The following is a 72,089-nucleotide window of genomic DNA, read 5'->3' as shown; positions in this document are numbered from 1 at the left end:
AGATGAGCTTGGAAAACCAGGGTAGAAAGAGTCAAACCTCAGTTCATCTGGCAGAGTAGGAGGAACTGTGACTTGGACAGGGTCAGAGCTGGCTTATCTCCCAGTTCAATCCCCTTGTATCCTTAGGTGCATCATCACTCCAAGCATTTCCCTTCCAGATTTTACTAATTTAGCAAATGCCGATGCAGTGCTTGCTGTACACTGGGTGCTGTGTGGTTGGGAGTGAGGGCAAGTGCCTTGTGAACTGGGTTCTCGAACAGTGATAAATCATTATTTGACTATCAAACCAGCAAAAAGAGGGGAAGGCAGGGTTACAGTGCAACTAGAATGGGCCAGGGGCACCTTGCCACTGTAGGCTTCTCCCATAAAAAATAATAGTAAAATTATATTTTACAACTGGCAACTATAAAGACAAACTCCTGGTTGGATAATCTTTATATTTCTTCTGAATTTAAAGGATACAAAGACCTTTTCCCTATGCATGATGGGAAGTGCTTACCCATACTCTATCACAGGTGGGAAGTGCTGTGGAGGGATTGAATTAAACACAGTGCCTCTTCTCTCATCTCTCATTTTTAACAAATGTTATCAGATATGAAATTCCAGCAACAACCAGGAAACCGTGAAATGGAAGGGCTTTAAAAGTTCACTAAAAAGTGGGTTTGGGGACTCTGCATCCTAAGGTACAAGGAACTGATTTAGAACAAGCAGATAAATGACTTATCTCTTCCCAGTCCTTCCTGTCTGTCTGAAGAAGGTGGATTAAATGGAGGGAAGTATCGTTTCCCTAAAATTTTCTGTGGGAAAAATGTGTCCAAAATCCAAGGCAGACCATGGCATCTGTAGATCCCAATGATGTTAGAGAGGCTGCTTACAGGAGATTCTGGAAGCTGGTGGTGGAGGAAATATACTATTCCATGAATGCATCATTAGCAAAGGGGGTTGGTAATTCTAGAAGGGAAGGTGGGTCTGGAAAGCATTATGAGTAAGATAGTGGAGAGACATTGTGTCGTCTTCAGAGGTAGGGTGTCCAAAGTATCAGAGCCAGTGGTATTGAGTTCATGTCATGTTCCAGACCAGCTGACACTTTGTGGAGATAAATCAGAGCTGCCCTGCATGGTGTCTTCTCAGGTGGAGACTGGGGGCTGCTGACCCATCAACTTAAAGGATTACCAGGCAAGAGTCAGGTGGGTGACAGGGCTGGGGCATTGGGGAAGGACATCCAAGAGGCCTCTGAACCCCACAGCCAGTGAGGTAGGTGACTTCTGTCCCTGTCAGGCAGTAAGACAATCAATCATCAAACAAAAGAGATAAACATAACATGATTAAGCAGGGGAGTCTAGGGTTTAATTAGGGTAGCAGAACCTGATCCATTGCTTTTTGTTAGAAAGTAAGATGTGCAGAAATTCAGAAATTCTGGAGTTATACTAGATGTTGTACTTGATTCTACACTAGTTTTCTGGGTGATTTTATCAGTTGTCTGTGGCTTCCTTAACAAAGAACTATGAACTGGGTGGCCCAAAACAACAGAAATTTATCCCCTAACAGTTCTGGAGGTCAGATATTCAAAATCAAGGTTTTGTCAGGATTTATTCCTTCTGGAGCCGCTGGGGGGAGATCTACCCCTAGCCTCTCTCCTGGATTCTGGTGGCTTTAGCAATCACTAGTGTTTCTTGGTTTATAACTGGGTCACTTCAGTCTTGGCCTCCATTTTCACTTGGGCATCTTCTGTATGTCTATGTGTGTCCTCTTTTATTTCCTGTTTGACATATAGATTTTTTAGACATCGATTATTTATGTTTCATGTATTTGGGATACCTCCAGCTATCCTTTGATATTCATTTCAAGATCAGTTCCATTGTGGTCATAGAAATATTCTGAATAATTAAAAAATACAAATCTGAAGCCTCTCTTAAGTCATGGTGTAAGGTCAGTTTGGGATCTAGTGCTAAGTGCGTTTTTTTAAAAGTTGTTTCTTAAAGTGTTTTTTATGTTATTCAGTTTGAGATTTTGAATTTTTTGATTCTGTTATATTAATACCTCTTTCATTAGGAATTGAGAATAAATCTCAAAATTCCCTACTATTTATTTTTCCTCTAAATTCTTTTAATTTTTGATATGTTTTGTAGCAATGTGAAAAATACTTAAATTTTAATATTTTTGTAGTTTTCAATGAAGTTTAATTATGATTTGCCTAAATATCATCTTTGTGTTTCCCTTTCTGGGACTTTTTTGATCTTCTTGAATATGTGGGATGATATTTTTCATTGGTTTTGGAAAGTTATTGACCTTTATTTCTTTGACTATTGTTTCTGTCATTCTTTCCTTTCTTTCTAGGATTCACTGCTTGTCCCACAATACTTTTACTCTGTATTCTGTTTTCTGACCTATTAACTTGTTCTTTTTGTCTTACTGCTTGGATATTTTCTATTTACCCAATCCTGTATTATATTGCCCAGTCCACTATTAAATCAGTGAACTGAGTTTCTAATTCTAGATTTTGTATGTTTTGCTTCTAGAATATTCACTTGTTCTTCACTTTACTATTCAAAATCTTTGTTGAAATTCTCTTTTCATATACCTTATCAATAATTATTTTAAGCTTCTCTTTTACACATGAAAGAGAAATGGTTTAGCGCAAACCTTATATCCAGGATGAATTCATTTCAAGATGCTTAATAAATACACCCACAGAGACCCTTTTACCAAATAAGGCCACAGGTTGTGGTTCTAATTGGATGTGAATTTAGGGGCAATACTATTCCATTCAGTATAGTCTACTATTGTAATTCTTTGAATCTTTTCTTCCTGTGCATACAAGGCATATAATTACAAAATATGCCAAATTCTTAAATTTATCCAGGCCAAATGTTAATAGCACCAAGGTTGAGAAATCCTTCAACTGAAACCCATTAACCCATCTCTGACCTTAGCATGGTGCCTGGTACCTAGTAAATGCCTAAAAAGCATTATTTCCTTTTTATTCCCTTTAAGGGAGGCATGGGGGCATATGGGTGAAAAGAGAAGAGCCAAGACGACTATCATGCATTCAAAAATCCTCTGACAAGGTCCAGAAGGATTCTTCAACTATACGTTGGCTCCAAAGGCTAGTGATTAAAGAACAAACCCTTTTCTTTGTGGAGATGTGGAAATAATGCAATTCTTTAGTTGGGGAATAATTTTATTAATATTTTCCTAAAAATATATCTGGAAATTCAGCTTCCCAGATGAATTTCCAGGCATGCATGGTGCATGAAGCTCATATCTACTGAAAGACCACATCAATGAACTTGCGACCTTCCACAGACACCAATCAGGGTCAGAGAAGGATTGAAGGGTTTTAGCTGGAGGATGTCTCAACTTTGACACCATTGAAATGTCAGACCAGATGATTCTTTGTGGCAGAGGCCATCATGTGTGCTACAAAATGTTTGGCATGATTTCTGACCTCTAACCATTAGATGCCAGTAGCACCCCAAGTCATGACAACCAAAAATGTCTGCAAACATTGCCAATATCCCCTGTGAAGAGGACTGTAAAAAATCATCTCTGTGAGAACAATTGAATTATAGTAATAATAGAGGTGTTGTCATTTCAGTAGTGCACGACTGGGAAACAACTTGATCACTTTTTGCCATGTAACTGGATAAGAGAGAATGCTGAAGAAAATCAACAGTCTTGAGAAACTGTATTGAGCAGTCTTACTATAGGCCACACACTGAGTTAAGCATTAGGCATACATCATACTATCATAGGAAGGAATTTTAGAAGTTACTCAGCTAGTCTTTTTTAATGCTTTCATTCCCTTTACAATATGTGTTGGGAGCTTAAATTGAGAAATTACCACATGGTCAGCACTGGTATTTCATTAACTCAATGCTAACAGCTGCTCCTGTGAGGAAAGTGTTATCTCTCCTCACAGATAGGTGGGACCAGAAAGGTTCAATAACATGCTCAAAGTCATAAGGCTAGGGTTCAGCTGAGTTGGAGTTCAAATCTAGCTCTTAAACAAGAGTGAATTTTCTTAATTTATGACAAAAATTCACACACACCATATTTCTTCTACTTGAAATGATCTTCCTTTTAAAAAAATCTACTTATAAAATGACCCACCTGACTTTCAACACTGAGCAAATGCAAAGCATTTTCTGACCCCTTCTTCCCCAGGCAGAGTTTGGCACTAGACCTTCTTGGAATTCCCAGAATATATATATATATATATATATATATATATATATATATATTGCATCTTTTTTCACACAGTCATTTGTGATTTGCTTACCTACTTGTACCCTCCATCAAAGTCTAAGTTCTTTGAAGGCAGCACTGAGAGGTTTTTGTAGTACCATGACATACATTAATAATTGAATAAGAGACTTAATACTTCATGACACTCTCCATTTCATTTGGTGGTAGATTTTATCTTTAATTCTTTCATTTTTTTTTTTTAGTGAAATCTTTAAATAAATTTTATTTTTATATTCCCCATACAATTGCAATCCCCTTATTTTGACCCTAATCCCTCCCCTCCCCGCACCCCCCCCCATGGAGTGTCTCTGGTTCATAGTTTTTGTTGATTTTGATTTTCATTTTCTTATAGTTATTCATTTTCCTGGTCCCTTATTTAAGTTTTCTAGATTTCTGCTATGAATGAGACCATCCGGTATTTTTCTTTTTCTTTCTGGCTTATTTCGCTGAGCATGATCTCTTCCAGCGCCATCCATGTTGCTGCAAATTGCATGTGTTTATCTTTTTTGAATGCTGAGTAATATTCCATGGTGTATATGTAACACATCTTCTTGATCCAGTCATCTCTTTTTGGGCATTTGGGTTGTTTCCAAAGCTTAGCTATTGTAAACAGTGCTGCTATAAACATAGGGGTGCAGGTGCTCTCTGGAATTGATGTTTCTGTGTCCTTTGGGTAAATACCTAGGAGTGGAATTGCTGGATCATATGGAAGCTCTATGTTTAGTAGGTCCAGAAATCTGCACACAGCTCTCCATAGTGGTTGGACCAGTTTGCACTCCCACCAACAGTGCAGGAGAGTTCATTTTTCTCCACACCCTCGCCAACATTTGTTGTGGCTAGTTTTTTTAATATGTGCCATTCTCACTGGTGTAAGATGGTATCTCATGGTAGTTTTGATTTGCATTTCCCTGATTACAAGTGATGTTGAACATTTTTTCATATGCCTGTTGGCCATTTGCATTTCCTCTTTGGAGAAGTTTCTTTTTAGCTCTTCTGCCCATTTTTGTTTTTTTTTTCTTTTTTTTTTTTAATTAGATAATAAATTTTATTGTTATATTCCCCATACAATTGCAGCCCCGCCATTCTGACCCTAATCCCTCCCCTCCCGCCCCCGCCCCCCTAAAAGTGTCTCTGGTTCATAGTTTTTTGTTGATTTTGATTTTCACTTTCTTATAGTTATTCATTTTCCTGGTCCCTTATTTAAGTTTTCTAGATTCCTGCTATGAGTGAGACCATCCGGTATTTTTCTTTTTCTTTTTGGCTTATTTCACTGAGCATGATCCCTTCCAGCGCCATCCATGTTGCTGCAAATTGCACGTGTTTATCTTTTTTGAATGCTGAGTAATATTCCATGGTATATATGTACCACATCTTCTTGATCCAGTCATCTATTTTTGGGCATTTGGGTTGTTTCCAAAGCTTAGCTATTGTAAACAGTGCTGCTATAAACATAGGGGTGCAGGTGTTCTTTGGAATGGATGTTTCTGTGTCCTTTGGGTAAATTCCTAGGAGTGGAATTGCTGGATCATATGGAAGCTCTATGTTTAGTCGGTCCAGAAATCTCCACACAGCTTTCCACAGTGGTTGGACCAGTTTGCACTCCCACCAACAGTGCAGAAGAGTTCCTTTTTCTCCACACCCTCGCCAACATTTTTTGTTGCTAGTTTTTTTAATATGTGCCATTCTCACTGGTGTAAGATAGTATCTCATGGTAGTTTTGATTTGCATTTCCCTGATGACAAGTGATGTTGCACATTTTTTCATATGCCTGTTGGCCATTTGCATTTCCTCTTCTGAGAAGTTTCTTTTTAGCTCTTCTGCCCATTTTTTGACTGGATTGCTTTCTTTGTTGTTGTTGAGTCTCATCAGCTCTTTGCAGATTTTTGTGATCAGTCTTTATCATTAGTGTTGGGTGCAAAAATGTTCTCCCAGTTGGTGGGGTTTCTCTTTGTTTTTGTTATTGTCTCTTTTGCTGTGCAGAAGCTCTTTAATTGGATGTAGTCCCATCTATTTATCTTCGCCTTCACTATCACTGCTTTGGGTGATGTGTCTGTAAAGATGTCTTTGATGTGCAAATCACGTAGTGTTTCGCCTACATTTCCTTCTATATATTTTATGGTTTCAGGACTTATGTCTAGTTCTTTAATCCATTTTGAGTTGATTTTTGTGTATGGTGTGAGGTAGTGGTCAAGCTTCATTCTTTTGCATGTAGCGACCCAGTTTTCCCAGCACCATTTATTGAACAAACTTTCTTTGCTCCAATGCATAGTCTTTGCTCCTTTGTCAAAGATTAGTTGACCATAAATCTGTGGGTTTATTTCTGGATTTTCTATTCGATTCCATTGGTCTGTATGTCTGTTCTTGTTCCAATACCATGCAGTTTTGATGATTATGGCTTTGTAGTAGAGTTTGAAGTCTGGGAGTGTGATGCCTCCATTTCCTTCTTTTTTTTTTCAGTAGAGCTTTGGCTATTCGGGGTTTTTGGTGATTCCATATGAATTTCATCAATAATTGTTCTATTTCTTTGAAGAATGCCATTGAGATTTTGATTGGAATAGCATTGAATCTGTATATTGCTTTTGGTAGGATGGTCATTTTAATAATGTTTATTCTTCCAATCCATGAGCAGGGGATGTCTTTCCATTTCTTTGTGTCTTCTTCTATTTCTTTTAACAGTGTTTTATAGTTTTCTTTGTATAGGTCCTTTACCTCTTTTGTTAGATTTATTCCCAAATATTTGATTTTTTTTGTATCGATAATAAAAGGGGTGGTTTTTTTGATTTCTTCTTCTTCAGATTTATTGTTTGTGTATAGGAAGGCTACTGACTTTTGCGTGTTGATTTTGTATCCTGCCACTTTACTGAATTGATTGATGAGTTGAATTAGTTTTTCTGTGGAGATTTTGGGGTTCTCTATGTATATTGTCATATCATCTGCAAATAGTGATAGTTTGACTTCTTCTTTTCCTATTTGGATTCCTTGGATGTCTTTCTCTTGTCTTATTGCTCTGGCTAGGACTTCCAGTATTATATTGAAAAGCAGTGGTGAGAGTGGACATCCTTGTCTTGTTCCAGATCTTAATGGAATTGCTTTCAGCTTTTCACCATTGAGAATGATACTGGCTGTTGGCTTGTCATAGATGGCCTTTATGATGTTGAGGTATGTTCCTTGTATCCCAAGAATTTCAAGGGCTTTTATCATGAATGGGTGTTGCACTTTGTCGAAAGCTTTCTCAGCATCTATTGATATTATCATATGGTTTTTATATTTGTTTTTGTTGATGTGTTGGATAACGTTGATTGATTTTCGGATGTTAAACCATCCTTGTGCCCCTGGAATGAATCCAACTTGGTCGTGGTGAATTATCTTATGGATACATTGTTGGATTCTGATAGCTAAAATTTTATTGAGGATTTTTGCATCAGTGTTCATTAGGGAGATTGGCCTATAGTTTTCCTTTTTTGTGTTGTCCTTATTCGGTTTTGGTATTAGTGTAATATTGGCTTCATAGAACGTGTTTGGTATTGTCCCTTCCTTCTCAATTTTTTGGAAGAGTTTGTGAAGGATAGGCACTAATTCGTCTCTGAATGTTTGGTAGAATTCATTTGTAAATCCATCAGGTCCTGGGCTTTTGTTTTTGGGGAGGTTTTTAATTACCATTTCAATTTCGCTGCTTGTAATTGGTCTGTTTAGGTGTTCTATTTCTTCTTTATCTAGCTTTGGGTGATTGTAGAGTTGTAGGAATTTGTCCATCTCCTCTAGATTGTTGAACTTGTTTCCATATAACTGTTCATAGTAGTTACTGATTATTCTTTTGATTTCTGCTGTGTCCGTTGTGATTTCTCCTCTTTCATTTATGATCCTGTGTATTTGTGCTTTCTCCCTTTTTTCCTTTGTGAGCCTGGCTAGCGGTTTGTCTATTTTATTTATTTTTTCAAAGAACCAGCTCTTGGTTTCATTGATCTTTTGGATTGTTTTTTTAGTTTCAATTTCATTTATTTCTGCTTTGGTTTTTATTATTTCTTTTCTTCTACTGGTTCTGGGGTTTTTGTTGTTCTTTTTCTAGATCTGTTAGCTTCGAGATTAGGTTGTTTCTTTGAGTTCTTTCTTGTTTCTTGATGTGAGCTTCTATTGCTATATATTTTCCTCTTATTACTCCTTTTGCTGCATCCCATACATTTAGGATATTGGTGTCCTCCTTGTCGTTCAATTCAAAGAATTTTTTAATTTCTTCTTTGATCTCCTCGTTAGTCCAGTGGTCTTCCAGTAGTGTGGCTTTTAATCTCCATGAGGTAGGATAGTTCCTTGCCTTCTTTTTATGATTTATTTCTAGTTTGATGCCTTCGTGGTCAGAAAAGATGGTTGGTATGATTTCAATCTTGGTGTATCTGTTGATGTTTGTCTTGTGCCCCAGTATGTGATCGATCCTGGAGAATGATCCGTGTGCGCTTGAGAAAAATGTGTACTCTGTTTTTTTGGGGTTTAGTTTTCTATAGATGTCTGTTAAGCCCAAATGCTCTAGGTCCTTATTTAGAGCTTTAGTTTCTTTACTTATTTTTTGTCTTGTTGATCTATCCATTGTTGATAGTGGTGTGTTGAAGTCTCCCACTACGTATGTGTTTTCTCTGATGTCTGTTTTCAGAGAGGACAACAGTTGTCTGATATATTTTGGTGCTCTTTCGTTCGGTGAGTATATGTTAATGAGTGTTATTTCTTCTTGAAGTATTGTCCCCTTAATCATAATGTAGTGACCATTGGAGTCTCTTTTTATTTTTTTGAGTTTGAAGTCTGTTTTATCTGATATAAGTATAGCTGTTCCTGCTTTCTTTTTTGGCCCATTTGCTTGTAGGATTGTTTTCCATCCTTTGACTTTGAGCCTATTTTTATCTTTTGTAGCTAAATGTGTCTCCTGGAGACAGCAAATGGTTGGGTTTTGTTTCTTAATCCAGGCTGCAACTCTGTGTCTTTTTATTGAAGAGTTTAGTCCATTTACATTTATAGTTAATATTGATATGTTAGCATCTGTATTTGCCATTATGTTTGTCTTTCCTTTGATTTTATTTATTTATTCTTTTAAAACTTTTTTTTTTTTTGGTCTTCTTTTGTTGTTATTCGTCCCTCTGAGGTTCTGGCTTTAGGATTCCTTGTAGTATTTTTTGGAGTGGGGGTTTAGTCGCAATGAAATTCCGGAGTTTCTCTTTGTCTGGGAAGGTCCATATTCTTTCTTCATGGAGGAAAGAGAGCTTTGCGGGATAGAGTATTCTTGGTTGGCATCTGTTTTCTTGGAGTCTGTTGACTATGTCCCTCCACTCTCTCCTTGCCCGTAGTGTTTCTTCGGAGAAGTCTGATGTCAGCCTGATTGGCTTTCCTTTGAATGTTATCTGTTTCTTCCCTCTTGTCAGCTTCATTATTTTTTCCTTGTCCTGGATTCTTGGGAGCTTTACTATTATGTGTCTTGCTGTGTTTTTCCTTTCGTCGTGGAAGTTTGGTGTTCTTCTTGCTTCTTGTATATCAATTTTCAGCTCCTTCTTCGCATTTGGGAAGTTCTCTTCAATTATCTCTTTGAATATTTTCTCTGTTCCTACATCTCTCTCCTCTCCTTCTGGTATTCCTATAACTCTTATATTTCCTTTCCTCATGGAGTCAGATAGTTCCCGAAGTCTTTCTTCGTTCTTTTTCCTTCGTACTTCTCTTTCCTTTTCTGTTTTGGTTCTTTTTATTTCTGTGTCTTCAAGATTACTTATTCGTTCTTCCATTTCATCTATTCTGCTTTCATTGCTTTTCCCAGAGTTCTTTAGTTCCTCCATTAATTCTTTGATCTCCTGTATTTCTCTTACTTCCCTCTTTAGGGCCTCAATTTCCTTCTTCTGGTCTATCACTTTTTTAATCATGGCAATTTTAAATTCTCTTTCTGGAAGGCTCAGAAGTTCTTCCAAGTTGCTGTCGTTGCAATCTGGGGAGTGGTTTTCTTTTTGTGGTGTGCTTCTTTCCTGAGGAGTTGTTAGGTTGCGTGTGGTTCTTCTACTCCCTACTGTCTGTTTTCTAATTTGTCGTATGCGTTGGGACACTGTGTTGCTCGGACTGACTGACATCTTGGGTGAACTTCTCCGCTCCCCTCTGGCTCTTCCAGGAGCCATCTCTGTCTTCTGGGGGAGCTTTCTGCTGGTTTTAGGCAGTTTTTACTGAATAAATGTCCCTGTTCTCAAATGGCGAAGCGGGATGTAGTCCCTGTGCCTCCGGTTTCAGGCACACTCTTCTGCGCACCCGGTCTGCCCCGGACGTGAGTGCCTGCTCCCTCTGTGGGCTCAGACTGCTGGTCGGAAGGGGCCTGGTGTGGAATAACTTCCCGGCTGGCCACTGGGTCCTCCAGAAGCCTTCTGCCCTTTTCAAGCAATCTTAAGAAATTTCCGGCAGCCCGGGCTGTGTGCGCGTCTCCCGGGGTCTTTGTTCTTCTCTAATGGCGCCCGGAGCCGTTCGCTCACCGCCGCGGCGGATCCTGCAGGGTTCGCCTCAGCTCCCGTTCACGGGGTGTTGTGGCTGCAATAGTTCCTTTCCACTCACTGTCCCGCTTGCTGCGTCGTTTGTTCTTGTGGGTCGTTTTAGTTTGTTGTTTCCCTCCTCTCTGCGGGTCGGAGAGTGCCGCCTCTGTGGGCGGGGGAGGGGAGCAGGGTTCTGCGCTTTCCTCCCTTCTAGTCCTCTTTCATGGCCAGTTTCTTCTTCGGGTAGTTTGCTGGAATCACCCGTTTATCTTCCGTGTCCCAGTTCTCACTGGGACCTGCCGCTTTTCCTCCCTATTAACCTTTTTTTAATGGGAGATCTTACTCGCAGCGTCTCCTCGCCGCCATGTTGCTCCGCCCCGTTGCTAGTTTTTTTAATATGTGCCATTCTCACTGGTGTAAGATGGTATCTCATGGTAGTTTTGATTTGCATTTCCCTGATGACAAGTGATGTTGAACATTTTTTCATATGCCTGTTGGCCATTTGCATTTCCTCTTCAGAGAAGTTTCTTTTTAGCTCTTCTGCCCATTTTTTAACTGGATTATTTTCTTTGTTGTTGTTGAGTCTCATCAGCTCTTTGCAGATTTTTGTGATCAGTCCTTTATCATTAGTGTTGGGTGCAAAAATGTTCTCCCAGTTGGAGGGGTTTCTCTTTGTTTTTGTTATTGTCTCTTTTGCTGTGCAGAAGCTCTTTAATTTGATGTAGTCCCAGCTGTTTATCTTTGCCTTCACTATCACTGCTTTGGGTGATGTGTCTGTAAAGATGTCTTTGATGTGCTAATCACGTAGTGTTTCTCCTATATTTCCTTCTATGTATTTTATGGTTTCAGGTCTTATGTCTAGTTCTTTAATCCATTTTGAGTTGATTTTTGTGTATGGTGTGAGGTAGTGTTCAAGCTTCATTCTTTTGCATGTAGTGACCCAGTTTTCCCAGCACCATTTATTGAACAAACTTTCTTTGCTCCAATGCATAGTAGTTGCTCCTTTGTCAAAGATTAGTTGACCATAGATCTGTGGGTTTATTTCTGGATTTTTCTATTCGATTCCATTGGTCTGTGTGTCTGTTCTTGTTCCAATACCATGCAGTTTTGATTATTATGGCTTTGTAGTACAGTTTGAAGTCTGGGAGTGTGATGCCTCCATTCCCTTCTTTTTTTTTCAGGAGGGCTTTGGCTCTCGGGTTTTTTTGTGATTCCATATGAATTTCATCAATAATTGTTCTATTTCTTTGAAGAATGACATTGAAATTTTGATTGGAATAGCATTGAATCTGTAGATTGCTTTTGGTAGGTGCATCCACATTTTGAATGCCATCTCCCCTCAGGCTCTTCCCAGATTTTGACCTTCCCCTTTCCCCATCCAAGATTTGAAAACAAGCCTTTCTGCATGCTTTTGAATTTAATTTTACCCAATTTCAAAATTCCATATTATTTTTGGCAAGATCCCTCTATTTCATATTCTCATCTCTTTAAAATTCCACCTCCACTTTGACCCTAGCACATCTGGGATGGGATTTTTTCTGATATTAAAATAGAGATGATTTGTGCTTTCTAGTTTGGGGACAAAGACAGCTAAACTGAAAGCTTGCCTGAAGTAAGACCTTTACAAAGAAATGGCAAACACAGAGGATTATTTGCTATTCCTCATAGCCTGGCCAGAGCAGACATAATGAATTAATTATTACACTTTTTCCTACTAAGACCTAGCATTTCATCAGCTTCAAAAGATTCTATGCAGCTGCTATCAAACAATTGCAATTGGCATGTAGGATGAAACTATCACCCACAAAGCTACTTGTTAAATATCTTGTTCTTTCTGAGGAGGAATGATGGAGCATGGGTCAAGCTAATCAGTCCATGACCTCGGACTTCATTCTCATGGGGCTCTTCAGCCACGCAGGACCACATCTTGTCCTATTCTCCCTTGTGGTAACCATATTCACCATGGGCCTTCTGGGCAATGCTATCCTGCTCTTTTTGATTCACACAGACCCCAGGCTCCATAAACCCATGTACTTTTTGCTCAGTCAACTCTCCCTATTGGATGTTGGCTTCCCATTGATCACCATTCCCAAGATGGCAGCCAACTTCATGCAGGGAGGTAGTTCCATCTCCTTTGGAGGTTGTGGAACTCAGATGTTCTTTCTGATGTTGATGGGTGTCTCTGAGGGGTTCTGCTATCCCTCATGTCTTATGACCATTATGTTGCAGTGTGCCACCCCTTGCATTATCCCATACTCATGAGACACCAGCTGGGCCTGCTCATGGTGGCCACCTCCTGGTTGTCGGGTGTGCTTGTGGCCTCCATCCAGACCTCTATAATTCTGCACTTTCCATACTGTGACTCACACACTGTGGAACACTTCTTTTGTGAACTGCCTGCTCTGCTAAAGCTCGCTAGTGCAGATACCTCTGCCTATGAGTTGACACTGTCCATCTCGGGGGTGCTGATCATGTTGCTGTCTCTCTCACTCATCTTCACCTCTTACAGCCACATTTTGAGAACCATTCTCTGCATGAACTCAATTGAGGGCTCCTCACTTATCACAGTAGTGGGACTATTTTATGGGGCAGCTGTGTTCATGCATATGGTTCCAGGCACCTACCACAGTCCACAGCAGGACAATATGGTTTTCTTCTTCTATAGTCTTGTTATCCCCACACTAAACCCCCTTATCTATAGTCTGAGAAATCAAGAAGTTCAAGTGGCTTTGGCCAACTTCCTTAGCAGAGTTGCTTTCAGATCAAAGAGATGACCTCATGGAGACACTGAGTTGTCTTTCATAGCTGAGACCTATTTTTCATTTGCAGACTATGTGGTTCAAAGATTACTCTGACCAGCACCCTTCCTCCTTCTTGCCTTGCTTATCTCTTTTTTGATTTGAGGAATACAAATGTAGTGATCACAGTCACTTAAACAAGAGAAGGAATTGGGTTTTCCCCAGTCTTGAACAGAAATACCATAAGAATGCCAAACCAAGAGCAGAGATGGATCTCAGCCTGTGGATATTTTAGTCACCTGTTAATGACCTGCCTCATATCCTACTCTTATAATAAATTTCTGCATAGTAAGCAATAGAGTTGGAATCTAACCCCTGAAATCATAGCTCTAGGAGCTGGTACTCTGACTGTTGATATTGTGTATCCCTGTCCTGATGGTTCTCAGCAGTGTCTTTGAATCATAATTTAAGGTTATATGGAAGTGGAATATTATCATTCAAGATGACTCTAGGTGGTAGTCCAAGCATTTGCCACTTTTGTGGTCCCAATTATTGTACGGCAGAGACATAAAATGGTGAAGGCAATTTGAGTAAATTTCAGGGCCATCTTAGATTGAGTGTTCCTATTTTAAATCTTACATTGTCATCATCAGTGGGCACAATTGTTATGATCATTAAATTAAGGATTTCCAGGGAAATGATGCACCACTCTTCTTTGTCTTTGTGGAAATAATTATCTAAGATGTTTTTGGATTAATAATCATGGTCATTGGAAGATAGAATTGACATGTCATCCTAAGCATTTTTTTTTTAAATGATCTCTCATCATCCAAAGCATTTTGAATGTCAGGTTCTAATCTGTGTGTAGGGATATTGTGTGTGGAGAAAAGGGTTTGTGGAATGGGGAAAATTTTCAGTATTTGAATTATGTGACCAAGCCTACATTTGAGTCCAAGCCCTATTTTAAAAGTTGGCTGCACTCAGTCTATGTAGATACATACTCTATTACAGTATGAAATCATAAGTTTACTGCAGAATAGCATCACTAATATACTATACTATACTATAATGTTAGGAATGACTAATATTGAAAATTATGTGGACAATAAACTTGTTTGCAAATTCGCCAGGGTTTTCTGTTATCCCAACATATATCCTCAATAATCCTATAAGTACATATTATTTTTTCTTATTTACATATGAAGCAGAGGGAGTTTGCAAAGAGAGTTCACATGACTTGTCCAAGGTCACCCAGATAGGAAATATGGGAGCTGAGATTCAAATACAGGTTCTCTGTATCCATAGTCAAATGTATCAGTGTTTCCAACTGGCAAATGATGTTGAAGACTATAATAGAAGCAAAAGAAATCATGGAGGAACAGCATTGGAGAGAATTCTCCTGCCTCCAGCTGGCCATGGTCTGCCTTGGGAAGGTCACTCTGAGATCATAGGTCAATATGTCAAGTCCAGAGGCACACTTGGGTGTCCTTATTATGGCCTTGCTACTCTAAACACTGAGCAGATGAGTGGAGGTAAGGAGGGATGTTTTATGCAGTTTTACAAACCAGGAAGATTAAGCTGGAAGGATCTTGAGTCCTTTCTACTGCTCTTTTCTTTCTTTCTTTTTTTTTAACATTTTTTTTTAATAGAGGCATGTTTTTATTTATTTATTTATTATATTTGTTTGTTTGTTTTGTTTATACATGCACTGGGTACAGTCAGAAGCGCGGGAGGGTGAGAGAATTCACCAGAGCCAGAGTGGGGAGCAGAGCAGGCAGAAGGACTGAAGTACACTGCTGAGGGGAGCAGCGGGTGGCAGGAGAGGTCTGCGCACCATGTGGGATCCTCCTCCGGTGGCTGGGGAGCAGCCGGGGATCGAACCGGCGCCGCAGAGGCCACGGGCAGCTTCGCAACCCAGCGCTCAACCGCTGCGCCACCGGGGAGGCCCTTTTAACATTTTTTAAGAAAGATTGATTGATTGATTTATACAAGCACTGGGTACAGTCAGAAGCGTGGGAGGTGAGAGAATTCACACAGGGAACAGAACAGACAGACTGACGAAATACACTGCTGAGGGGAGCAGCGGGTGTGGCAGGAGAGGTCTGTGTGCCTTGTGGAACCCTGCTGGTGGCTGGGGATCTAACCAGCACTGCAGAGGCTATGGGCAGCTTCGCAGCCCAGCGCTCAACCACTTCGCCACCAGGGGAGGCTCTGCTCTTTTCTTTAATATCTGACTCTGCTTTTCCCAGAGCCAGTAAACTTCCCAGAGGTTATAGAAACAGATTTGGACTTATAAAAAATAGAATGGAGATGTGTATATTTTGTCCCAAACTTAAAATACCGTCAATAAATATTCAAGTAGTGATTAAATATACTTTCTTTGTCTCTGGGGGTGGGGGAAAAGAAGAAATATTCTGTGTGGTGGATGCCACAAAGGGAATATAGAAAAAGTAAGATTCCCTGGAACAGGCTGATTTTGTCTTAGACATTCATGAACATTATCAGAAAGATTGGAAGACTTTGAACCATGTTAGAGCAACAAATTCCAGGCCCATTCAGTTTCTTCCTATGCCTTCATCTATATGCTGACCTCATTGGAAGGATTGGATCTCTCATCTCTGTTCTTTTTCTTCCTTTTCTCACACAGCTGATATCTCTAGAAGATAAACTTCTGCATAATACAGTGTACATATTTATGGTTTTGCTATATATTGCCAAATTATCCTCCAAAGATGGCCACACATGGAGGAGAGTTTTCATTTCTGCAAATCCACAATAGTCGAAGATTTCAGCAGGCCTTTCCAATAGATAGTATAAACAAGCAAAAAAATCAGCAAGCATATAGACGATTTGGATAACATTACTAGCCGACTTGACCTGGTTGATATTTACAGAACACTATACCAACACCTATAAGATGCACAATTTTTGCAAATTTACATGAGTATTCACTAAAATAGGCCCACGTGATGGGTCATAGAACAATTCTCAATAAATTTCAAAGGATTGAAACCTTATAATATGTTCTATAATAGTGGAATTAAACTAGAAATTAACTAAATGGAATTAGAAAAATTTTTAAAAACCATATATCTAGATTCAAATTTAAAGGTGAAAGATTGAATTCTTTTCCCTTAAGATTAGGAAGAGGGAAAGAATGTCAGCTCTTTTTTATAATTAAGATTGAACCAGAGGTTCTAGCCAGTACAATAGAATAGGGGGTGGGGAAGGACTGTGGAAGGACAGGATTCTTGAGTCACTGCATCCTTTACAGATACCAAGAATAAGCATCTGGAAGGAACAACCATATCTGGAATGGAGCTGGGGATGTGAGGACCTGTGTCCCAGCAAAGAGCAGAGTCAGAATCCTTCAGAAAGGGCAGGAAAGACTGAGAAACTCTAAATCAGGAATGGTGCCAGTTCCCAGGAGGAAAGCTGGCCTTTACTCTGCCAGGTCCCCAGGCTCTCTCATGGTCTTGGCCCTGGAAGGAGAGTGATAATTCTCTGAGAGCTTAGCCTGCTTGCTAGTTCAACAGAGGACACCCAGGAGGCCAGGGAACTGGATTTGGCAGTGGGGAGAGTCACTTAGCTGACCCCTTCACTGTATTTGGAATCTCAGGTTTGTTTGTGACTACCCTAGGGATCTCTGGGGATACCCAGCCCTCACCACTGTGTGCCTCCAGCCTAGGCCTGTAGAGTAAATCTAGTCTGCCCAACAGAGATTTTTGTGCACACCTTGGGGAGGCAGCCAGAGAACTGGAACCAGTACTGTTTCTGGTGCCTTCTTTTCTCTGCCAGCAGGGGAGAGTTCAGTAGTGGGGAGAGTCCAGGACTATCGTGTGCAGGGCCTTTTTGGCAGGGCAATTCTAAACACAGGCTTCAGAAAGACTGAACACATATATACCCCTCCCTCCATCCTGTGTCTAGAAAGGAACCTCAAATGACCACAGAGAACTCAGTCTGCCAGTGGGTTTTTCTGTGCCCACCCTGGGGAGGTAAACAAAGTGTAGACTTAGAATTATTTCTGGCATCTGTTTCATTGCAGAGAGGGGAGAGTGCAGCACCTCCAATAATAATGTGTGCATAATGTTTTTGGCAGGGGACTTATGGACCCAGGGCTTTGGAAACCAGAATACAGACCCACCCATCCCCATTGTACATTGAGACCTCAAAGGAGTATGTCACCACCACAGGAGGGAACACTGTCCAGAACCCACCACAAAGATATGGAAAGTCTTTCTTCAGACAGAAGAGAGTTCAAAATTGAAAGAAGGGAAGAAAATGCAGTAGATTCAGGAAAATATAATGAGTTGAGGAATATAATTATTGAACATAAAGTAGAAACTGAAGATTTAAGCAAGAAAGGAAGAGAATTGCAGGATGCTAAAATATCAATTGAGGAGATAAAAATATTCTGCTATGGAAGAAGACTGAATTAGTGACATTGAAGACAATGAAGATCACAGTGCACAAAGAACCAGATATAAGAAGAAACAGAAAAATAAGTACTCTGAGACCTGTCTGATTCTATTAGGAAAGGCACCATAAGGACAATTGGTATCAGAGAAGGAGAAGAGAGAGAATGAGATAGGGAATTTATTTAAAGAAATAATAGAATAAGGTCTGGTCTAGGAAAGATGACAACAAAGCTAAGTTGCTGCTTAGATCTGAGAATAAACCAAGAAGTTCAGATAAGCACTGAATCTGGAGGAACCCGTAACAGGGAGCAAAACTGGAGTTCCTCATGGTCACCAGGGACAAACACTGACAGAAAGGACAGGAGAAATTTTGCCTTAAGAGAACAGAGAGTAAGGAGAAATTTTGCCTTAAGAGAACAGAGAGTAAGTGGAAGTAGAAGTGGATGGAAACCATGGTTCATATCTGTGCCTTTGCAAGGCTGAACTGAGTGTTGAGGATTTGGACAGAGGAGATGTGGGGTGAGTGCTGTAGGGCACCAGGCAGATGGGTGGGGGATAGAGAGGAAAAAGAAGCTCACCCCACCCAGTTCCCTCAACAGCCAGTGGATATGGGAAGATAGGACCCAGTCTATAGAGTGAGACTACATTGGAGAATACTGAGGTAGCACAAGGGGGCATGACTACAAGCTGCCAGAAACTTAGGTTTGAATTTGAGAGAAAAGGCTGCCTGACCCAGGCAGGAGACAAGCTAGTGTTGGCACACAGTGCCACTCTGAGTGAGAGTTCTCTCTAGGATCCCTCTACTCACAGAAGAACCAGCTACAGATTAGCGCACCCCGCATACAACACCATCTGCTGGAAAAGTGGAAGCTTTGCACTCTTAACTTTCAGGAAGTAGACAATGAGGAAAAGAAATACCACAACTGACAATCTGAGCCTTCAGGGGGAATTCTATACCACAGAGACAGACCCTAACCACAAGGGCATAAATCTTTTCTTCCTATTAGATAGAGAATTCAAAATTGCATCATAAAGAAATTCAAAGAAATGGAAGAAAGCTCAGAAAAATGAATGTCCTGAGAAATAAAATTAATGAACAGAAGAGCAAAATTGAAGAATTGAACAAGAAAATAACAGAATTGCATGTTGTAAAAAGATCAACAGAGAATATAAAAAATTCTGGAGAAAAATAATAGGTCAAATTGAAGACTGAATCAGTGACCTTGAGGAAGGTAATGCACAAATATTTCAGATGGAAGAAAAAAAATTGAACACTTTGAGAATTATCCAACTCCATGAGGAAAGATAATACAAGAATAATGGGTATCCTAACTACAAAGCCATAATAATCAAAACTGCATGGTATTGGAATGAGAACAGACACATGGACCAATGGAACTGAATAGAAAACCCAGAAATAAACCCACAGATCTATGGTCAACTAATCTTTGACAAAGGAGCAAAGAATATGCACTGGAGCAAAGAAAGTTTGTTCAATAAATGGTGCTGGGAAAACTGGGTTGCTACATGCAAAAGAATGAAGCTTGACTACTACCTAACACCATGCACAAAAACCAACTCAAAATGGATTAAAAAACTAGACATAAGACCTGAAACCATAAAATATATAGAAGGAAATATAGGCGAAACACTACATGACATGCACCTCAAAGACATCTTTACAGATGCATCACCCAAAGCAGTGATAGTGAAGGCAAAGATAAACAGCTGGGACTACATCAAATTAAAGAGTTTCTGCACAGCAAAAGAGCCAATAAACAAAACAAAGAGAAATCCCACCAATTGGGAGAACATTTTTGCACACAACACTAATGATAAAGGACTGATCACAAAAATCTGCAAAGAGCTGATGAGACTCAACAAAAACAAAGAAAAGAATCCAGTCAAAAGATGGGCAGAAGAGCTAAAAAGAAACTTCTCCAAAGAGGAAATACAAATGGCCAACAGGCATATGAAAAAATGTTCAACGTCACTTGCAATCAGAAAGTGTAAATCAAAATTACAATGAGATACCATCTCACACCAGTGAGAATGGTACATATTAAAAAAACTAGCAACAACAAATGTTGGCGAGGATGTGGAGAAAAAGGAACACTCCTGCATTGCTGGTAGGAGTGCAAACTGGTCCAACCACTATGGAAAGCTGTGTGGAGATTCCTCAACCTACTAAAGATAGAGCTTCCATATGATCCAGCAATTCCACAATTAGGTATTTACCCAAAGGACACGGAAACACTAATTTCAAAGAGCACCTGCACTCCTATGTTTATAGCAGCACTGTTTACAATAGCTAAGCTTTGGAAACAATGCAAATGCCCAAAAATAGATGACTGGATCAAGAAGATGTGGTACATATATAACATGGAATATTACTCAGCATTCAGAAAAGATAAACACATGCAATTTACTGCAACATGGATGGCGCTGGAAGGGATCATGCTCAGTGAAATAAGCTAGAAAGAAAAAGAAAAATACCAGATGGTCTCACTCATAACAGGAATCTAGAAAACCTAAATAAGGGGCCAGGAAAATGAATAACTATAAGAAAGAAAAAAAAATCAAAATCAACAAACAACTATGAACCAGAGACACATGGAGGAGGGTGGGGAAAGGAGAGATTGGGGTCAAAATCAGGGGGTTGCAATTGTATGGGGAATATAAAAATTTAAAAAAAAGAATAATGGGTATCCTAGAAAGGGGAGAGAAATAGAGAGAAGGAGATAGATAACTACTGAAAGAAATCATATAACAAAACATCCCAAAACTGAAAAAGGAACTGAATAGGCAAATCTTTGAAATCAAAATAACTACAAGTTAGGTAAGCAAAATGAGAGCTACCCCAAGACACATAGCAATGAAACTTCCAAGAATTCAAGACAAAGAAAGAATAATGAAGCTGGAGAGGGGAAAGAAACAGATAATGTATAAAGGAATCCTAAATAGACTAATATCAGACTCCGCTGAAAAAACACTGTGAGAAAGGAGAGAATGTAAAAATGTGATCAAAATATTTAAGGATAAAAACTGAAGAGGATAAACACTCTAAATGAAAACAGACTGAACTCCAATTAAAAGACAGAGTTTCAAGAACAGACATACAGACCAATGGAATCGAATAGAAAATCCAGAAATAAACCCACAGATTTATGGTCAACTAATCTTTGACAAAGGAGCAAAGACTATGCATTGGAGCAAAGAAAGTTTGTTCAATAAATGGTGCTGGGAAAACTGGGTCGCTACATGCAAAAGAATGAAGCTTGACCACTACCTCACACCATACACAAAAATCAACTCAAAATGGATTAAAGAACTAGACATAAGACCTGAAACCATAAAATACATAGAAGGAAATATAGGCGAAACACTACGGGATTTGCACATCCAAGACATCTTTACAGACACATCACCCAAAGCAGTGATAGTGAAGGCAAAGATAAACAGCTGGGACTACATCAAATTAAAGAGCTTCTGCACAGCAAAAGAGACAATAACAAAAACAAAGAGAAACCCCACTGACTGGGAGAACATTTTTGCACACAACACTAATGATAAAGGACTGATCACAAAAATCTGCAAAGAGTTGATGAGACTCAACAACAACAAAGAAAATAATCCAGTCAAAAAATGGGCAGAAGAGCTAAAAAGAAACTTCTCTGAAGAGGAAATGCAAATGGCCAACAGGCATATGAAAAAATGTTCAACATCACTTGTCATCAGGGAAATGCAAATCAAAACTACCATGAGATACCATCTCACAGCAGTGAGAATGGCACATATTAAAAAAACTAGCAACAACAAATGTTGGCGAGGGTGTGGAGAGAAAGGAACTCTCCTGCACTGTTGGTGGGAGTGCAAACTGGTCCAACCACTGTGGAGAGCTGTGTGGGGATTTCTGGACCTACTAAACATAGAGCTTCCATATGATCCAGCAATTCCACTCCTAGGTATTTACCCAAAGGACACAGAAACATCCATTCCAAAGAGCACCTGCACCCCTATGTTTATAGCAGCACTGTTTACAATAGCTAAGCTTTGGAAACAACCCAAATGCCCAAAAATTGATGACTGGATCAAGAAGATGTGGTACATATATACCATGGAATATTACTCAGCATTCAAAAAAGATAAACACATGCAATTTGCAGCAACATGGATGGCGCTGGAAGGGATCATGCTCAGCAAAATAAGCCAAAAAGGAAAAGAAAAATACCGGATGGTCTCACTCATAGCAGGAATCTAGAAAACTTAAATAAGGGACCAGGAAAATGAATATAAGAAAGTGAAAATCAAAATCAACAAAAAACTATGAACCAGAGACACTTTTTGGGGGGTGGGGGGCGGGAGGGGAAGGATTGGGGTCAGAATGGGGCGTTTGCAATTGTATGGGGGAATATAAAAATAAAATTTATTATTTAAAAAAAAATAAAAAAAAAATAAAAGACAGAGTTTCTAGTTGGATTAAAAACCAGAATCCAACTTTCTTCTGTTTCAAGGAAACACGCTTGAGCTCCAAAGATAAAAATAGGTTCAGAATAAAGTGTTGCAAAACAATTCTACAAGCACACAGGGCCCAAAGGAAGGCAGGGAAAGTCATACTTATGTCAGATAAAATAGATTTCCAACTACAAAAGGTAACGAGAGACAGAGATGAACACTATATGATGACTAAGATGAAAAATACATCAAGAAGACATCACATTTATTATATATATGCAACAAATGAAGGAGCATCAAAATATATAAGGCAATTATTAGCATATTGGAAAACAGACACTCAAGTCAGAGTATTTCAACACCCAACTTTCACCAATGGACAGATCAATCACAGAAAATAAATAAGGACACAATAACCTTATACAAAGAATTAGACCTAACTGACATGAATAGGACCATGTGTCCTCAAAATGCAAAATGCACATTTTTTTCTCAAGTGCATATATAAGATTCTCCAGAGATGACACATGTTAGGCCACAAGACAAGTATCAACAAATTCATGAAGACTGAAATAATACCAAGCAGCTCTCACCATAAAGTTATCAAACTAGAAATCCACGACAAAAGAAAGTAGGAAAAACTTCTAATATGTGGAAACTGAACAACACACTACAAATGACTATTGAGTTAATGAAGGAATAAAAGAAGAAATTTTTTAAAATCTCAAGACAAATAACAATGAGTGCACAACCTTCCTGAACTTATGGGATACAACAAAAGCAGTATGAAGAAAGAGTTATGCAACAATACAGGCCCACATCAAGAATCAAGACAGAATGCAAATAAATAATCATATCTTCCACCTTAAAGAACTAGAAAAAGAGAGGAACAAACAAAACCAAATGTCAGTAGAAGGAAGGAAACAAAATTAAAGAAGAAATAATTGAAATAGCAATCAAAAAGACTGTCTTTTTGATTTCAAAACTAATGAAACTAAAAGCTGATTCTTTAAAAAAATAGACAAACCTCTATCTAGGTTCACAAAGAAAAGAAGGGAGATAGTTCCCATAGGATCAAAAAAGAAAGAGAAGTTAAAACAGATATCTCAGAAATTCAGAGGATTGTAAGTGATTACTATGAATATTTGTATGTAGTAAGTTCAATAACCTAGAAGAGATGGACACATTCTTGGAGATATAAAATCATCCTAGACCAAACTGGGAAGAAATAGAAAACCTGGGCCTCCCTGGTGGTGCAAGGGGTTAAGAACCACACTATGAAGCTATCTACAGCCTCTGCAGCACAAGTTCAATCCCTGGTTGGCCAGGGAGAAATCACATGGCAAAGCAGACCTCTCCTGTCTTGCCTGCTGCTCCCCTCAGCAATGTATTTCAGTCAGTCTGCCTGTTCTGTTCCCCACTCTGTCCCTGGTGAATCCTCTCACCCCCCCCCATCTCTGGCCTGTGCTCCAGCTCTTGTATGCATAAATAAATCCTTAAAAAAAAAGAAATAGAAAACCTGAAAAAATAAAATAAATGAGACCTATTATGTTCATGGATTAGGCTCAAAGTGGTTAATACATTTATTCTCCTAACGTTAATTTATAGAGTCAAAACACTGCCAAATTAAATAAGAACAGAATTTTCATAGAAATTCACAATCTGAGTCTAAAATTTTTGCAGTGATTCTAAACGACCTTAAATAAAGACAATATTGGAAAAAAGAACAAAATTGGAGAACTCATACTACTTAATTTCAAGACATACTACATTTATGAAAGTTAGACCTGTGACATAAATATAAGAGTGGAGGAGTCTATCCAACAATGGAATAGAGTGTTCAGAGATAGCCCCAAACACATATGGTCAATTTATTTTCTAGTCTTTTTATTAAAGGGTAAGGAAAATCTTTTGAACAAAGTGTGCTAGACCAAGTGAATATGTACATAGAAAAAAAATTAATTTGCCTACTGTAGTGCCAGGAGGGCATAGAGCTGATTCTCTATGATCCAAACAGATGGGTAAAGGAGAGTCCTGGAGCCCTTGGTGGCTTTTTCAGGCTTTTATTGAGCTTTCACATGTAGTGTGGCAACCACGGCAGGCAGGGGTGCCAGGGGGGCTAGGAGGCTGGCAGGCTTCCAGCCCCCGGTGAATCTTCACTCTTTACTGGGCTCTCTGGTGTTTCCTCATGGCTTCTGCTTCTCCACTAGTTTTCTTCCTGCTCTGCTTCTCTTCTGTTCTCCTTCTGGTAGTTTCGCTGCACTCCGCTGTACTCCATACCACGCCACTCTGCACCACGCTGTCCTCTGCCGCACTGGCTTTATATGGCCAGTATCTTGGCTCAGGTGTGCTCACGTATACATGCCCACACCCTACTTCAGGTGTCCACCATCAGGCATGCATTTAATCTAACGGTGGGAGGGTAGAAAAACCTGATACTTTTTATTTACCTTACCCCTACCTCACACCATACCCAAACAGTAAGTTGAAATGGATGACAGAGCAAATGTAAAAGCCAACACTGTAAAGCTGTTGATGATTTTAGATTTTATAAAAACACTACAACCACCCTTACAGGAACTTGCACAAAAATATTTAACGTAGTTTTATATGTAAAGGAACCAGTGTCCTTGGACAGGTGAATGGAAACAATTCAGCCAATAACACAGCCAGTAATTTTAAAAAAGGAACAAAATACTGTGATACTTGTGACAATTTGGATGATCCCCAAATCTGCCTGCACTAAATGGATTCCGCCATCTGCCACAGAGAGACAAAACATACTCTTAGTGCATAAGATCTTCAATAAAAAGAACTTTAATACAATTAGTGTACAATAGAGAGAAGAGAAAGGATATAGCTAAAATAGTTTCCAATGAAACACCCAGTTACCCATTCCCTTGTGGGTAAATGCCCAGCCAAACAGGCACGTCCCAAAGCAGGGTGACTGAGGCTTTCAGGCCTCAGTCACCTTCTGGTGGGGACCCATAGGAAAGGGGCAGAAGGGGCCAGACAAGTCTGGAAGGAAAAGAGCAAAATTAAAGTACAAGCCAAGATAAAGGTTGCAATTGTCAGCCTCCCCAAGGATCTCTCACCCATGTAACCCGCATCTCTTTACATGTCCCCCAAGTCCCTGGTACAAATCCAAGATCAAGAAGTGAATGTGATTTCTTCTTTACATGTCTTTCTCCTCTGTGTCTTCTTCTTTCTCAATCTCTCTCCACTTCTCCTTCACCCTGTCCTCTCTAACTTTTCCTGGACACTCAACTCTACTCTTCCCTGGGTGGAGCAGGTAAGCTGGAGCCTCCCCTTTTGATGGATATCACACTATTACATATCCAAGTGAATGCCATTATTCTTAGGAAATACATGTTATGTAGTGACAGAGGTGCAACTTACCCTCAATGTTTCAGAAAAAAAGGTATGTTTATGTAGAGTGATGGGACAATGAAGAAAATGCCCCAATTGTTAAAAGTTAACAATTGGTGAAACTGAGAGAAAGATGCAGAAGAGTTCTTAAAATAGCAAAAATTTGAATACCAACTAAAAGTCTTCTTTGAAACTCATGTTTATTCATTTCAACAACAGCCTTTCTCCTCCTGCCCTCTGTGCCTAAGACCTGCCGCACAGCTTCGAGACAGCAGAAGAAGCTAGTTCCACACACTACCCCAGAGAGGTTCAGTTTGGAAGCCCAAACACAGTGATGGAAAATTTTTATAGTAAAAGAGATACTCTCAGTCCTAATGTTTAGGGATTCATGAAAGCAAGGGTCCTGGAGGTAGGGGCAGTGAAGGGGAAATAAATGTCCTCAATTGGAGTTAGTATGGAGAGAAGAGTATGAGGGATAATTAGTCTGGAGAAATAGGATGTTCCTATCAGAGGGAGACATGTACAATGGCCCTGAGTCTTGAGATAACTTGATATTAGGATTGAGAGGGGAAGGGAACAAGGTCTATGGGGACTGGAAATGTCCACCAGAGCCAGGTTGAAAGGAATTCTGTCACCAAGCAGGGGAAGTTGAACTACATCCAAGAGTAAGGGCATAGGCAGCATCAGCTATTGTCAAGGTGTAACCAGAGGCTGAAGTCAAAAGACTGTACAGGGGGTGCCCCCTGGAGGGGGCTGATGGTGAGGATAGACAGACCCAGGTGAAATGCTAAAAAGTATCACATTTTGAGGTGGAAACTTTGATAAGAAATATACGTGACTGCAGAAGAGGGTGCGGATTCATTCAGTCTTCGGTATTCAATGTTTTTGGACCTTCAGAATTTGGGGTCAGCGGATTCCAGCAATCTTCCAGAAGGCTGTTGTGGGCCTCTGAAGGTGGAGGCCTCCAGTGGCCAATCTCAGAGAGGAAAAGTTCGGAGGCTTTGCAATTAGGCGAGTGACTGAAACTGTTCCCGGTTTTGCTGTTACAGCCTGGCAGAGAAGGCGAAGACCTGGAGACGGGTGTCTTGCTGAGCTGCATGAGTGTGGCTGTTTGTTGGGTCATTTGGCCACTGTAGCTGCTGTTTTGAGTGTCACTTGTCTGGTGCTGTGCTGGGGCATGCCAGCAGCTCTGGGAGCATCTCCTGTTGTCAGTCTTCTGTTGTCTTCATGAGTCAGAACCTGACCTGGAGTCTGGCTGCCGTGTGCTCCAGGTTGGCAGAGGCAGGAAGATGCCATCTTGGACATGTGGCCTATTGTTTGGGAGAGGAGCTCTGTGTCCTCAGTGGTGGGCAGATGCCATTTTAGCTGCTTTTGTTTAGGACTTAAAAACACTGGACACTGCTTTGGGTGAGGTAAGGGCCTTTTTTGGCCTCGGTAACTCTTTGTTTTTCCCTGGTTTGTTAAATAAATTCCATAGTTGTTGTTCCCTGAGCCTGAGTAGTCTTGCAATTGTGTGCGTGGGTGAAGAACTCAGTGACTGGTAAACTATTTGGGCAGTGTCCTTGGCCAGTTTTAGTGCCCCTTGCTGCCCTGTATCAAAAGTAGGCAAGAAAGATGCTCCAGTAAGAACCAGGCAGTTGTGTTGGGAACAGTGGCACAAGTTACGCCCTGCACTAATATCAGGGGCCACCATTCACTCAAACCACAAGGAGAGGAGCACATGTGCAGGTGTACACACAGATGCACGTGCATACACATACATGCATGTAAGCACACATGGGAATTATGGTCTATAAAGGTCCTGCATGTAAAAAAATCAGTTAAATTCATTTTTATCTACCAAAAATTTTTAAAAATGTTAAGTTTCATATGGACCGAAATTTAACATTTGAATACTTCACAAACAGGATACACAGATGGCAAGAAGCAAATGAAAAGATTCACATAACTGGCCACTAGGAAATGAAAATTAAATTCCGCAACACACCTATTAGAATGTCTAAAATATAAACACTGACATCAAGTGCTGACAGGATGCAAAGCAGCTGGGACTCTTTTTTTTTTTTTAAGGTCATTATCTGTATCATTCATTGATTTGATACGCATTTATTATTAATGAGATTTGACTGTAACAAGAATCAATAACATTCTTTTTTTTTAATTTTAATATTCCCCATACAATTGCAACCCCAATTTTGACCCCAATCCCTCCCCTCCCCCCAAAAAAGAATGTCTCTGGTTCATAGCTGTTTGCTGATTTTGATTTTTTCTTTCTTATAGTTATTCTTTTTCCTGGTCCATATTTAGGTTTTCTAGATTCCTGCTATGAGTGAGACCATCTGGTATTTTTCTTTTTCTTTCTGGCTTATTTCTCTGAGCATGATCCCTTCCAGCGCCATCCATGTTGCTGCAAATTGCATGTGCTTATCTTTTTTGAATGCTGAGTAATATTCCATGGTGTATATATACCACATCTTCTTGATCCAGTCATCTATTTTTGGGCATTTGGGTTGTTTCCAAAGCTTAGCTATTGTAAATTGTGCTGCTATAAACATAGGGGTACAGGTGCTCTTTGGAATTAATGTAAGAATCAATCACATTCTAAATAATAATTTATTATTATTAAATTCTCTCCTTGTAGAGAATTTGGCTATAAAAAAAAGTTAAAAAAGATGATGAAAGATGATAAAAAACTGCCTATAATCTCACCATCCACAGACAATCAGTGCCTAAAGGTTGATATTTTTTCTTTTTTTTTTTTTTAATAATAAATTTTATTTTTATATTCCCCATACAATTGCAGCCCCCCCATTCTGACCCCAATCCCTCCCCTCCCACCCCCGCCCCCCTAAAAGTGTCTCTGGTTCGTAGTTTTTTGTTGATTTTGATTTTCACTTTCTTATAGTTATTTGTTTTCCTGGTCCCTTATTTAAGTTTTCTAGATTCCTGCTATGAGTGAGACCATCCGGTATTTTTCTTTTTCTTTTTGGCTTATTTCGCTGAGCATGATCCCTTCCAGTGCCATCCATGTTGCTGCAAATTGCATGTGTTTATCTTTTTTGAATGCTGAGTAATATTCCATGGTATATATGTACCACATCTTCTTGATCCAGTCATCTATTTTTGGGCATTTGGGTTGTTTCCAAAGCTTAGCTATTGTAAACAGTGCTGCTATAAACATAGGGGTGCAGGTGTTCTTTGGAATGGATGTTTCTGTGTCCTTTGGGTAAATACCTAGGAGTGGAATTGCTGGATCATCTGGAAGCTCTATGTTTAGTAGGTCCAGAAACCTCCACACAGCTCTCCACAGTGGTTGGACCAGTTTGCACTCCCACCAACAGTGCAGAAGAGTTCCTTTTTCTCCACACCCTCGCCAACATTTATTGTTGCTAGTTTTTTTAATATGTGCCATTCTCACTGGTGTAAGATGGTATCTCATGGTAGTTTCGATTTGCATTTCCCTGATGACAAGTGATGTTGAACATTTTTTCATATGCCTGTTGGCCATTTGCATTTCCTCTTCAGATAAGTTTCTTTTTAGCTCTTCTGCCCATTTTTTGACTGGATTATTTTCTTTGCTGTTGTTGAGTCTCATCAGCTCTTTGAAGATTTTTGTGATCAGTCCTTTATCATTAGTGTTGGGTGCAAAAATGTTCTCCCAGTTGGTGGGGTTTCTCTTTGTTTTGGTTATTGTCTCTTTTGCTGTGCAGAAGCTCTTTAATTTGATGTAGTCCCAGCTGTTTATCTTCGCCTTCACTATCACTGCTTTTGGTGATGTGTCTGTAAAGATGTCTTTGATGTGCAAATCACGTAGTGTTTTGCCTATATTTCCTTCTATATATTTTATGGTTTCAGGTCTTATGTCTAGTTCTTTAATCCATTTTGAGTTGATTTTTGTGTATGGTGTGAGGTAGTGGTCAAGCTTCATTCTTTTGCATGTAGTGACCCAGTTTTCCCAGCACCATTTATTGAACAAACTTTCTTTGCTCCAATGCATAGTCTTTGCTCCTTTGTCAAAGATTAGTTGACCATAAATCTGTGGGTTTATTTCTGGATTTTCTATTCGATTCCATTGGTCTGTATGTCTGTTCTTGTTCCAATACCATGCAGTTTTGATGATTATGGCTTTGTAGTAGAGTTTGAAGTCTGGGAGTGTGATGCCTCCATTCCCTTCATTTTTTTTCAGGAGAGCTTTGGCTATTCGGGGTTTTTGTGATTCCATATGAATTTCATCAATAATTGTTCTATTTCTTTGAAGAATGACATTGAAATTTTGATTGGAATAGCATTGAATCTGTATATTGCTTTTGGAAGGATGGCCATTTTAATAATGTTTATTCTTCCAATCCATGAGCAGGGGATGTCTTTCCATTTCTTTGTGTCTTCTTCTATTTCTTTTAACAGTGTTTTATAGTTTTCTTTGTATAGGTCCTTTACCTCTTTTGTTAGATTTATTCCCAAATATTTGATTTTTTTTGTTTCAATAAAAAAAGGGATGGTTTTTTTGATTTCTTCTTCTTCAGATTTATTGTTTGTGTATAGGAAGGCTACTGACTTTTACGTGTTGATTTTGTACCCTGCCACTTTACTGAACTGATTGATGAGTTGAATTAGTTTTTCTGTGGCCTTTTTGGGGTTCTCTATGTATATTATCATATCATCTGCAAATAGTGATAGTTTGACTTCTTCTTTTCCTATTTGGATTCCTTGGATGTCTTTCTCTTGTCTTATTGCTCTGGCTAGGACTTCCAGTATTATATTGAAAAGCAATGGTGAAAGTTGACATCCTTGTCTTGTTCCAGATCTTAATGGAATTGCTTTCAGCTTTTCACCATTGAGAATGATACTGGTTGTTGGCTTGTCATAGATGGCCTTTATGATGTTGAGGTATATTCCTTGTATCCCAAGAATTTCAAGGGCTTTTATCATGAATGGGTGTTGTACTTTGTCGAAAGCTTTCTCAGCATCTATTGATATTATCATATGGTTTTTATATTTGTTTTTGTTGATGTGTTGGATAACGTTGATTGATTTTCGGATGTTAAACCATCCTTGTGTCCCTGGAATGAATCCTACTTGGTCGTGGTGAATTATCTTATGGATACATTGTTGGATTCTGATAGCTAAAATTTTATTGAGGATTTTTGCATCAGTGTTCATTAGGGAGATTGGCCTGTAGTTTTCCTTTTTTGTGTTGTCCTTGTTTGGTTTTGGTATTAGTGTAATGTTGGCTTCATAGAACGTGTTTGGTATTGTCCCTTCCTTCTCAATTTTTTGGAAGAGTTTGTGAAGGATAGGCACTAATTCGTCTCTGAATGTTTGGTAGAATTCATTTGTAAATCCATCAGGTCCTGGGCTTTTGTTTTTAGGGAGGTTTTTGATTACCATTTCAATTTCACTGCTTGTAATTGGTCTGTTTAGGTGTTCTATTTCTTCTTTATCTAGCTTTGGGTGATTGTAGAGTTGTAGGAATTTGTCCATCTCCTCTAGATTGTTGAACTTGTTTCCATATAACTGTTCATAGTAGTTACTGATTATTCTTTTGATTTCTGCTGTGTCTGTTGTGATTTCTCCTCTTTCATTGATGATCCTGTTTATTTGTGCTTTCTCCCTTTTTTCCTTTGTGAGCCTGGCTAGGGGTTTGTCTATTTTATTTATTTTTTCAAAGAACCAGCTCTTGGTTTCATTGATCTTTTGGATTGTTTTTTTAGTTTCAATTTCATTTATTTCTGCTTTGGTTTTTATTATTTCTTTTCTTCTACTGGTTTTGGGGTTTTTTGTTGTTCTTTTTCTAGATCTTTTAGCTTCGAGATTAGGTTGTTTCTTTGAGTTCTTTCTTGTTTCTTGATGTGAGCTTCTATTGCTATATATTTTCCTCTTATTACTCCTTTTGCTGCATCCCATACATTTAGGATATTGGTGTCCTCCTTGTCGTTCAATTCAAAGAATTTTTTAATTTTTTCTTTGATCTCCTCATTAGTCCAGTGGTCTTGCAGTAGTGTGGTTTTTAATCTCCATGAGGTAGGAAAGTTCCTTGCCTTCTTTTTATGGTTTATTTCTAGTTTGATGCCTTCTTCGTCAGAAAAGATGGTTGATATGATTTCAATCTTGGTGTATCTGTTGATGTTTGTCTTGTGCCCCAGAATGTGATCGATCCTGGAGAATGATCCGTGTGCGCTTGAGAAAAATGTGTACTCTGTTTTTTTGGGGTTTAGTGTTCTATAGATGTCTGTTAAGCCCAATTGATCTAGGTCCTTATTTAGAGCTTTGGTTTCTTTACTTATTTTTTGTCTTGTTGATCTATCCATTGTTGATAGTGGTGTGTTGAAGTCTCCCACTACGTATGTGTTTTCTCTGATGTCTGTTTTCAGAGAGGACAACAGTTGTCTGATATATTTTGGTGCTCCTTCGTTTGGTGAGTATATGTTAATGAGTGTTATTTCTTCTTGAAGTATTGTCCCCTTGATCATAATGTAGTGACCATTGGGGTCTCTTTTTATCTTTTTGAGTTTGAAATCTGTTTTATCTGATATAAGTATAGCTGTTCCTGCTTTCTTTTTTGGTCCATTTGCTTGTAGGATTGTTTTCCATCCTTTAACTTTGAGCCTATTTTTATCTTTTGTAGCTAATGTGTTTCCTGGAGACAGCAAAAGGTTGGGTTTTGTTTCTTAATCCAGGCTGCAACTCTGTGTCTTTTTATTGAAGAGTTTAGTCCATTTACATTTAGAGTTAATATTGATATGTTAGCATCTGTATTTGCCATTGTGTTTGTCTTTCCTTTGATTTTATTTATTTATTCTTTTAATAACTTTTTTTTTTGGCCTTCTTTCATTGTTATTCGTCCCTCTGAGGTTCTGGCTTTAGGATTCCTTGTAGTATTTTTTGGAGTGGGGGTTTAGTTGCAATGAAATTCCGGAGTTTCTGTTTGTCTGGGAAGGTCCTTATTCTTTCTTCATAGAGGAAGGAGAGATTTGCAGGATAGAGTATTCTTGGTTGGCATCTGTTTTCTTGGAGTCTGTTGACTATGTCCCTCCACTCTCTCCTTGCCCGTAGTGTTTCTTCGGAGAAGTCTGATGTCAGCCTGATTGGCTTTCCTTTGAATGTTATCTGTTTCTTCCCTATTGCCAGCTTCATTATTTTTTCCTTGTCCTGGATTCTTGGGAGCTTTACTATTATGTGTCTTGCTGTATTTTTCCTTTCGTCGTGGAAGTTTGGTGTTCTTCTTGCTTCTTGTATATCAATTTTCAGCTCCTTCTTCACATTTGGGAAGTTCTCTTCAATTATCTCTTTGAATATTTTCTCTGTTCCTACATCTCTCTCCTCTCCTTCTGGTATTCCTATAACTCTTATATTTCCTTTCCTCATGGAGTCAGATAGTTCCCGAAGTCTTTCTTCGTTCTTTTTCCTTCGTACTTCTCTTTCCTTTTCTGTTTTGGTTCTTTTTATTTCTGTGTCTTCAAGAGTACTTATTCGTTCTTCCATTTCATCTATTCTGCTTTCATTTCTTTTCCCAGAATTCTTTAGTTCTTCCATTAATTCTTTGATCTCCTGCATTTCTTTTACTTCCCTCTTTAGGGACTCAATTTCATTCTTCTGACCATTGTTTTCCCTCTTTAGGGACTCAATTGCATTCTTCTGATCGTTGTTTATTTTTCCCTTATCATTGTTTTCCTTTATGACTTCTGTCAGTTTTTTAATCACGGCAATTTTAAATTCTCTTTCTGGAAGGCTCAGAAGTTCTTCCAAGTTACTGTCGTTGCAATCTGGGGGCTGCTTTTCTCTTTGTGGTGTGCTTTTTCCCTGGGGAGTTGCTAGGTTGCGTGTGGTTCTTCTCCTCCCTACTGTCTGTTTCCTAATTTGCCGTATGCGTTGGGACACTGTGTAGTTGGGACTGGCCGGCATCTTGGGTGAGCTTCTCTGCTCTCCTCTGGTTCCTCCAGGAGACATCTGTCAGTTTCAAGCAGTCTTTACTGGAGAAAGTTCCCTGTTCTAAAATGCCGACGTGGGGACACACTCCCCTGTGCGCCTGGTCTGCCCCGGCGGTGGGTTCCTGCTCCCCCTCTGGGCTTGGACTGCAGGCCAGAGGGGGTCTGGCGTGGGCGAACTTCCCCCGCTCACCTCTGGCTCCTGAGGAAGCCTTCTGCAGGTAGTCTTTACTGAAGAAATGTCCCTGTTCTAAGATGGTGATGTGGGACACACTCCCTGCGCGTCCGGTCTCAGGCACACTCTTCTGCGCGCCTGGTCTGCCCCGGCTGTGGGTGCTCGCTCCCCCTGTGGGCTCAGACTACTGGTCGGAAGGGGCCCGGCGTGGGCTAACTCCCCAGCTGGCCACTGGCTCCTCTAGGTGCCTCTGCTGGCTTCAAGTCGCTAGGTGGCGCCAGAGATCTCTCCTGGAGCCCTTGGGGAGCTGATTTTCCACCCCGTGGGACAGGGAATAGAGCGGGAATGGTAGGGTAAACCTCAATGGCTTTGGGGTGCTGTGTCTGCCTTGTGCCCCACCGTCGTGGGGAACCCACGCCCCTAATTTCGTGTCCTGGGTGTCAGTTCCAAAGCCCTCAGTTCCAGGACTCAGGCTGTAGCCCAGTTCAGTGGCGCGGGAATGGCGCCTTTTGAATCCCGCTCCCGTGCCTGGGCGCCTGGTTCCTGCTCACTCAGTGAGGGCCTCCGCGCGTCTCCCCGCAAGGCTAGGTCGCAGGCGCAGGGACCTGGGCAGCTGCGATCTGGATCCGCGTTTGCTTTTCAACTGCACTGCTTTTCCGCGCGCGATCCCGATTCCGATCCGCACTTGGTTTTCCAGCGCACTGCTTTTCCGCGCAATCCTGACCGCGATCCGCGCCTGCTTTTCCAGCGCGCCCCTTTTCCGAGCAAGCTTACCGGGCCGCCTGGGGCTGTGTGCTGGTGCTGGCCTCCTCCTGGGCGGGGTCTCTCTTTAATGGCGCCCGCCCTGGAGCTCACCTCCGCGGGGGATCCTGCAGGGTTCTCCACAGCTCCCGTTCACGGGGTGTGGTGGCTGAAATAGTTCCTTTCCACTCCCAGTCCCGCTTGCTGCGTCCTTTCTTCTTGTTGGTCATTTTAGTTTGTTGTTTTCCTCCTCTCTGCTGGTGGGAGAGTGCCGCCTCTGTGGGCGGGGAAGGGGAGCAGGGTTCTGCGCTTTCCTCCCTTATGGTCCTCTTTTATGGCAACTTTCTTCTTCGGGCAGTTTGCTGGCGTCACCCGTTTATCTTCCGTGTCCCAGTTCTCACTGGGACCTGCTGCTTTTCCTCCCTATTAACTTTTTTTAATGGGAGATCTTACTCGCAGCGTCTCCTCGCCGCCATGTTGCTCCGCCCCTCTTCTTATCTCACTAGATTTGAGGTTGATATTTTTTCTAGGTTTTCATTGAGTATTGTGATTTTTATAAAAATTATATAGTTAGTTTTATATTTTATTTTTTCCTGATCATTTCCCTTTATCAATAAAAGAAGCTTAAAATACATGCTTTTTTCATGCTTTTTGAAAGTATTGTAATTTCTTTAGCCACTTTTCTATTTTTAGATATTTTAATTTTTCTTTTTTTTGTAATAATAAATTTTATTTTTATATTCCCCATACAGTTGCAACCCCCCCTTTCTGATCCCAATCCCTCCCCTCCCGCCCCACACCCCCCAAAAGTGTCTCTGTTTCATAGTTTTTTGTTGATTCTGATTTTCACTTTCTTATAGTTATTCATTTTCCTGGTCCCTTATTTAAGTTTTCTAGATTCCTGCTATGAGTGAGACCATCTGGTATTTTTCCTTTTCTTTTTGGCTTATTTCGCTGAGCATGATCCCTTCCAGTGCCATCCATGTTGAAAGCAGCTGGGACTCTTATATAGTCATGATGGAATGCAAAATAGTGTGGTCTCTCTGGAAAATGGTGGCCAGTTTTTTAAAGTTTCTTATGCATTTACATTCATCATATTACCAAAAAACCTCAAAACCTCACTCCTGGATATTCACCCTGAAGAAATGAAAACTTCTGTTTGATAGCCCAAGATGAAAATAACTCAAATGTCCTTCAACTGATGAATGTCTAAACACATGATGGAATACCACTTGGTAGTAAAAAGGAGCAGAATATTAATACATGTGACCGTTTGGATGGATCTCAGGATATTGTGCTGAGTAAAAGAAGTCAATCTCAAAATGTTACATATGTTTGATATTAATTAACTAGCATTCTTGAAATGACAGAATAATGGGGGTTATTTTGCCAGATTTTGGTAACCAAGGCTAGGTAAGCCTTGGCTACAAAGGGACAGTGTGAGGGAGCTTCTTCGGAATGATGGAACAATCGTGTGACCTGGCTATGATGATGGTGACATGGATCAGGCAAATTACATAACCTCACAGACCATTTGAAGTAATCAAGTGAATATATAAATTGTCAAACACCAACTAGTTAGTCAACAGTATATCAATGTCAGTGTTCTGCCTTTTGTAATTGTGCCATAATTATTAAAATAATTATTTTTATATTATTTCATTATGATTTACTATTATAAAAAGTATATACAATTTTAAATATAAAACATAAATATGTAATTGTATATAATACAGACATATAATGATTTAGTGTCATATGTTTTTATAGGGGGAATCAAGTAAATAATACACAGAACCTCTTCATACTACAATTGCAACTTCTATGTGGAAATTTTTTTAAAATTAAGGTTTTAGAAGTGAAAATAAAGTGTACTTCACTAACATAGTTACATTGACTACAAAATAAGCTTTCAGCTTATTTTGATGTTCATGACAGTTTTCTTGTGACAAGATGAGTTGTTTACCTCTTTTTCCCATTAGTTAGTTCTCACTTTTAATTTTTTAAATTAATTAATATTTTATATCATTATTCACTTTTGTACAATGTATGCTTTCTCCTTTCAGGTGTAGTCCCCATAAAGTTCCCACCACCAATGCACCCGTGCACCATTGTTTACCTTTTTTATTTCAATCATTCATCAAACATGAACCCACGAATCAGTGCCAACCAAATGCTGGTGGAAACACTGCTACCCCTAAAATGATACTGTGTCAGCTACTTCATGAGGAAGAAGACAAGGCAAACTTCTTGGTGTGATAAGAAATAACCAAACATTGTTTGATTGTCCAAAGTCTTATTTGCGGTGTTTGTATCTGTGACCCTTAACTATGAATGTTTCTCCCAAGTATCTTAAAGTGTTAGCTATAATTACTGTAGATTATTTTTTAAATTTCCTTTTTGGGAGAACTGTTTTATAGTGTTTGTAACATTACAACAATGAAATGATATTTCATTTTTAAATAAATATAATATAGAAGATCCATATGCTCAAATATGTTTTAACAGTAGACATGCAATGTCTCATAAATATGGAATATGGAAGATGCTCAACAATTATCTCTCAGAAAAATGTAACTCAAACCCACAAAGAAATATCACATTATGCCCATGAGGGTAGGTATAAGAAAAACGACAATAACATGTATTGATTGTATAGAAAGTGGAAATTGTGGGCATTGTAGTGGGAAAACAAATCGGTGTAGCTACTGAGGAAAACTGGTGGTTCCAAAAAATGTGACAGGATTGCCATATGACTGCATTGTGTCCCTCTGAGAACAGGAACTCAAACTGATACCTGTACATCAATGTCCACAGCAGCACTAGTCACAACTGTCAAAAGGGGGAACCAAACCAAATGTCCATCCACAGGTGAATGGATAAGCAAATTGTTTTAAATCCATCAACAAAATATTATTCATCTAGCAGAGGGACAGAAGCAATGATGCAGGCTAACATGTGGACGCAACTTGAAAACACTGTATTTCTGAATTGAACCAGACACAAATGATCACACATTATATGTTTCTGTTTATATGAAATGTCCAGAGAAGCCAAATTCCCAGACAGAAAGCTGATTAGTGGTTGCCGGGGGCTAGGGAATGGTAGTGGGGAGTGACTGCTCATGGGGATGGGATTTTATTTTGGGTGATAAAATATTTTGCAAGTAGGTATGGATGATGGTTGCATAACCTTGTGACTACCCCAAATACTACTAAACTGTTCATTTAAAATGGCTAATTTTGTTATATGTATCTTAGCTCAATTAATAAAATGAATGCAGTAAGCCATCGCTCTCAGCTCTGAGGAATCAGGGATGTACCACTCTGCTCAGGCGGATCCAGCAAATATGGGAAACCTCTGCTGCACACAAGCTGGGGAAGTAAGTGCCCCCAACCCAGACCCTACGACACTGTATTCAGGAAAAGATAGAAAAGCCCAGAACACCCTGCAGTTGCCCTCTCCCCCAAAGAGACAGGCTCAGCAGGGACAGAGTGTGGAGCAGACAATTAGCAGGAACCCTAATAAGACTTGAGGGACTGAGCCCGAGGAGTGAGAATGGAGGGTAAATTGAACTCTACCAGTGCATCCTGATCGCTCTCCATATCCTGCCTTCTCCTTCCTCCTTCCACATTGCATTTGGCCCGGGGCACCCTCCCAGCAAGAGCTGGCTCAGCTCCTCTAGCCACCGTCCACAGGCGAGAGGGGAGAGTGAGAGAGTAAGTCACGGGGCAGGAAAGAGCAAGCGGGTTCTACAGAGGGGCTAGCAGGCCTGCTGTGTAGCCTCGGAGAAGACACTTTGACTCTTACAGCTCAGTTCATCCATTTGTATGTTGAAAGCAAAATGGAACAGGAAGCCCCTGTGTGTTTGTAAGGCTTGCTAAGAGTTGGCCTCTCTGGGTCTTGCATCTCAGAGAGACAGTGAGATAACTGATAGTTGATTGGTTTTTCCCAGATGTTTTGTCCTATAAGTGGAGGTAGGAATGCCTGTCTTAGATGGAGGAAACATGTCAGTCTCACTTGTATTGCATCAGGCACACAGGAAGTTCCAAAGAAATGTTATTAGCAGGATTCTATTAGTAAGAGGATAAAATGCAGGGTTTTAAGCAAAGAAGAAGCAGGTTATTTTGCTTAGTTGGTGGCCACAGTAGAAGTTGTTCTAGAAGAGCAAGCCTGGAGTCTAGGAGACAGAGAAGGGGCAGATTTGACATTTAAAAGTGAAAAACTGAGAATACTGTGATATGCTTTGGTGAAGAGGTGAGGAAGAAAAGAGGGTGTAAAACGGTCCCTGGTAAAATGGTGAGGGTGTAGTGGTGTGGATTAGAAGGAGCTTGACTGCTGTGCCTCCCATTTCCCCCCCGCCAAAAGTGTGTGAATGGTCCTGTCACTTCAGGGCTGGAGTGATAGCCTTAGTCCAGGACTGGTGGATCAGATATTTGATTTTGTCCAGTCTGATGAGTGTGAAATGGAGTCTCAGTGTGATTTCTGTCCCCAGGTTTTAGGAGGTGGGGCATCTTGTAATTTGTTGACTGGCTATTTGAAGAGTAGGAGCAACTTCCCTTCTGTGGTTTGCATGCTCATATCTATTGCTGAAAGAGGAGAAAAACCCTGTTTTTTCCATCAACTCAGAATTCTTTTCGACAGCTTGGGGAATGCCTCACTGATGATGCTTAATAAGTGGTTTAGAATTAACAGAGAGTAAAACACGGTATGTACTCCCGGGAACTGGAGGAGAGAAACAGGGCAGCAGATGGAGGGATCAGAGGAAAGTCCCTCTCCTGGTCCAGAGAACACAGGTCGTAGGAGGATAAAGATGGAGCAACCACTGTGGGCTGAGTTACATGAGAAGGAAGGATGTGACGTGAAGCTTGAACTCTGCAGAGACAGGGAAGTTAATGAACAAGTGCAAATGCCTGATGCAGGAGCATGCCTGGTTTGGTCAAGAGCACCAGCAAGAGCAAGGGGAGAGTAGAAGAGATGAAAAGTAAGATGGGGAAAAATGGAGGGAAGGATTCAAGGTGATAATCAATAGATAACTTGCAGCTTCAAAACACCAAGATTTTCTTTTAAAATCAATAGCATTATTCACAATGCTGAGTCCTTTCTCAGTTTCTATTGAAAGGGGAAATTATATTTAAATGCAAAGTCCTAGCATTCATTCTTCTGAAATTTTGAAATATTTAATTTAATACCTTCCCATACATTATACCTTAGCCATTTCATTGTCTAATTTATCTGATCATCTCAATTTTATTGATATTTGTCCCACAAAGCTTCAAAGACATATTTGCACCAATTACCAGGATTTAATTATTTTCTTTTTACTCTTGTCATCAAACATCTTCATTTTCGTAAAATTTAGTAGAGGACTGCCATTAGTTCCCCTCCTGTATGGGGGGATTGATATTTTTTATTGGTTTTCGATGACATATCATAGTTCTTCATTTTAAAATGTCTTACACTTCTATTTTTTCATTTCCTGACTTAATTTTGTGTTAAATACATTTTGTGTATCAAATATCTGGATATTAACTATTTGATAACCAAAGCATATTTTTCTGTAAAATAAAGTATTGCTATCCCTCTCAGAACTGCACTTAGTGAAGTAAAATGCTAGACACACACACACACACAAAGATATCTCTTTATTTTCTAAGTGCTTATCCATTCCTTTCTCACAGTCTTTATTGAGAAGAACTTACAAAACTTTACATGATTTTCAGGCTTTTCTTGTAAATCCAACTGGTCAGATTGTTCATCTGTATCCAAATAGTCTTCTAGTCTCACTATTTTAAGATGTTTTCTCTTTTCAGTAAGATTTATGCCACAGATAGGTTTATGAGTCCAAATGTCAATGTCATGCCACACCATATTGTGGATTTATTTCAAAATGCTGACTATGATGAGTCTAGGTAATATCCATTTGATTTTTTGTGATGAAAATTTTTAAGATCTACTTGTTCAGCAACTTACAAATATGGAATATAATTATTATTAGCTATAGTCACCATGCTGTATATTATATCCCAGCACTTTGTTTTATATCTGGAAGTTTTACCTTTCCCCCCCTTTTAAAATTTTTTAATTTTTAAAAATTTTTTACATCATTTTTTGTACAGTAATTGGTTTCTCCCCTCAGGTGTAGTAGTTCCTGTAGTTCTCCCACCACCACATCAGCTGTGATCCATCACCAGAGTCCCTTGTGTTCTTCCCTCCCCTGTTTTGATCCCCCTCCTCCCTTGCATTCCCTTGCTGAATGCCTCAGATCTATGGTCAGTCTGCAAGTTTAGTCTTTTTTTTCCTTGACCTTTTGTTCGGGTTCTCTATATTCCACATACAAGTGAAACCATCTGATATTTATCTTTTTCCTTCTGACTTATTTCATCTAGCATAATCCTGGAAGTTGTACCTTTTGAATCCTTCACCCATGTCACCTATCACCCACAACAAGTCTCTGGAAACTACCAATATATTTTCTGGATCTATGAGCACAAGAAAAAAGATTACACAAGTAATACTGGTTTATAACATTATATAAACTTCAGATGTACAGCGTTTTAACTGAACTTCTGTATATATGTTATGATAACTACCAAAAGTCTAGTTTCCACTCGCCACCATAAAATTGACCTGCTGTAACAAACTTGCCTGTCCCGTATTCCACTTTCCCTTTTGTGGTTACTAATTTATCTCATCTAAGAGCTTGTCTTTTTTTGCTTTGTCCATTTGTTTTGCTATTTTTTTTTGAGTTTAGAAAACTCGAAAAACTTTGAGTACAACTTTATATTCATCATATGTATATACTAGATTATAATCACCACCAAAATTTAGTTTCCATCCAACACTGGAAACTAAACAATATAATTGACCCCCTTTATAAGTTTTGATTCCACATTTAAGTGAAATAATATGGCATTAGCTTTTCTTTGTCTGACTTATTTCACTTAGTGTAATGCCTCAAGGTCCATCCGTGTCACAAATGAAAAAAATTGTCTTTTCTATTGCTGAATAATAGTCTTTCATGTATGCATGTATTGGTGGACAGTGATTGTTTCTCTGTCTTGGCTATTGTAAATAATGCTGTATTGAACGTGGGGGTGCAGATATCAACAAGAGTTAGTGTTTTCATTTTCTTTGGATAAATACCTGGAAGTGTAATTTCTGTATCACGTGGCAGTTATATTTTTAATTATTTGAGAAACTTCCATACTGTTTTCCATATTTCTATATCCATTTTTAATTTAAAAATTATTTTTTATTTCAAAAATATAATTAATTGCTTTGTGCATGTGTGTGTGTGTGTGTGTGTGTGTGTAGAAGAATTAGGGTATAGCCCAGATGTTGGGGTGGCGGTGAGAGGACTCACCAGAGACAGAGCAGGGAGCAGAACAGGCAGATCTACTGAATACACTGCTGAGGAGAACAGCAGGCAAGACAGGAGAGGTCTGCTGCAGCATATGTGGGTTAGCTCCCTGGCTGATTATTGAACACTGGCCTTAGCAGTGACAGCACTGAGACTTAACCCCTAGGCCACTAGGAAGGGCCCCCAAAATACAAATTAATTGTTATAATTTACAGATAATCTCACACAGAAGCAAAACTCTAGATTACTCTAGCATCTACAAATTCAACAGTTCCAGAGCTTCCTTTTATTGTAAATGTAACTTCTTCTCTGTGCTCTCACAAATATAAGAGTAATATACATGGTATTTCATAAGAACATTTAAATTTTACCCAAACTTTATTCCCTTTTATTATGATATTAAAAACTGTTTAATAATAAATTACTGAATATATTACAATTATCAAATTATAATACAATTATCAAAACACCACACACTTACAACAGAAAAAATTCAAGGTACAGGCAACAAAAATCAAAGTAAGCCTTAATTATTTTAAACCAGTGCCAAGCTAAAAATATGGGATAATGATAAATTGGTTTCTCTCCTAAAGGACAGAGCATTTCATAATGAACAGGTATGCTTCTCAAAGGGAAAAAAGGCCAAAGTAGCAAAAAGCTTCACAAATGTTTCTTAGATGTCACACATGCAACACATTTCATCAGTTTTAAATATTGAGTTTACATTATAATTTTTATTGAATTAATTTGACTATGTTTGAAGGTACTATAAGTGTGTTTGCCAGAATGTGCCAGATTTCAGCACAGGGCAACTAAACAGACAGTATATTGCTCTTGGGTTAAAGAGGCAGTCATGGTTGCACCTGACATAAAAGCACAGTTGATGTATTTGACCAGTGTTGAGGACTGGTCAACAAACCAGAGAAAGGTACAATAGCTGGATGGATATTTAGGATGAAAAAGGGATTCTTTCAAATATCCTTGACTTAGTTTGGATTCCCCCTAATGCAAGCCCTGATTCAAGGATCTGAGTGCAAATAGCTTATTTAGGACATAATCTCAGGTGACACAATAGCATTAGGGACTTGTGGTAGTGGATGATCAATTTTTTGCTGTGGTAAACTGAGGGGTAATCCTTCTAGGGATCCTTGAGAGACTACAGAATGCACCCTAGAACAACCTCACTCAGGGGAGGTGAGCCCAGAGGATTCTTTGTCTCTTGCTGGTAAAAGGTGATCCTGGGGTGTCAACTCCCTCTAGTTCCATGTTACCTGTGGCAGACTGAGCCCACCTCTGCATCACATGAAGCCCTGGAGCATCAAGGCACTAGTGGTAGAGGTGAGAAATAGTCAGCATTTATGGGAACTGTCAACCAAATGCAGGTGTTATCTTTCAGGGAGGTTATAGTGGATAAAATGGTGTGTTAACTAACAAAAATGGTGTAGCAAAGACAGGAGGGATTCTGTTTCAGGAGAAAATGGGAAGAACTGACTAATGTGAACTAACCTGGGCAGTGGAAGAGCTGCCTTGGTCAGGATCCATAGACATCCCCTCCTTTTTCTTTCTGATTGATCCAGGATGACCATGGAAGGGGACAACCTCACCCAGGTCTCTGAGTTCCTCCTCTTGGGCCTCTCAGAGGACCCCAAGCAGCAGCGGCTGCTCTTCATACTCTTTCTGAGTATGTACCTGGTCACGGGGCTGGGAAACCTGCTCATCACCCTGGCCATCGTCACCGACATCCGACTCCACACTCCCATGTACTTCTTCCTGGCCAACTTGGCCTTTGTGGACATTTGCTTCACCTCCACCACCATCCCCAAGATGCTGGCCAACCATGTCACAGGACACAAAGGAATCTCTTATGCTGGGTGCCTGACACAGATGTTCTTCTTCATCTGGTTCATCTGTATTGACAGCTTCCTGTTGGCTGCCATGGCCTATGACCGCTATGCTGCCATCTGTCACCCCTTACACTATGCAACATCTGTGACACCACAGCTGTGTATTCTCCTGGTGGCAGCATCCTGGGCTGCAGCCTTGGGGAATTCCCTGACCCATACGCTATCACTGACCCGCCTTTCATTTTGCACCAACAACCAGGTTCCAAACTTCTTCTGTGACCTAAGCGCTATGCTGAAGCTGGCCTGCTCTGACACCTTTTTCAACTATGCAATGGTGAACACCGTGGGTACTCTTCCCCTATTTTTCCCCTTTGTGGGCATCCTGGTCTCCTACATGCGCATCTTTGCTGCTGTGATGAGGATCCCATCCACAAAAGGCAAGTGGAAGGCTTTCTCCACCTGTGGCTCTCATCTCTCTGTGGTGTCCCTGTTTTATGGGACACTCATTGGGGTTTATTTCAACCCCACATCCTCCCACACGGCCCAGAAGGACACAGCTGCAGCAGTGATGTACACTGTGGTCACTCCCATGCTGAACCCATTTATCTATAGCATTCGCAACAATGACATGAAAGGTGCTTTGGGAGCCCTCATCAACAAGAAGTCATTTTCTTCTCGGTGACTACTGCATTGGGATGTCCAAGTGTCCTGAATATTTTACCACAGCCTAATCTTGGATTATTTTCTTATTTTTGTTTCACGTGTTTATAACTTCATTCTTCAGTTGTTATTAATTGAACATCTACTGCATTTTAAGCACTCTTCTAAGGGTTGATGGTCCAGCAGAAAATAAAATCCCTGACCTATGTCATTTATACTGCAGTTTGAAGAATATATAATCATTAAAAGGGAGTGTCCTGAAAACCAGAGGTGAGATCAAGTCATTCTTTGGATAAAAGTTCACTTTAAGTTGCTGTAACATACAGGCTCAAAATGCAAAGGCTCAAAGTTAATAACATTTCATAGACTTTACTTTTTTTTTTTTTTTTAGCAAAATAGTATCTTCAAAGCCACCAGGGATCCATTCTACTTACTTCTAGTTCCTTCCATTGCTAGGAATCGCATTCGTATGCCTATTTAATTTTCAGAATTTGCTTCCTTGAATCCTATGTCGTTCTCACTCTCAGTTTATGGTCATCTGAAATAATAAATAGCCTTAGGTGGGAGATAAGAGCCCTATTTTTTTTAAAGATGTATTTATTTATTTATACAAGCACTGGGTACAGTCAGAAGCACGGGAGGGTGAGAGAATTCACCAGAGCCAGAGCGGGGAACAAAACAGGCAGACCGACGAAATACACTGCTGAGGGGAGCAGTGGCACAGCAGGAGAGGTCTGCGTGCCATGTGGGACCCTCACTGGCGGCTGGGGATTGAACTGGCGCTGCAGAAGCTGCGGGCAGCTTCGCAGCCCAGTGCTTAACCGCTGCGCCACCAGGGGAGGCCCGATTAGAGCCTGATTATTGCTATTTTGGAGGACTGGAAGCTATTGACTCAATCTTGAGAAGTTTCTGATTCTGAAAAGTAGCCAATTGTCTAAGATCCTCTTTCTCTTGTAGTTCCTAACTACAAGCAGCAGTGAGTAACCAACTCACAGTGATGTTTAAGCTATTTCCAATGACTTCTAGAAACACAGACTCAGTGGAGATATGACCCTTTTTCAAGTTATTACAGGTGATATTACCAAGGGTACCCTCTGGCATAACAAGGACCGTCAACTAGCTAACCAATCTACAATATTTATGTCTTTATCATGAGGCCACTGAGCTAATACAACTATTCCCTCTTTTTTGTGATGAGAATACCCAATTTCTGGTACAGGTTTCTACATTAGTTAAGATGAATAGCTTACCTTCTATAGGAAAATATAGTAATAGTTTTCTAGGGCTTCTGTAACAAAATACAACAAAGTTGGTGGCTTACACAATGGAAATCTACTGTCTCACATTGCTGAAGACCAGAAGTCCAAAATCAGTGGGTTGGCAATAAGGTTCCTTCTGAGCCTTAAGGGAGAAATCTGTTCCATGCACTCCTGTAGCTTCTGCTTGTTTACTGGCCGTCTGCAGAATTCCTCCACCTGTTGTTATCCCTTCATCTTTACATGGCATCATCCCTGTGTGCTTGTTTATTTCATGAATGTTGTCTCTTGTAAGCACAGTAGCTATATTGGATTGGGGCTGACCCTACTCCAGTATTACCTCATCTTTATTATGTTTGCAACAGTCCTGTTTCCAAGTTAGGTCACATGCTGCAATTTGGGGTTAGGACTTTAACACATGAATTTAGGAAGAAAACATCATTCAAAAAATAAAATTTCCTTTAAAGAAAAAAGACTAAAGGAGTATGGCTCAAGCAACATAGTTTATTCTCTCTCATGTATTCTCTCTATCTCTTTCTTTCCTTCCCCTCCCCGTCCAAGAGTTCTAGGTCAGTGAGTGACTGTTTCTTTAAATCATTCAGAGACCAGCTTCTCAACATCTTGTGTCTTGTTCATTTCCAAGTATATTATTGTTGTCTAGAAGGTTAAAACTCAAACACTGGATTAGACAAAAATAAGAGCACAGGGGAGGCAAGCTGCGATGTTAAAGTTCTATGTATTTCAAACATTCCATGATGGGTTAACCTAGCGGTGAGGGAGGTGGAATATGTGATCATCCAGGTTTCTGGACTGTAATTCTGTTATTACAGAAGGAAAAGTAGATTATCATGGAGAGCTAGTACTCCACCATACATCTCTATAGCCACCAACTACACAAGAAGCATACTTCTTCCCCTCCCCCACCCATGGAATCCACACTACCTGATTGTGAAGAAGTCCTACTTCTCCAGGAATATGATCCCATTCGTTTTGTATCCCACAATCTGACTAAAATATAGGATGAAATGTTTATCCCCAAATCTAATAATTTGTAAACTTAAACACCATTTACTTTGCCCTCCCATTACCCAGTGTATATTATGCAATCACAACAATAATCAAATCCTGTGTGGCAGGATTTATTTAAACATTAGGGAAAAGCTTTCATTTTTCACCATTGAGTAAGTATGATGTTAACTCTGAGTTGTCACTGTCCTTTATTATGGTGAAATATATTCCTTCTTTACCTGTTTTAATTGGCATTTTTATCATAAATGGATTTTATTGTAAATTGAATATTTTTATCAAATTTGGAACTTGTCAAGTGTTTTTCCTGGATCTATTGACATTATCATGTGGTTTTTGTCCTTTTGTGCTGAAGTGGAAAATTACTTCAATTGATTTGCATAGTTTGAACCACTCTTGCATCCCTTGAGTAAAAGCCATTTAAGCGTGGTCTACGATTCTTCTATTATTAAATTGTGCTTGCTAGTATCTTGCTGTGGAATTTTTCATCTAAGTTCATTAGAGAGAGCTCTCTTTTTTTAATATCCTCTTCTGTTTTTGGTATCAGGGAATTGTTGACCTCATAAAATGTATTTTTTACCTTGCCCTCCATTTCAAATTTTTAGAAGAATTTGCTTAAAGTGGAATAAATTCTTCAGTTCTCTGGGAAGACTACATTGTCCATTTTGACTGTGGTCTCTGGTTTTGCCATCTGTGTACATTCACCCTTTGTGGCCATGTCTGAAGACAATGTGGAAGGAGATTCTCTTGTTGAATAGTCCTCAAACATCATATCCAGGTTTCTCTGTGCACACAGGGAAGTGGTATTGTGAGGACTTTAACAAATCATTTAATCCTTTGTGCTTATTTTCTCAAATGAAATATAAAGTTAATAGGACTGGATGGGTGATTGCCACCAAGATGTGGTGCCCTGGAGCTGGGTTTGTCCTAAAACCTGTGTGACCCTGCAGAGACCCTTAAAGAAATCCTGCCTCAACCAAGAGCTGAAGCTGATCAGCAAGTATGGATGTTGGAACAAAGGTGAGGTCTGGAGGGTCAAATTTACCAAGGCCAGTGTCCACAAAGCTGCCTGGGAGCTGCTGACACTGGAGGAGAAAGAGCCAGCCTGTATTTGAAAGCAATTCCCTGATGCTCCCATTTGTCAAGATTGGGGTGCTGGAGGAGGGCAAGCTGAAGCTGGATTACAACCTGGGCCTGAAGATTAGGACTTCTGCAAACCCAGGGCTTAGAACTGGGCTTGTCCAAGTCCATCCACCCATGTGCTGAGGTGCAAGCACCACAGTGGGTCCCCGAGCGGGTGATGAACATGCAGGTCCTCATCGCTGCCTGGACTCACGGAAGCACGTGGACTTCTCCCTTTGCTCACATTATGGGGGGTCACCATCCCACTCTGTGAAGAGCAAGACAATCAAGAAGGGCCTGGGTGAGGCTCCTGCAGTGATGAGGAAGAAGATTAGGAGCCTTGTCCCTTCCTGGGATAGTGGAGTGTCTAGTTTTGTGTTCAGATAGAAAACACATCAGTGCTTAAAACAATATATTAAAAAATTAAGTTTATAGCACTTAGAACATAATGCTGTTTAAGGAATTAAAAAAGATAATGTGGATACATAACTGGCAAATGAGACAATTTTACTTTATTTTATTTTGTTTTTATTTACATATTTTTATTATTTCTTTTTTATTTTAAAATTTATTATATTTTACACTTTTTTAGACAATACTTGCTTCCCCTCAACCCCTCATATTGAGTCAAAATCAACACGCAAAAATCAGTAGCCTTCCTATACACCAACAATAAATCTGAAGAAGAATAAATATAAAAAAATCCCTTTTACTATCGAAACAAAAAAAATCAAATACTTGGGAATAACTCTAACAAAAGAGGTAAAGGACCTATACAAAGAAAACTATAAAACACTGTTAAAGGAAATAGAAGAAGACACAATGAAATGGAAAGACATCCCCTGCTCATGGATTGGAAGAATAAACATTATTAAAATGGCCATCCTACCAAAAGCAATACACAGATTCAATGCTATTCCAATCAAAATTTCAATGTCATTCTTCAAAGAATAGAGCAATTATTGATGAAATTTATATGGAACCACAAAAAACCCCGAATAGCCAAAGCTCTCCTGAAAAAAAAAGAAGGGAATGGAGGGATCACACTCCAGACTTCAAACTTTACTACAAAGCCATAATCATCAAAACTGCATGGTACTGGAACTAGAACAGACACACAGACCAATGGAACCAAATAGAAAATCCAGAAATAAACCCACAGATTTATGTCAACCAATCTTTGACAAAGGAGCAACGAATATGCATTGGAGCAAAGAAAGTTTGTTCAATAAATGGTGCTGGGAAAACTGGGTAGCTAAATGCAAAAGAATGAAGCTTGACCACTACCTCACACCATACACAAAAATCAACTCAAAATGAATTAAAGATCTAGACATAAGACCTGAAACCATAAAATACATAGAAGGAAATATAGGCGAAACACTACGTGATATGCACATCAAAGACATCTTTACAGACACATCACCCAAAGCAGTGATAGTGAAGGCAAAGATAAACAGCTGGGACTACATCAAATTAAAGAGCTTCTGCACAGCAAAAGAGACAATAACCAAAACAAAGAAAAACCCCACCGACTGGGAGAACATTTTTGCACACAACACTAATGATAAAGGACTGATCACAAAAACCTGCAAAGAGCTAATGAGACTCAACAACAACAAAGAAAATAATCCAGTCAAAAAATGGGCAGAAGAGCTAAAAAGAAAATTCTCTGAAAAGGAAATGCAAATGGCCAACAGGCATATGAAAAAATGTTCAACATCACTTGTCATCAGGGAAACGCAAATCAAAACTACCATGAGATACCATCTTACACCAGTGAGAATGGCACATATTAAAAAAACTAGCAACAACAAATGTTGGCGAGGGTGTGGAGAAAAAGGAACTCTCCTGCACTGGTGGTGGGAGTGCAAACTGGTCCAACCACTATGGAGAACTGTGTGTGGAGATTTCTGGACCTACTAAACATAGAGCTTCCATATGATCCAGCAATTCCACTCCTAGGTATTTACCCAAAGGACACAGAAACAGTAATTCCAAAGAACACCTGCACCCCTATGTTTACAGCAGCACTATTTACAATAGCTAAGCTATGGAAACAACCTAAATGCCCAAAAATAGATGACTGGGTCAAGAAGATGTGGTATATATACACCATGGAATATTACTCAGCATTCAAAAAAGATAAACACATGCAATTTGCAGCAACATGATGGCGCTGGAAGGGATCATGCTCAGCGAAATAAGCCAGAAAGAAAAAGAAAAATACGGGATGGTCTCACTCATAGCAGGAATCTAGAAAACTTAAGGGACCAGGAAAAAGAATAACTATGAGAAAGAAAATATCAAAATCGACAAACAACTATGAACCAGAGACACTCTATGGCGGGTGGGGGCCGGGGAAAGGAGGGCTTGGGGTCAAAATAAGGGGGTTGTAATTGTATGGGGAATATAAAAAATAAAATTAAAAATATATTTAGTATTTTCTCATCTTACATCATCTTCCTAACAGTCATGTATATGCTACAGTTTTACTCTTATTCCAAACATTTGTGCCACTAAATTTGTGGTATTTAGTTACAGAAGCACTAGAAAACTAACACCAAATGAACTATTCATTCAAAATAATACATAAATAGTTAACATCAAAAAAAAGGAAATTCAGTTTCATTTACTCAGTGTGCATTGGTAAAACACAAATATTACAAACTAGTTAGCTGGCTTGTGCTATGCCAAGGAACATAATTGGGAAATACCATCCCCTGTGATAACTTATTTTTTTTTAAGATTTATTTATTTATGTATACAAGAACGGGGGTACTGGCCAGATGTGCGGTAGGGTGAGAGGTTTCACCAGAGACAGATAGGGGAACAGAACAGGAAGACTGATGAAATACACTGCTGAGGGGAGCAGCAGGCATGACAGGAGAGGTCTGCGGTGCCATATGGGATCCTCGCCGGCCAGCTGGGATGGAACCTGCGTGCAGAGGCTGTGGACAGCTTCACAGCGCTGCGCTCAACTGCCTGCGCCAGCAGGGAAGGCCCCTTCCGTGATAACTTATATCCCCGTGATCACTTTCTAGAAGTGATCAACAACACCAAGAATTTACTGAAGTTGGCTGTTCTTCGTGCTTCTCTGAAGGAATTACAAGAAAGTATTAATGAGAGTTATGAGTCAGAAACATATTATCAGAAGAGCCAACAGAATCCTTTCCCCCCCAAAGAATATAAATAGGGCTTTTGCCATTTGCTCAAGAATTTTTTTACATCATAGTTGCCGGGGACCAACCTCCGGCAAAATGTCATGTCAGGGGTTCCTGAAAGGATGAGAAGGCCTTGGCGACCTGTAAGGGGCTGAAAGGAAGGGGATTAAGGAAACTCTGATACTGGATGGGGTGCAAGTATATTCTGCTGAGAGACTCAGCAGGTCTTTATTTATTCATTTTTAGTAATCAGAAAAATTACATCATCATGTGCAAAGCACATTAGTGTATTTTACTCCAATGGACACTGGCTCCTACAGGTCCCAGCTAGACGGTAGCCTTCAAGGTTAATAGATGAAAAACCAGACCCTAACACTAAAACTTATTATTTTAGCTAGACAATTACCTAAGACAGCTGATAGCCGCCACTACATCCCTATCCGCTAAAGCCTAAGCATCAAAAGACTATTCTACTCATATGGCCTTCAGGCGGAAACCAGCTGCTACTCAGCTATCAGAACTATTTCTACCTAGAAACTCCTTAACACAGTTAACTTTATTTAAAACTTTCCTAAGAAACTTCTAAAAAAGCAAAAGAAGGATTTCCTATAATTGTTGTGCTGGATTGCTTGTCAGATATGTACAATAAATTGTTTCCCATTGTCAAGTGGGCCAAATTGTTTAATAACTAATTTTCTAAACAGATAATTTTCCATGCCATTTACTTACAGTATGCTGATACATGTAATTTATTGCCTAATGTACTTTTTGGGAATTTTTTCTCTTTTTATGACCAAGAACAAAAAATAAAGGGATGTTAGATTTTCAGCCCCACAGAGTGAGGCACAAGGAATCTTCAGCCCCACGGTGTGAGGCCCTTTAACTTAGCTGCTTTCCAGTGTCTTATCTGGCTGGGGCAACAAGGCCCCCTGCAGCACATAGTGACATTAATAAAGACATTGCAGTTCAAGGAAACAAGCACTGCACGTTAATAGATACAAATTAAATTAAATACATTAAAGAACCTGTGTAGAATAGAACATTGTTTGCGATTCCTATCATTAGGAGGACTGGCATCTGATCCTTAAGACAACTGGAACTTAAATCCTAACTGGTTTTCTAGGCATGTACTATTAATCATTTTAAGTTCCTATGACTTCAGTGTCAATACCACAACATCAAGGTTTTCTATGCTCTCTGCTGTATTTAGCACTTATATGAGTTATTGAAGGTAAAAGATGCTCAATAAATAGCTGTTGGAAGAATGAAGTAAAAAAAACAGTGATCTGAATCCAGTAAGAAGTAAATAATAACCAAGATTAGGATAGTGCTGGGCTCTATATTTAGACAGACATCCCATGTGGTGTTCATGCAGTAAAAGCTGTCTTCCTACTGATGAGGGCTCCCAAGGCCCCCTTCAAGTCATTGTTGCGAAAACTGTAGATGAAGGGATTCAGCATGGGTGTGACTATAGTGTACATCACTGCAGCAACTGTGTCCTTCTGGGCCATGTGGGAGGATGTGGGGTTGAAATAAATCCCAATTATAGTCCCATAGAAGAGGGACACCACAGAGAGATGAGAGCCACAGGTGGAGAAAGCTTTCCACTTGCCTTTTGTGGATGGGATCCTCATCACGGCAGCAACGATGAGCATGTAGGAGACCAGGATGCCCACAAAGGGGAAAAATATTGGCAGGGTACCCACAGTATTTACCATAGCATAATTGAGAAAGGTATCAGAGCAAGCCAGCTTCAGAATATCGCTGAGGTCACAGAAGAAGTTAGGAACCTGGTTGTTGGTGCAAAATGAAAGGTGGGTCAGCGATAGTGTGTGAGTCAGGGCATTCACCAAGGCTGCAGTCCAGGATGCTGACACCAGGAGTATACACAACTGTGGTGTCATAGACATGGCATAATGCAGGGGGTGACAGATGGCAGCATAGCGGTCATAGGCCATGGCACCCAGAAGGAAGCTGTCTATGCTGCCAAACAACACAAAAAAGAATGTCTGAGTCAGGCACCCAGCATAAGAGATTCCTTTGTGTCCTGTGATATGGTTGACCAGCATCTTGGGGATGGTGGTGGTAGTGAAACAAATGTCCATGCAGGCCAGGTTAGCCAGGAAGAAGTACATGGGATTATGAAGTCGAGTATCTGTGGTGATGGCCAGGATGATGAGTAGGTTCCCCAACCCCGTGACTAGGTACATGCTCAGGAAGAGTATAAACAGTAGCTGTTGTTGCTTGGGGTTCTCTGAAATACCCAATAGGATGAATTCAGACACCAGGGTGAGGTTTTCCCCCTCTGTGGTCATCCTGGGTCAATGAGAAAGGAAGTAGGTCCCTGTTCCTAACAAGGCAAGCCCCTGCCCTGCCATATACCTGGATCTCATCCCACTGGTTAGTTCACATTCATCATTTCTTCTGACTCTCTCTTAAAATGATATCCCTTCATACATTTTCTATATTACTTCCATCACTGAACACAGCATTCATTACACTCTGCCCAGCAAAAGGTTGGAAAAGAATCCTACAAGCAAATGTACCAAAAAAGAGGGCAGGAACAGCTATACTTATAGAAGATAAAATAGACTTCAAAGTAAAAAAGGTGAAAAGAGACATAGAGATCACTACATTATAATTAAGGGGGCAATACCTCAGGAAGACATAGCACTCAGCAACATATACTGCCCAAATGAAGGAGCGCCAAACTATATGAGCTCTGAAAACAGACATTAAAGAAAATACATATATAGTAGGAGATTTTAACACCCCACTCTCACCAATGGATAGATCAACAAGACAAAATATAAACAAGAACACTGGAGCTCTAAATAAGGGCCTAGACTTGATTGGCTTAACAGGCATCTATAGACCACTGCACCCAAAAAAAAAAAAAAAACAAAACCCTGATTACAAATTTTTCTCTAGTGCACACAGATCATTCTCCAGGAATGATGACATATTGGGTCACAAGACAAACCTCAACAGATACATGAAAATCAAAATCATACCAACTATCTTCTGTGATCATAAAGGTATCAAACTAGGAATAAACAATGAAAAAAGAAAGCAAAGAACCCTCCTACTTCATGGAGATTGAATCCACACTACTGGAAGGCCACTGGATTAATGAGGTGACTAAAGGAGAAATAAAAAATATATATACCTAGAGACAAATGTAAACAAGGACACAACTTTCCAGAATATATTGGACATAGCAAAAGTAGTAATAACAAGAAAGTATATATCAATACAGGCTCACATCAAGAAACAATAAACAACCCAAAGAACCAACATAATCTTCAATCTCAAAGAACTAGAAAAAGAACAAAAAAAAATCTGAAAAGCCAGTAGAATAAAGGAAATAATAAAAATAAAAGCAGAAATAAATGAAATAGAAATTTTAAAAAAATCCAAAAGATCAACAAAATCAAAAGTTGGTTCTTTGAAAAAATAAACAAAATACACAAATCTCTAGCGAGGCTCACAAAGAAAAAATGAGAGAAAAAACCAAAGTAATATGATTATAAATGAAATAGGAGAAATTACAACAAACACAGCAGAAATGAAAAAATAATCAGTGATTATTATGAACAGTTATATGTAAACAAGTTCAACAATCTAGAAGAGATGGACAAATTCCTAGAACTATACAATCATCCAAAGCTAGAAAAAGAAGAAATAGAATACCCTAACAGACCCATTACAAGCAGCGACATTGAAACAGTATTCAAAACTCTTTGGAAAACCAAACCTCCAACCAGATAGTTTCACAAATGAATTCTACCAAATGTTCAGAAACAAACTAGTGCCTATCTTCTACAAACTCTTTCAAAAAATTGAGAAAGAAGGAATACTACCCAATATGTTCTATGAGGTCAACATTACACTAATACCAAAACCAAACAAGGATAACACACACACACACACACACACACACACACACAAAACTACGGGCCAATCACTCTAATGAACACTGTTTCAAAAATCCTCAACAAAATCTTAGCCAACAACTCCAACAATGCATCAAAAGATAATGCATCTTGACCAAGCGGGATTTATTCTACGGGCACAAAGATGGTTCAGCATCCAAAAATCAATTAATGTAGTCCAACATATCAACAAAAAGAAAAAGTCATATGATCATATAAATAGATGCTGAGAAAGTTCAACATCTGTTTATGATAGAAGGAAATCCTTGGGATACAAGGAAGATATCTTAACATAATAAAAGCCATATATGACAAACACACAGCTAATATTATCCTCAATGGTGAAAAGCTGAAAGCCTTTCCCTTAAGATATGGAGCAAGACAAAGGATATCCACTCTCACCACTGCTTTTCAATATAATACTAGAAGTCCTAGCCAGAGTGTTAAGTCAAGGGAGAGACATTCAAGGAATCCAAATAAGAAAAGAAGTAGTAAACCTATCACTATTTGCAGTCAATATGATAATATACATAGAGAATCCTAAAAACTCCACAGAAAAACTAATCAAGATAATCAACCAGTTTGGTAAAGCAGGATACAAAATCAAAACACAAAAATCAGTAGCTTTCTATATCAAACAATCAATCTGAAGAAGAAGAACTTAAGAAAACCACCCCTTTCACAATTGAAACAAAAAAAAAATCAAATACTTGGGAATAAACCTAATAAAAGAGGTGAAGGACCTATACAAAGAAACCTATAAGACAATGTTAAAAGAATAGAAGAAGACATAGAGAAATGAAAAGACACCCTTTGCTTACGGATTGGAAGAGTTAACATTATCACAATAGGTAAGATATGGAAACAACCCAAATGCCCCAAAATACAGGACTGGATCAAGAAGATGTGGTATATATAAAAAAATGGAATACTATTCAGCAATCAAAAAAAGATAAATCAAAGTTATTTGCAGCACCAATCACGGAGCTAGAAGAGATTAGGCTCAGTGAAAGAAATCAGAAGGAAAAATAAAAATACTGATAGTTTCTCAATGGGATGAATATAGGGGAACCAAATAAGGCATCAGGAAAATAAATAATAATATAAAAAACAAAACATAGCACAACAAAATTAACAGACAATCATAAATCAGATACATTCTGCAGGGGTAGGAGAGAGGGATCAAAACAAGTGTAGAAAGAGCACAAGGGACTATGGTAATGGTGCATGGGTGAATGGGTGGTGGGAATTCTATGGGGACTACACCTGACTCCCCTCGACAGTGTATTTAAGTGGATCTACCTGAGCTGCTCCCCACTCTGCCTCTGGTCAGTCCACTGACCACCCGCATCTCTGGCCTACACCCCAGTTCTTTTAAGTGAAAATAAGTAAAATTTTTGAAAACCAATTATATAAATTTCTCTAGACATTCTATAGCATAAAAGTGAAAATATGTATAAAAGGATGTTGATGATAGACAGAAAGGGGCAAAGAGAGAAAGACAGACAAATGGGAGTGTGGGAGTGGGGAGATGCACTTGGATGTTTAATTGCTTAAGTTGGGTGGTGAATAGATGCTATATTCCTGCTTGAAATATGGTCTATGCTATTTTGAATGGCTAAATCATCACACACTCACACAACACCCACACACACACACCTTTAGGAACTCACAGAGTGACAGAGCTGGATAGCTGCTCAGGTAAATGATAGAGTGCACCCCATCCTCTGGTTAAGGTCACTGTGTCCCTGCGGTTCTGACCCTGAAGCTTCAGACACACCTCTGAGTGTCCCACCTCTGCTGAGCTTGCTAAGTTCCCACAGACCCCGTGTCAAACCCAGCTCAGCACCTGCACCTGATCTTACTCATTCTCTGCACCCAGTTTGTTGCTTGTCCCACCTACAGCCCCATCACCCAAGCCAGATGTGGGCAACAGCCAGCCCTCCTGCCACACTCACTATTATCTTGATGGCTTTACCTGACACTTCTCTTCTTCTGATGCCTCCTTTCCTTCTCAGACACCACCTGATACTCATCTTGACATTCTTAGACATAAAATCTGGCCATCCTCTGGCCTTTGGGGGTCCAGGATTGCTCTACTAGTCAAACCTCTACAGTGGCCCCCACCACAGTGAAATGATCTGCCTTTCCCTTGCTCAAATCCTGCACCAACTTCCTGTCATCCTACTTCTATTACCCAACACTCTTACCTGTTTTGTGTACCTGATGCCTTGGCAGGGAATTGACATGCTTCATCTTATTTCATCTTCTAGGACTGGCAGTGCTACCTCCATTACAGGACAAAAAAGGCATGGAGAGATCAAGAAAAATGGTCATACTACCAAGTATCTCATTGTGTGTGTTGTTGCAAAACCCATAATACTCTGTGATGCAAGACTCAGAAGCTGCAACTATTAGCAAACTTACACACACAGTTTTCTTTCATTTGATTTTGATTTTATTTTGCAGACAAGTGAACTGAGTTTGGAGAGGCAAAGTCACTTCCTCAAAGCCACACAGCAGGTCTGGATGTCCCTATTTGTGGGTTCCTTTCCTTGTATCTGGCCTCCCTCCCTCCCCACTGACCTGTGGAAGTAACCCCTCTGGGTGCAGGCGATGTCTTAGGGGAAGTGAGTGAGTTCTTGAGGGGAAAGCATCCTCGATTGAGAGGGATGTGGAGGCAGGTCTGGCTTCACAGGAGGATCCTGAGGCTCTGGCAAAGCCAGATTTATCCTTCATCCGCACTCTTTGGGTGCAGTCCCTCATGTCTTATTAGGGCTCCTGCTAATTGTCTGCTGCACAAGTTGTTCCCACTGATCCTGCCTCTTTGGAGCAGAGGCTGGGGAATTAGCTCTGGGTTTCCCTCTGCTGATGAACTCTGTATTCTGGGGCCCGGGTCTTTATGGGATCTCCCAGCTCTGCTAGGCCTGCCCATCACTGGGTACATTGGTGGCTCCTCACTGCTCCGAGCACTGCCCTGCTAATCTTTATTTTAACTTTTAATTGAGGTGAGATTCATATACTATAAAATCTACCATTCCTGTTTAATGGTGCTTTGTTCTGAAGTTACATGGTTTATAACATTATAGCCATTTGAGGTGTACAGTTGAATGCTTTGTGATCTCTACATACTTCATTATAATCACTTCTAAAAGTCTAGTTTCTGTCACCTTAGAATTGACCCCATCTACCTGTTTCACCCACCAGATCCTCCTTCCCCTCTGGAAATGACCATTTTTCTTGTCAAAATGTGTGGGTTTACTTTTGTTTTATTTCTTATCCCTCTGCTCTGTTTCCTTGTGTTCCACATAGAGTGAAATCATATATTGTTTTCTCTCTTTCTGAGATCTTTCACGTAGCATAATACCCTCAGTTAATACACCCAACTGGACACTGTGCTAGTCAAGATATTTTATTTAAAGGTCTATAGATTTTCAAGACTTGTTTTTACCTTCAAATTCCTTGCTTATCCATAGTTTCCTACTTTTCTTTTTAAAAAACTTTTTTTATTTTTACATCATTGTTCATTTTTTAAATTTATTTTTTCATTATTTGTATCTTTATTAATTTAGTCTCTTTTCTAATTTCTTTTTTATTTAAATTTTATTTTTATATTCCCCATACAATTACATTGTTCATTTTTAAACAATATTTGCTTCCCCCAACCCCTTCAGGTGTAGTCCCCATAAAGTTTCCTTCACCAATGCTCCCATGCACCATCACCTCACTTCCCTGTGCTCCCCCTCCTTCCCTCTGATGGCTCTCCCTCCTCCTCCCCTGCAGCATGTCTCTGATTTATAATTGTCTGTTTTGGCTTTGTTGTGTTTTGGATGGAACTAGAACTAATTATGCTTAGTGAAATAAGCCAAAAGGAAAAAGAAAAATATCGGATGGTTTCACTTATAGCAGGAATATAGGGGGACCAAATAAGACATCAGTGCAAAAAAATAATAATTTCCTACTTTTCTTGAACAATTTCAAGGACTTCTAAAGCCTAGGGGTGTGGTAATATATGGGTGCCCCCAGTGTCCAGACTGGGCAACACACCTGTGATGGTGCAGGGTCATCTCCACCCTGGGGCTGCAGAAAATTCAAGCTACAGTCCCCTCATCTCTTTGCTTGCAGCTATCCTGTCTCCACAAAACACAAACTCCAAGTAAAACTTAATGCAATTCTCTGCTGACCCAACATTCCTTTCCTACTTCTCTGCTTGCACTTGACAATTTCTGTGTATTCCTTTATTTACTTTATTTTTATGATAGTTTGGTAAAGATTCCTCAAGATACAATAAATCACACATATTCAGAGTGTTCCATTTGATGAGTTTGACATGCACCTATGAAATGACCTGTTTTTAAATAAATTCATTTAAAATTATAATTTAAAATATGAAAATATAATAATATATATTTTAAATAATTTCTAAAATTAGTGAAGTATGGCAAGATTATTGCAAATAACTCATTTACACCCTTATTCCAGTTTCACCAATTGTTACATTCTTTCACGTTTTATTACTCCATCTCTCTCCTTATATCCAGTGTTCCTCACTTAATTCCATCACAGATTCTTGGAATATGTAATTTGAAATGAAAGGACATCATGAAAGTCCTCGATTGACATCGCTTCATTCAACATCAGTCAGGACATTTTTTCATATCAGTGTTATAACAAAATGGTGTTGTGCTAAATGATGTTATTCTAGGACCTGCAGAATATTTTCTTTTTAACTCTAACCAAACCCCACACTCTACATAGAAGACCTGAAACAAGGTGGCTTTGTTGGGGCTGAAGCTAACTGACCTCAGCCCAGGTTACACCCCCAAACCTCTCTAGCCCCATCAAGGCTCCCAGGAGCCAACAGCTGCTCCAGCCCGCATGGTCCAGAATGCAGACCAGGCTGGGCTTTTCTGCCTTGTATATCTGTCTCTAGGACTCTAAAATGGACCTATCAGGGGCAAGCTAAATGGACCTATCATGTCAAGTTCACTTTGTTAATTTCTTATTGAGAAATGGAAAATGAGCTGATTGGTGCTATGTGACTCAATCGTTAGATTCTTAGGGTTGATAATAGCCCAAATAGGATTGTAGGGTAGGACAGGACACCCTGAAGGGCATATAAGGCAGAGCAACAGCCAGCTTGTCTCATTCTGCTATCAATGTTCAACAAAGGAGTCTTTCTACAGACAGCCTCTTAAGAAAAGGATTCCTTGGGCAACCTTCAAGGAATGGCTCTGCACCCAGCCTCTGGAGAGATATGTCGAGTTTTTGACATGTCCACCATGGAATTCACCAAATCTTTATAGGCTTTGTCAACTTGTAGACATGTACACCTCTCTAGAACTTCACAGAGACTCGGCAGTTGCTCCTGCCTCCAGCACTGCCTCTGACATCACCTTCAAGGAGCACTGTCGGGCTCAGCCAGCATTTTGAAGAGCTAAACATACCCTATAGTTTTCTGGTACACACCAGAGAAATGATGAGCCCATTTCACAACAGTGTTATAGTCTAGTCCCTTGCCAACTATTCCAGCACCCGGCCCAGACTTTGGATTGTTGGTATGGGCTGCTGCATGTCACTTCATCTTTTACAAATGGCCTTTGTTGAGACTCTGTATGTTGCAGACACTATTTGGGGTGAGACAGCTAGCCACTTGTGGTTTTAGAAACTGTTTTTCTTTCCCCCAGTGTCCTATTTGTTAAGTAAATCCTGTTGTTTTTGGACCCTGAGCTTGAGTGGGCTTCATTCTGTGCATGGGTGAGGACCCACTGACAGTCACCTGCCCCCACTTGCTGTCCCTTAGCCTTGGTTCTACTTTAAGTATTCTTGAGCACTGTTTTCATACATTTATGAACCACTTAATGGTAAGGTGCAGATATAATACTCCTCTGCCTGTAAATGAATGCATTGTTTTTCCTAGGAACAAGATATTCACTTATATAACCGCAGTGAATTTATCAAATTCAAGAAACTTATCACTTTCACATTTTATTTTGTTGAGATGTTGCAGGAACAAATGTTTCTAATAATCCCCAACAAATCTATAATATATACAATTATTTTCCTTTGCTTGGAGATCCAGTCCAGGTGTATCTGTTGTTGTCATGGACTTTTTCTTCATTCATTTGGACCATTCTCTCAGCTCTTTGGGTCTTTCATAACATTTAAAATTAAAAATATATTTATATTTACATTACAAATTATTCTAATGGGGACTCCCCCATTAGAGGTTGAGCACTGGGCTGCGAAGCTGCCCGCAGCCTCTGCAGCACTGGTTCAATCCCCAGCGGGCCGGCGGGGGTCCCACATGACACGCAGACTTCTCCTGTCTTGCCCGCTGCTCCCCTCAGCAGTGTGTTTCATAAGTCTGCCTGTTCTGCTCCCCGCTCTGGCTCTGGTGAATTCTCTCACCCTCCCGTGCTTCTGACTGTACCCAACTCTTGTATAAAATAAATATATAAATAAATCTTTTTAAAAAATTATTCTAATGCTACAAACATTTGGAAAGTTTTCAGTGAACTCAATACCTTGATCATTGGATTGAGCAATTCTCAGAGTCGACATTGACGTTTGAAGAATCCAGGCCAGATTGTTTAGAATATTTCTCAGTGTGGTTTTATCAGATGTTTCCTACATTAAACTCAGTTGCACAATTTAAGCAGGAACACAGAAGGGATGTTGGCTTCTTCATTGTCATCATTTCAGGAAACACATATTATGTCTCCCTTCCTCTGAGCCTGGAAACTTCATGCTCTGATGTCTCTGAGGAGACCAAGCAGATGTCCCGAGGAAGAGCAGCAAAGGTTGTATGGGCAGGTGCCTTTCTGGGCAGAGTGTGTGTGGACTGCAGTTTGCTAGGCGGGGTCAGAAAGATGTGGCGTCTTCCAGGATGCAATGAGGGCCATATGCTCAAATTAAATTCTCACATTTCACTCTTTTTCTCTGATTCTGTGCCAACTCAGTTTCCAGCTGCTTTCAGACAGGGGCTCGTGAAAGATGAGAACTTTGGAAGAAAATGAAGCAGATGCACTTGACTGTGATCATGCTAGAGGCTCTCGGGCTGCATGAGCAGGAGACTGGGGGTGATGGCATGGAGCTGACTATGGGCCTGATGGCAATAGTTTCAGTGGAGGTAACTCCTGACCACCTCCCTCCAAGCCCTACTCCACCACACACTGCCTCTTGCTGATATTTTTTTCTGCATTTGTTTCCTAAAAAGAAAAGATTATATATTTAAGTGGCAATATATAGAGTTGGTGATTTCTTTTTATTGCAGAATAATATAGGAATATATATGAAATTGTGGTTATATATGTGTATATATACGTGTGTGTGTGTGTGTGTGTGTATATATATATATATATATAAAATGTTGGTATTATATAACAACATCTTCATCATTCATTCATCCACCCATCAATGGAGACTTAGGTTGTTTCCAGATCTTGGTTATTGTAAAATACTGCTATGAATGGTGTCAGATAGTTTTTCAACTCAATGTTTTCTATTCCTTTTCTTATATTCATATTCCTGTATTGCAAGGTAACTCCAGTTTAAGATTTTCATTGAATCTTGATAATATATTTCATAGTGGCTGTAACAATTTACAAACTCACCAATAGCACAGAGCACACCATCTTCATCACACACACCCCTCCATTTGTTATCTATTGTCTTTTTTTTTTTTTTTTTTGGTATCTCATAGTGGTCTTTATTTGCATCTTCTTTTTTTATTTTTTATTTTTTTATTTTAACATTTATCATATTTTACATTTTTAGACAATATTTGCTTCCCCCCAACCCCTCATAGAATTTCCTTCCCCAAGGCCCAATACACAGTCCCCTGTGCTCCTCCCTCCCTTCCTCTCACCCCTCTCCCTCCTCCTCCCCTGCAATATGTCTCTGGTTTATAATTGTCTGGTTTTGCTTTGCTGTGTTTAGTACTGTTATTATTTTTTTTTACACTGATGTCTTATTTGGTTCTCCTATATTCCTGTTATAAGTGAAATCATCCAATATTTTTCTTTTTCCATCCGACTTATTTCACTGAGCATAATTCCTTCTAGCTCCATCCACGTTGCTGCAAATGGCACGAGTTTATCTTTTTTTTGATTGCTGAGTAATATTCCACTGTATGTATATATATATATATATATATACCACATCTTCTTGATCCAGTCATCTGTTTTTGGGCATTTGGGTTGTTTCCAGGTTTTACCTGTTGTAAATAGTGCTGCAGTAAACATAGGTGTACAGGTGCTCTTTTGAATCACTGTTTTTGTGTCCTTTGGGTAGATCCCTAGTAGTGGAATTGCCGGATCTTATGGTAGCTCCATTTTTAGTAGACCGAGGAACCTCCAGACAGCTTTCCAAAATGGTTGGACCAGTTTTCACTCTCACCAGCAATGTAGGAGAGTTCCTTTTTCACCGCATCCTCACCAGCATTTGTTGTTGCTTGTTTTTTTCATATGTGCCATTCTTACTTGTGTAAGGTGGTGTCTCAGTGTGATTTTGATTTGCATTTCCCTGATGATAAGGGATGTTGAACATTTTTTCACATACCTGTTGGCCATTTGCATTTCCTCTTTGGATAAATGTCTTTTGAGTTCTTCTGCCCATTTCTTGACTGGATTGTTTATTTTGTTATTGTTGAGCCCTGAGAGTTCTTTGCATATCATTGTGACCAGTTCCTTATCAATTGGATGGAGTGCAAAGATTTTTTCCCAATCAGAGAGGTGTCTCTCTGTTTTGGTTAATGTCTCTTTTGCTGTGCAGAAGCTTTTCAGTTTGATGTAATCCCAGGTGTTTATCTTTGCCTTCACTATCACTGCTTTGGGTCATGAGTCTTTAAAGGTGTTTCTGAGATGTATGTCTTGTAGTGTTTTACCTATATTTTCTTCTATATATTTTATGGTTTCACGTCTTATGTCCAGTTCTCTTATCCATTTTTGAGTTGATTTTTGTGCATGGTGAGAGGTAGTGGTCTAGTTTCATTTTTTTGCATGTGGAAGTCCAGTTTTCCCAGCACCATTTATTGAACACACTGGCCGTGTTCCATTGCATATTCTTTGCTCCTTTGTCAAAGATTAGTTGTTCATATAAGTGCGGCTTTATTTCTGGGCTCTCTATTTGGTTCCATTAGTCTGTGTGTCTGTTTTTGTTCCAATACCAAACTGTTTTAATTATTATGGCTTTGTAGTAATAGCTTGAAGTTTGGAAGTGTGATACCTCCTTTCTCCTTTGTTTTCATCAGTAGGGCTTTGGCTATTCGTAGTTTTTGGTGGTTCCATATGAATTTCACCAGTATTTGTTCTATTTCTTTGAAGAATGTCTTTGGGATTTTTATTGGAATAGCATTGAATCTGTATATTGCTTTTGGGAGGATGGCCATTTTAATAATGTTGATTCTTCCAATCCATGAGCAGGGGATGGCTTTCCATTTCTTTGTGTTTTCTTCAATTTTTTTTAACAGTGATTTATAATTTTCTTTGTATAGGTCTGTCACCTCTTTTGTTAGGTTTATTCGCAAGTATTTGACTGTTTTGGTTTCAGTTGTGAAAGGGATGGTTTTTTTTTTTTAATTTCTTCTTCTTCCAGTTGATTGTTTGTGTAAAGGAAGGCTACTGATTTTTGTGTGTTGGTTTTGTATCCTGCTACATTACTGAACTGGTTGATTATTTTGAGTAGTTTTTCTGTGGAGTTTTTAGGGTTCTCCATGTATAGTGTCATATCATCTGCAAATAGTGATAATTTTTCTTCTTCTTTCCCTATCTGGATTCCTTGTATGTCTTTCTCTTGTCTTATTGCCCTAGCTAGGACCTCCAGTATTATATTGAAGAGCAGTGGTAAGAGAGGACATCCTTGTCTTGTTCCTGATCTTAGAGGAAAGGCCTTCAGCTTTTCACTATTGAGAATAATGTTGGCAGTGGGTTTGTCATATATGGCTTTTATCACGTTAAGGTATGTTCCTTCTATCCCGAGAATTTCAAGGGCCTTCATCATAAATGGATGTTGGACTTTGTCGAACGCTTCCTCAGCATCTATGGATATTATCATATGGTTTTGGTTTTTCTTTTTGTTGATGTGTTGGATTACACTTATCGATTTTCGTATGCTGAACCATCCTTGTGCCCTGGGATGAATCCCACTTGATCGTGGTATACTATCCCTTTGATGCATTGTTGGATTCTGTTGGCAAGGATTTTGTTGAGGATTTTTGCATCAGTGTTCCTTAGGGAGATTGGGCTGTAATTTTCTTTTTTTGTCCTGTCTTTGTTTGGTTTTGGTATTAATGTTGGTTTCATAGAACGTATTTGGTAGTATTCCTTCTTTTTCAATTTTTTGAGAGAGTTTGTGTAAGATAGGCACTAATTCATAGCTGAACATTTGGTAGAATTCATTTTTGAAGCCATCTGGGCCTGTGCTTTTGTTTTTGGGGAGTGCTTTGATTACTGCCTCAATTTCACTGCTTGTAATTGGTCTATTTAGTTCCTCTATTTCTTCTTTGTCCAGCTTTGGATGATTGTATCGTTCTAGGAATTTTCCATCTCTTCTAGGTTGTTGAATTTGTTTGCATTTAAGTGTTCATAGTAATCTCTGATTATTCTTTTGATTTCTACTGAGTCTGTTGTGATTTCTCCTCTCATTTGTAATCTTATTTATGTGCTTTTTTCCCATTTTTTCTTTGTGAGCCTGGCTAAAGGTTTGTCTATTTTGTTTATTTTTTCAAAGATCCAACTTTTGGTTTCATTGATCTTTTGTATTTTTTTTTAATTTCCAATTCATTTATTTCTGCCTTGATTTTTATTATTTCCTTTCTTCTACTGGCTTTAAGGTTTTTTTGTTGTTCTCTTTCTAGCTCTTTGAGATGTGAGATTAGGTTGTTTCTTTGAGTTCTTTCTTGTTTCTTGATGTGAGCCTGTATTGCTATATATTTTCCTCTTATTACTGCTTTTGCTATGTGCCATACATTCTGGAAAGTGGTGTCCTCCTTGCCGTTCAACTCAATGTATTTTTTTTTTGTCTCTTGCACTTATTTTTATTTTTTATTTTGTTAATTAAATAATAAATTTTATTTTTATATTCCCATACAATTGCAACCCCCCCATTCTGACCCCAATCCCTCCCCTCCCGCCCCCCAACCCCCCAAAAAGTGCCTCTGGTTCATAGTTTTTTGTTGATTTTGATTTTCACTTTCGTAATAGTTATTCATTTTCCTGGTCCCTTATTTAAGTTTTCTAGATTCCTGCTATGAGTGAGACCATCCGGTATTTTTCTTTTTCTTTCTGGCTTATTTCGCTGAGCATGATCCCTTCCAGCGCCATCCATGTTGCTGCAAATTGCATGTGTTTATCTGTTTTGAATGCTGAGTAATATTCCATGGTGTATATGGACCACATCTTCTTGATCCAGTCATCTATTTTTGGGCATTTGGGTTGTTTCCAAAGCTTAGCTATTGTAAACAGTGCTGCTATAAACATATGGGTGCAGGTGTTCTTTGGAATTGATGTTTCTGTGTCCTTTGGGTAAATACCTAGGAGTGGAATTGCTGGATCATATGGAAGCTCTATGTTTAGTAGGTCCAGAAATCTCCACACAGCTCTCCATAGTGGTTGGACCAGTTTGCACTCCCACCAACAGTGCAGAAGAGTTCCTTTTTCTCCACACCCTCGCCAACATTTGTTGTTGCTAGTTTCAATGTATTTTTTGATTTCTTCTTTGATCCCCTATTTAGTCCAGTGGTCTTGCATTAGTGTGATTTCAATCTCCATGAAGTGGGTGGGTTCCTTATTTTCTTTTCATGATTTATTTGTAGCTTGATGCCTTTATGATGGGAGAAGATAGTTGGAATGATTTTGATCTTCCTGTATCTGTTGATGTTTGTCTTGTAGCCCAGTATGTGATCGATTCTGGAGAATGATCCATGCGCACTTGAGAAAAATGTGTACTTGGATTTTTGTGGGTGCAGTGTCCTATAGATGTCTGTTAAGTCCATGAGTTCTATGTCTTTATTTAGGGCTCTAGTGTCTTTGTTTATTTTTTGTCTCGTTGGTCTGTCCATTGGTGAGAGTGGGGTGTGGAAGTCTCCCACTCTCTATGTACTTTCTTTAATGTCTGTTTTCAGAGCTGATAATAATTGCCTGATATATTTTGGTGCCCCTTCATTTGGTGAGCATATGTTGATGAGTGTTATATCTTCCTGATGTATTGTCCCCTTGATCATAATGTAGTGTCCATCTATGTCTCTTTTTACCTTTCTTAATTTGAAGTCTATTTCATCTGATATAAATATGGCTGTTTCTGCCTTCTTTTTTGGTCCATTTGCTTGTAGGATTGTTTTCCAGCCTTTTAGTTTCAGTCTATGTTTATCTTTTGTGGTTAAATGTGTTTCCTGGAGACAGCAGAAGGTTGGATTTTGTTTTTTAATCCAGCCTGCTTACTCTGTGTCTTTTTATTGATGAGTTTAATCCATTTACATTTAGAGTTAATATTGATATGTTGGCATCTGTATTGGCCATTTTTTGGTCTTTTTGTGATTTTTATTCCTTGCTTTAGTCTGTTCTTCTTGTTCATTCCTCTGTTGGTTTTGGCTTTAAGACTTCTTGTGGAATTTTTTGGAGTGGGGGGTTAGTTGTAATGAATTTCTGGAGTTTCTGTTTGAGAAGGTCCATATTTTTTCTTCATAGAGGAAGGAGAGCTTTGCAGGGTAAAGTATTCTTGGTTGGCATTTTGTCTTGAAGTTTGCTGAATATGTTACTCCATTCTCTTCTTTCCCGTAATGTTTCTTTGGAGTAGTCTGAGATTTACTTGATTGGTTTTCCCTTATAAGTTATCTGTTTCTTCCCTCTTGCCCGTTTCATTATTTTTCCTTGTCTTGGACTCTTGCAAGCTTTACTATTAGGTGTCTTGTTGTAGTTTTATTTTTCATCGTGGTAAGTGGGAGTTCTTCTCACTTCTTGTATGTCTATATTCATCTTCTTTTTCATGACTGGGAAGTTTTCTTTAATTATCTCCTTGAATAATTTCTCAGTTCCTTTGTCTCTCTCCTCACCTTCTGGAATGCCTATAACTCTTACATTTCCTCTCTTCATGGAGTCTGATAATTGTCTAAGAGTATCCTCATATTGCTTCATTTGCACTTCTCTCTCCATTTCTCTTTTGGCTCTTTTTATTTCTGTATCTTTGACAGTACTGATCCTTTCTTCCATTTCATTGATTCTGTTTTCATTGCTTTTCCCAGAGTTCCTTATCTCCTCTTGTAATCTTTTAATCTCCTGCATTTCTTTTCTTTCCTTTCTTAAGGTCTCAATTTCATTCTCCAGTTCAGTGATTATTTGTCTCAAATCATTTTTTTCTTTTCGTTTTCTTTCTGCTTTTTAATCATGATGATCATTAGTTCTCTATCTGATAGGCCGAGAATTTTTTCCACGTCATTGTTGAGGTCTGGTGACTGTATTTCTTCTTGTGGTGTGTCCTTCTCTTGCGGGTTTGTTTGGTTATTTATGTTTATTCTTCTCCCTGTTGTTTGCTTTCTAATTAGTTCTATGAGTTGGGACGTTGTGCCACTGGTGTTGGCAGGCATCTCTTTGGATTGCTGCTTTAGGGGTGTTGGAAACTCTTTACCAGACTGAGACCAGCCCTGGTAGGCCAAAACTCCACCAGGGTGTTGATGCTGTGTTGCTTGGCACTGTCCCTTACAGTTCCCTCCCTCTGTATTTACTCAGTTCCAGCATGGAGTCAGCTAGCTGGTGATTTGTTCTGGTCACGTGGTGGCACCATAGACCTGTACTTGCTGACCTGTGCTTTTTCCCAGTGGTTCTCCGAGAAATGGAGGGGGGGCATAGGGCAGCGCCTCAACACAGGGGCTCTTAATCAAGCTGGGTGCTGTGTCTGCCCCAGGTTCACCTGGTGCTGCGCCCGCAGCTGTGTGATTTCTGTGCCCTGAATTCTGTACTCTAGGTCAGTTCCAGGCTATCAGATCCAAAACACTGGCTGTCACCCTGTGCAGTGCCCACAGCTATGGCGCGTCCCACTCCTTGGATTCTGCACCTGGCTCTCAGTTCCATAATGGGGTCTTGCTCCATGCCTTATTTCCCTCCTTACCCCAGTTTGCATGGCTCACCCTCTCTCAGAACCTGAGGGTGTTTTGGGGATCCCTGGTTTCCTGCTATCAGGATTTGGTGATTTTTTTTTCCTGGTCGCTGGGTGGCAGCAGTGATCTTTATTAGTGTCCTTCCAGTACTGTTTTTTTTCCCATGGGTCTTGGGGAACAGAGTGTAAGTGGCGTGGGAGCGCCTTAATGGCATGGGGGTGTCATGTCTGCCTTGTGCCCCACCATCGTAGGGTTCCCACGCCCCAAATTTTGTGCCCCTGGTCTCAGTTCCAAAGCCCTCAGGTCCAGGATGTGGGCTGTAGCCCAGTTCAGTGTCCGCAGAAATGACGCCTTTTGCATCCCACTCCCAAGTCCGGATGCCTGATTTCTGATTACTCAGTGAGGGACATTCACCTCAATGAGAGCTCCCGTGCTTCTCCCTGCAAGTCTAGGTCGCAGTCATGGGGACCTGGGCAGCCGGGAGCCCAGAGCCTTGATCCACATAAGATTTTCAAGAGCACTGCTTTTCCACACAAGCTTACTGGCTGACCTTGGGCTATTTGTAGGTCTCAGGAGTCCTTGTTCTCCTCTAATGGCGCCTGGAGCCATTTGTTCACCTCCGCAGGGATTCCTGCACTGTTCCCCACAGTTCCAGTTGACATATGCGGTGAGAAAAGTAGAAAATTAATACAATGAAAAGAAAACTACAGAAATACACATAATAGTACAGCTTTCATGAGTCCAAGACAAGGAAAAAAAATAATGAAGCTGACAAGGGGCAAAAACAGATAACCTACGAAGGAAAAACAATCAAGCTGATATCAGACTTCTCTGAAGAAACACTACAGTCAAGAAGATAATGAAGTAACATATTCAACAAACTCCAAGATGCAAATGCCAGTCAAGAATCTTCACCCTGCAAAACTCCCTGTCTTCTATGAAGAAAAAATAAGACTTTTGCAGAAAACAAAAACTCCAGAAATTCATTATAACTAAATCCCAACTCCAAAAAATTCTACAAGAAGTCCTAAAACCAAAACCAACTGAGGAATCACTAAGAACAATAGAATAAGGCAAGGAATAAAAATCACAAAAAGACAAACAAAATGGCAAATACAGACACCAACATATAAATATTAACTCTAAATGCAAAAAGACTAAATTCATCAATAAAAAGACAAGGAGTAGCAGGCTGGATTAACATCTAATCCTGTTCTTTGATCAAATTTTGGCAAATTTTCATGTTTCTTCTTCTTGTTAAAGTTAACATAATTTTATTTTAGAACAAAATTTTTCTGGATCAAAAAAGGGAAAAAGAGACACAGATGACACTACATCATGATCAAGGGGACAATACATCGGGAAGCTTTAACACCCACTTTCTTTAATGTCTGTTTTCAGAGCTGATAATAATTGCCTGATATATTTTGGTGCCCCTTCATTTGGTGAGCATATGTTGATGGGTGTTAAAGCTTCCCGATGTATTGTCCCCTTGATCATGATGTAGTGTCATCTGTGTCTCTTTTTCCCTTTTTTAAATTTGAAGATCATTTAATCTGTTATAAGCACAGCTGGTCCTGTCTTCTTTTTTGATCCATTTGCCTGTAGGATTATTTTCCAACCTGTTACTTTCAGTCTATGTTTATCTTTTGTAGTTAAATGTGTTCCTGGAGATAGCAGAAGGATGGCTTTTGTTTTTGTTTTGTTTTTTTTTTTTGCCCTCTTTTCTATTTATTAAATCATTGAAGCAAAATAGCATATTAAAACTTTTGAATTACAAAGTGATGTGGTGGTATATGGCAGAATATTAAAGAAACAAACTTCCTGGTAATGAAAAAGTAATGAAAAATGAAATCTTAGTACTAGTGAATTTGGAGTTCATAGTCATAAAAAATTTTGTTCTAAAATAAAATTATGTTAACTTTAACAAGAAGAAGAAACATGAAAATTTGCCAAAATTTGATCAAAGAACAGGATTAGATGTTAATCCAGCCTGCTACTCCTTGTCTTTTTATTGATGAATTTAGTCTTTTTGCATTTAGAGTTAATATTTATATGTTGGTGTCTGTATTTGCCATTTTGTTTGTCTTTTTGTGATTTTTATTCCTTGCCTTATTCTATTGTTCTTAGTGATTCCTCAGTTGGTTTTGGTTTTAGGACTTCTTGTAGAATTTTTTGGAGTTGGGATTTAGTTATAATGAATTTCTGGAGTTTTTGTTTTCTGCAAAAGTCTTATTTTTTCTTCATAGAAGACAGGGAGTTTTGCAGGGTGAAGTATTCTTGACTGGCATTTGCTGTCTTGGAGTTTGTTGAATATGTTACTTCATTATCTTCTTGACTGTAGTGTTTCTTCAGAGAAGTCTGATATCAGCTTGATTGTTTTTCCTTCGTAGGTTATCTGTTTTTGCCCCTTGTCAGCTTCATTATTTTTTTTCCTTGTCTTGGACTCATGAAAGCTGTACTATTATGTGTATTTCTGTAGTTTTCTTTTCATTGTATTAATTTGGTGTTTTTCTCACTTCTTATATGTCTACATTCACCTCACTTTTCATGCTTGGGAAGTTGTCTTTGGTTATCTGCTGAATAGATTCTCAGTTCCTTGGTTTCTCTCTTCATCTTCTGCAATTCTTACAACTCTATATTTCCTTTCCTCATGTTGTCAGATAGTTCTTGAAGTGTTTCTTCTTTCTTTTTCCTTTGTACTTCTCTTTCCTTTTCTTTTTTGGTTATTTTTATTTCTGTATCTTCCAGAGTACTGATCCACTCTTCCATTTCATCATTTCTGTTTTTGTCGCTTTCCCCAGAGTTCTTTAGCTCCTCCCATAATCTTTTGATCCCCTGCATTTCTTTCATTTCCTTCTTTAGGGACTCTATTTCATTCTTCAGTTCATTAATTATTTTTCTCATTTCATTCTTTTCCTTTTCATATTCTTTATGTTTTTTAATCATGATGTTTTTGAATTCTCTATCTGGCAGGCAGAGAATTTCTTCCATGTCATTATTGTTGAATTCTAGTGGCTGATTTTCTTTTTGTGATGTGTCCTTGTGGGCTTGCTTGGTTATATGTATTTTTCTTTCT

At 39.4% G+C, this 72,089-nt stretch overlaps 3 protein-coding genes and 1 pseudogene across 3 annotated transcripts; 3 read left to right on the top strand and 1 right to left on the bottom strand.

Moving 5' to 3' along the window:
* Positions 1–12,581: 12,581 nt before the first annotated feature.
* LOC119242176 (olfactory receptor 2Z1-like) lies at positions 12,582–13,501 on the top strand. Its single transcript, XM_037507941.1, is given in 2 exon segments — positions 12,582–12,915; positions 12,918–13,501. Coding segments are annotated over 2 exon segments (918 nt in total).
* Positions 13,502–43,495: 29,994 nt separating this feature from the next.
* On the top strand, positions 43,496–44,437 carry LOC119240014 (olfactory receptor 1361-like). Its single transcript, XM_037504386.1, has one exon. It carries the CDS (start codon positions 43,496–43,498, stop codon positions 44,435–44,437), a length of 942 nt encoding a protein of 313 aa, XP_037360283.1.
* A 3,141-nt stretch (positions 44,438–47,578) lies between these two features.
* On the top strand, positions 47,579–51,015 carry LOC119242175 (40S ribosomal protein S9-like; annotated as a pseudogene).
* Positions 51,016–52,350: 1,335 nt separating this feature from the next.
* Positions 52,351–53,298, bottom strand: LOC119242174 (olfactory receptor 1361-like). Its single transcript, XM_037507940.1, has one exon. The coding sequence runs from the start codon at positions 53,296–53,298 to the stop codon at positions 52,351–52,353; it is 948 nt and encodes a 315-aa protein (XP_037363837.1).
* Between the last annotated feature and the right edge of the window lie 18,791 nt (positions 53,299–72,089).

Source organism: Talpa occidentalis, unplaced genomic scaffold (genome assembly GCF_014898055.3).
Source record: "Talpa occidentalis isolate TD23 unplaced genomic scaffold, MPIMG_talOcc4v2.1 talOcc4.12, whole genome shotgun sequence".
Classification (NCBI taxonomy): domain Eukaryota; kingdom Metazoa; phylum Chordata; class Mammalia; order Eulipotyphla; family Talpidae; genus Talpa; species Talpa occidentalis.
This window is presented reverse-complemented; position numbering and strand designations above follow the sequence as displayed.

Excerpts from the sequence above, each read along its gene's own strand:
- LOC119240014 (XM_037504386.1), top strand. The coding sequence starts at position 43,496 with ATGGAAGGGGACAACCTCACCCAGGTCTCTGAGTTCCTCCTCTTGGGC.
- LOC119242174 (XM_037507940.1), bottom strand. The coding sequence starts at position 53,298 with ATGACCACAGAGGGGGAAAACCTCACCCTGGTGTCTGAATTCATCCTA.